Source organism: Somniosus microcephalus, chromosome 1 (assembly GCF_052327205.1).
Source record: "Somniosus microcephalus isolate GS21.2 chromosome 1, FLI_Smic_1.0, whole genome shotgun sequence".
Classification (NCBI taxonomy): domain Eukaryota; kingdom Metazoa; phylum Chordata; class Chondrichthyes; order Squaliformes; family Somniosidae; genus Somniosus; species Somniosus microcephalus.
The window spans coordinates 73,791,397-73,852,344 of NC_140987.1; the positions used below are offsets into that span (position 1 = coordinate 73,791,397).

The window sequence follows — 60,948 nt, forward strand, 5'->3', positions numbered from 1 at the left end:
CCCTCTCTCTCCCAAAAGCTGACTGTTCCCTCTCTCTCCCAGATGCTGACTGTTCCCTCTCTCTCTCAGATGCTGACTGTTCCCTCTCTCTCCCAGATGCTGACTGTTCCCCCTCTCTCCCAGGTGCTGACGGTTCCCCCTCTCTCCCAGACGCTGACTGTTCCCCCTCTCTCCCAGATGCTGACTGTTCCCCCTCTCTCCCAGATGCTGACTGTTCCCCCTCTCTCTCCCCGATGCTGACTGTTCTCTCTCTCTCCCAGATGCTGACAGTTCCCCCTCTCTCCCAGATGCTGACTGTTCCCTCTCTCTCCCAGATGCTGACTGTTCCCCCTCTCTCCCAGATGCTGACTGTTCCCCCTCTCCCAGATGCTGACTGATCCCCCTCTCTCCCAGATGCTGACTGTTCCCTCTCTCTCCCAGATGCTGACTGTTCCCCTCTCTCCCAGATGCTGACTGTTCCCCCTCTCTCCCAGATGCTGACTGTTCCCCCTCTCTCCCAGATGCTGACTGTTCCCCCTCTCTCCCAGATGCTGACTGTTCCCCCTCTCTCCCAGATGCTGAAAGTTCCCTCTCTCTCCCAGATGCTGACTGTTCCCCCTCTCTCCCAGGTGCTGACTGTTCCCCCTCTCTCCCAGATGCTGACTGTTCCCCCTCTCTCCCAGATGCTGACTGTTCCCCCTCTCTCTCCCAGATGCTGACTGTTCCCCCTCTCTCCCAGATGCTGACTGTTCCCCCTCTCTCCCAGATGCTGACTGTTCCCCCTCTCTCCCAGATGCTGACTGTTCCCTCTCTCTCCCACATGCGGACTGTTCCCCCTCTCTCCTAGATGCTGACTGTTCCCTCTCTCTCCCAGATGCTGACTGTTCCCCTCTCTCCCAGATGCTGACTGTTCCCCCTCTCTCCCAGATGCTGACTGTTCCCCCTCTCTCCCAGATGCTGACTGTTCCCCCTCTCTCTCCCCGATGCTGACTGTTCTCTCTCTCTCCCAGATGCTGACTGTTCCCCCTCTCTCCCAGATGCTGACTGTTCCCCCTCTCTCCCAGATGCTGACTGTTCCCTCTCTCGCAGATGCTGACTGTTCCCCCTCTCTCCCAGATGCTGACTGTTCCCTCTCTCCCAGATGCTGACTGTTCCCTCTCTCTCCCAGATGCTGACTGTTCCCCCTCTCTCCCAGATGCTGACTGTTCCCCCTCTCTCCCAGATTCTGACTGTTCCCTCTCTCTCCCAGATGCTGACTGTTCCCCCTCTCTCCCAGATGCTGACTGTTCCTTCTCTCCTAGATGCTGACTGATCCCCCTCTCTCCCAGATGCTGACTGTTCCCTCTCTCTCCCAGATGCTGACTGCTCCCCCTCTCTCCCAGATGCTGACTGTTCCCTCTCTCTCCCAGATGCTGACTGTTCCCTCTCTCTCCCAGATGCTGACTGTTCCCTCTCTCTCCCAGATGCTGACTGTTCCCCCTCTCTCCCAGGTGCTGGCTGTTCCCCCTCTCTCCCAGACGCTGACTGTTCCCCCTCTCTCCCAGATGCTGACTGTTCCCCCTCTCTCCCAGATGCTGACTGTTCCCCCTCTCTCTCCCCGATGCTGACTGTTCCCCCTCTCTCCCAGATGCTGACTGTTCCCTCTCTCTCCAAGATGCTGACTGTTCCCCCTCTCTCCCAGATGCTGCCTGTTCCCCCTCTCCCAGATGCTGACTGTTCCCCCTCTCTCCCAGATGCTGACTGTTCCCTCTCTCTCCCAGATGCTGACTGTTCCCCTCTCTCCCAGATGCTGACTGTTCCCCCTCTCTCCCAGATGCTGACTGTTCCCCCTCTCTCCCAGATGCTGACTGTTCCCCCTCTCTCCCAGGTGCTGACTGTTCCCCCTCTCTCCCAGATGCTGACTGTTCCCCCTCTCTCCCAGATGCTGACTGTTCCCCCTCTCTCCCAGATGCTGACTGTTCCCCCTCTCTCTCCCCGATGCTGACTGTTCTCTCTCTCTACGAGATGCTGACTGTTCCCCCTCTCTCCCAGATGCTGACTGTTCCCCCTCTCTCCCAGATGCTGACTGTTCCCCCTCTCTCCCGGATGCTGACTGTTCCCCCTCTCTCCCAGATGCTGACTGTTCCCCCTCTCTCCCAGATGCTGACTGTTCCCCCTCTCTCCCAGATGCTGACTGTTCCTCCTCTCTCCCAGATGCTGACTGTTCCACCTCTCTCTCCCCGATGCTGACTGTTCTCTCTCTCTCTCGGATGCTGACTGCTCCCCCTCTCTCCCAGATGCTGACTGTTCCCCCTCTCTCCCAGATGCTGACTGTTCCCCCTCTCTCCCAGATGCTGACTGTTCACTCTCTCCCAGATGCTGACTGTTCCCCCTCTCTCCCAGATGCTGACTGTTCCCCCTCTCTCCCAGATGCTGACTGTTCCCCCTCTCTCCCAGATTCTGACTGTTCCCTCTCTCTCCCAGATGCTGACTGTTCCCCCTCTCTCCCAGATGCTGACTGTTCCTTCTCTCCCAGATGCTGACTGATCCCCCTCTCTCCCAGATTGTGACTGTTCCCTCTCTCTCCCAGATGCTGACTGTTCCCTCTCTCCCAGATGCTGACTGTTCCCCCTCTCTCCCAGATGCTGACTGTTCCCTCTCTCTCCCAGATGCTGACTGTTCCCTCTCTCTCCCAGATGCTGACTGTTCCCTCTCTCTCCCAGATGCTGTCTGTTCCCCCTCTCTCCCAGGTGCTGACTGTTCCCCCTCTCTCCCAGATGCTGACTGTTCCCGCTCTCTCCCAGATGCTGACTGTTCCCCCTCTCTCCCAGATGCTGACTGTTCCCCCTCTCTCTTCCCGATGCTGACTGTTCCCCCTCTCTCCCAGATGCTGACTGTTCCCTCTCTCTCCCAGATGCTGACTGTTCCCCCTCTCTCCCAGATGCTGCCTGTTCCCCCTCTCCCAGATGCTGACTGTTCCCCCTCTCTCCCAGATGCTGACTGTTCCCTCTCTCTCCCAGATGCTGACTGTTCCCCTCTCTCCCAGATGCTGACTGTTCCCCCTCTCTCCCAGATGCTGACTGTTCCACCTCTCTCCCAGATGCTGACTGTTCCCCCTCTCTCCCAGATGCTGACTGTTCCCCCTCTCTCTCCCCGATGCTGACTGTTCTCTCTCTCTCCCAGATGCTGACTGTTCCCCCTCTCTCCCAGATGCTGACTGTTCCCCCTCTCTCCCAGATGCTGACTGTTCCCCCTCTCTCCCAGATGCTGACTGTTCCCTCTCTCCCAGATGCTGACTGTTCCCCCTCTCTCCCAGATGCTGACTGTTCCCCCTCTCTCCCAGATGCTGACTGTTCCCCCTCTCTCCCAGATTCTGACTGTTCCCTCTCTCTCCCAGATGCTGACTGTTCCCCCTCTCTCCCAGATGCTGACTGTTCCTTCTCTCCCAGACGCTGACTGATCCCCCTCTCTCCCAGATGCTGACTGTTCCCTCTCTCTCCCAGATGCTGACTGTTCCCTCTCTCCCAGATGCTGACTGTTCCCCCTCTCTCCCAGATGCTGACTGTTCCCTCTCTCTCCCAGATGCTGACTGTTCCCTCTCTCTCCCAGATGCTGACTGTTCCCTCTCTCTCCCAGATGCTGACTGTTCCCCCTCTCTCCCAGGTGCTGACTGATCCCCCTCTCTCCCAGACGCTGACTGTTCCCCCTCTCTCCCAGATGCTGACTGTTCCCCCTCTCTCCCAGAAGCTGACTGTTCCCACTCTCTCTCCCCGATGCTGACTGTTCTCTCTCTCTCCCAGATGCTGACTGTTCCCCCTCTCTCCCAGGTGCTGACTGTTCCCTCTCTCTCCCAGATGCTGACTGTTCCCCCTCTCTCCCAGATGCTGACTGTTCCCCCTCTCCCAGATGCTGACTGTTCCCCCTCTCTCCCAGATGCTGACTGTTCCCTCTCTCTCCCAGATGCTGACTGTTCCCCTCTCTCCCAGATGCTGACTGTTCCCCCTCTCTCCCAGATGCTGACTGTTCCCCCTCTCTCCCAGATGCTGACTGTTCCCCCTCTCTCCCAGATGCTGACTGTTCCCCCTCTCTCCCAGATGCTGACTGTTCCCCCTCTCTCTCCCCGATGCTGACTGTTCCCTCTCTCTCTCCCAGATGCTGACTGTTCCCTCTCTCTCCCAGATGCTGTCTGTTCCCCCTCTCTCCCCGATGCTGACTGTTCTCTCTCTCCCAGATGCTGACTGTTCCCCCTCTCTCCCAGATGCTGACTGTTCCCCCTCTCTACCAGATGCTGACTGTTCCCCCTCTCCCAGATGCTGACTGTTCCCCCTCTCTCCCAGATGCTGACTGTTCCCCCTCTCTCCCAGATGCTGACTGTTCACCCTCTCTCCCAGATGCTGACTGTTCCCCCTCTCTCCCAGATGCTGACTGTTCCCTCTCCCAGATGCTGACTGTTCCCCCTCTCTCCCAGATGCTGACTGTTCCCCCTCTCTCCCAGATGCTGACTGTTCCCCCTCTCTCCCAGATTCTGACTGTTCCCTCTCTCTCCCAGATGCTGACTGTTCCCCCTCTCTCCCAGATGCTGACTGTTCCTTCTCTCCCAGACGCTGACTGATCCCCCTCTCTCCCAGATGCTGACTGTTCCCTCTCTCCCAGATGCTGACTGTTCCCTCTCTCCCAGATGCTGACTGTTCCCCCTCTCTCCCAGATGCTGACTGTTCCCTCTCTCTCCCAGATGCTGACTGTTCCCTCTCTCTCCCAGATGCTGACTGTTCCCTCTCTCTCCCAGATGCTGACTGTTCCCCCTCTCTCCCAGGTGCTGACTGTTCCCCCTCTCTCCCAGACGCTGACTGTTCCCCCTCTCTCCCAGATGCTGACTGTTCCCCCTCTCTCCCAGAGGCTGACTGTTCCCACTCTCTCTCCCCGATGCTGACTGTTCTCTCTCTCTCCCAGATGCTGACTGTTCCCCCTCTCTCCCAGATGCTGACTGTTCCCTCTCTCTCCCAGATGCTGACTGTTCCCCCTCTCTCCCAGATGCTGACTGTTCCCCCTCTCCCAGATGCTGACTGTTCCCCCTCTCTCCCAGATGCTGACTGTTCCCTCTCTCTCCCAGATGCTGACTGTTCCCCTCTCTCCCAGATGCTGACTGTTCCCCCTCTCTCCCAGATGCTGACTGTTCCCCCTCTCTCCCAGATGCTGACTGTTCCCCCTCTCTCCCAGATGCTGGCTGTTCCCCCTCTCTCCCAGATGCTGACTGTTCCCCCTCTCTCCCAGATGCTGACTGTTCCCCCTCTCTCCCAGATGCTGACTGTTCCCCCTCTCTCCCAGATGCTGACTGTTCCCCCTCTCTCCCAGATGCTGACTGTTCCCCCTCTCTCCCGGATGCTGACTGTTCCCCCTCTCTCCCAGATGCTGACTGTTCCCCCTCTCTCCCAGATGCTGACTGTTCCCCCTCTCTCCCAGATGCTGACTGTTCCCCCTCTCTCCCAGATGCTGACTGTTCCACCTCTCTCTCCCCGATGCTGACTGTTCTCTCTCTCTCTCGGATGCTGACTGTTCCCCCTCTCTCCCAGATGCTGACTGTTCCCCCTCTCTCCCAGATGCTGACTGTTCCCCCTCTCTCCCAGATGCTGACTGTTCACTCTCTCCCAGATGCTGACTGTTCCCGCTCTCTCCCAGATGCTGACTGTTCCCCCTCTCTCCCAGATGCTGACTGTTCCCCCTCTCTCCCAGATTCTGACTGTTCCCTCTCTCTCCCAGATGCTGACTGTTCCCCCTCTCTCCCAGATGCTGACTGTTCCTTCTCTCCCAGATGCTGACTGATCCCCCTCTCTCCCAGATTGTGACTGTTCCCTCTCTCTCCCAGATGCTGACTGTTCCCTCTCTCCCAGATGCTGACTGTTCCCCCTCTCTCCCAGATGCTGACTGTTCCCTCTCTCTCCCAGATGCTGACTGTTCCCTCTCTCTCCCAGATGCTGACTGTTCCCTCTCTCTCCCAGATGCTGTCTGTTCCCCCTCTCTCCCAGGTGCTGACTGTTCCCCCTCTCTCCCAGATGCTGACTGTTCCCCCTCTCTCCCAGATGCTGACTGTTCCCCCTCTCTCCCAGATGCTGACTGTTCCCCCTCTCTCTTCCCGATGCTGACTGTTCCCCCTCTCTCCCAGATGCTGACTGTTCCCTCTCTCTCCCAGATGCTGACTGTTCCCCCTCTCTCCCAGATGCTGCCTGTTCCCCCTCTCCCAGATGCTGACTGTTCCCCCTCTCTCCCAGATGCTGACTGTTCCCTCTCTCTCCCAGATGCTGACTGTTCCCCTCTCTCCCAGATGCTGACTGTTCCCCCTCTCTCCCAGATGCTGACTGTTCCACCTCTCTCCCAGATGCTGACTGTTCCCCCTCTCTCCCAGATGCTGACTGTTCCCCCTCTCTCTCCCCGATGCTGACTGTTCTCTCTCTCTCCCAGATGCTGACTGTTCCCCCTCTCTCCCACATGCTGACTGTTCCCCCTCTCTCCCAGATGCTGACTGTTCCCCCTCTCTCCCAGATGCTGACTGTTCCCTCTCTCCCAGATGCTGACTGTTCCCCCTCTCTCCCAGATGCTGACTGTTCCCCCTCTCTCCCAGATGCTGACTGTTCCCCCTCTCTCCCAGATTCTGACTGTTCCCTCTCTCTCCCAGATGCTGACTGTTCCCCCTCTCTCCCAGATGCTGACTGTTCCTTCTCTCCCAGACGCTGACTGATCCCCCTCTCTCCCAGATGCTGACTGTTCCCTCTCTCTCCCAGATGCTGACTGTTCCCTCTCTCCCAGATGCTGACTGTTCCCCCTCTCTCCCAGATGCTGACTGTTCCCTCTCTCTCCCAGATGCTGACTGTTCCCTCTCTCTCCCAGATGCTGACTGTTCCCTCTCTCTCCCAGATGCTGACTGTTCCCCCTCTCTCCCAGGTGCTGACTGTTCCCCCTCTCTCCCAGACGCTGACTGTTCCCCCTCTCTCCCAGATGCTGACTGTTCCCCCTCTCTCCCAGAAGCTGACTGTTCCCACTCTCTCTCCCCGATGCTGACTGTTCTCTCTCTCTCCCAGATGCTGACTGTTCCCCCTCTCTCCCAGGTGCTGACTGTTCCCTCTCTCTCCCAGATGCTGACTGTTCCCCCTCTCTCCCAGCTGCTGACTGTTCCCCCTCTCCCAGATGCTGACTGTTCCCCCTCTCTCCCAGATGCTGACTGTTCCCTCTCTCTCCCAGATGCTGACTGTTCCCCTCTCTCCCAGATGCTGACTGTTCCCCCTCTCTCCCAGATGCTGACTGTTCCCCCTCTCTCCCAGATGCTGACTGTTCCCCCTCTCTCCCAGATGCTGACTGTTCCCCCTCTCTCCCAGATGCTGACTGTTCCCCCTCTCTCTCCCCGATGCTGACTGTTCCCTCTCTCTCTCCCAGATGCTGACTGTTCCCTCTCTCTCCCAGATGCTGACTGTTCCTCCTCTCTCCCCGATGCTGACTGTTCTCTCTCTCCCAGATGCTGACTGTTCCCCCTCTCTCCCAGATGCTGACTGTTCCCCCTCTCTACCAGATGCTGACTGTTCCCCCTCTCCCAGATGCTGACTGTTCCCCCTCTCTCCCAGATGCTGACTGTTCCCCCTCTCTCCCAGATGCTGACTGTTCCCCCTCTCTCCCAGATGCTGACTGTTCCCCCTCTCTCCCAGATGCTGACTGTTCCCTCTCCCAGATGCTGACTGTTCCCCCTCTCTCCCAGATGCTGACTGTTCCCCCTCTCTCCCAGATGCTGACTGTTCCCCCTCTCTCCCAGATTCTGACTGTTCCCTCTCTCTCCCAGATGCTGACTGTTCCCCCTCTCTCCCAGATGCTGACTGTTCCTTCTCTCCCAGACGCTGACTGATCCCCCTCTCTCCCAGATGCTGACTGTTCCCTCTCTCTCCCAGATGCTGACTGTTCCCTCTCTCCCAGATGCTGACTGTTCCCCCTCTCTCCCAGATGCTGACTGTTCCCTCTCTCTCCCAGATGCTGACTGTTCCCTCTCTCTCCCAGATGCTGACTGTTCCCTCTCTCTCCCAGATGCTGACTGTTCCCCCTCTCTCCCAGGTGCTGACTGTTCCCCCTCTCTCCCAGACGCTGACTGTTCCCCCTCTCTCCCAGATGCTGACTGTTCCCCCTCTCTCCCAGAGGCTGACTGTTCCCACTCTCTCTCCCCGATGCTGACTGTTCTCTCTCTCTCCCAGATGCTGACTGTTCCCCCTCTCCCAGATGCTGACTGTTCCCCCTCTCCCAGATGCTGACTGTTCCCCCTCTCTCCCAGATGCTGACTGTTCCCTCTCTCTCCCAGATGCTGACTGTTCCCCTCTCTCCCAGATGCTGACTGTTCCCCCTCTCTCCCAGATGCTGACTGTTCCCCCTCTCTCCCAGATGCTGACTGTTCCCCCTCTCTCCCAGATGCTGACTGTTCCCCCTCTCTCCCAGATGCTGACTGTTCCCCCTCTCTCTCCCCGATGCTGACTGTTCCCTCTCTCTCTCCCAGATGCTGACTGTTCCCTCTCTCTCCCAGCTGCTGACTGTTCCCCCTCTCTCCCCGATGCTGACTGTTCTCTCTCTCCCAGATGCTGACTGTTCCCCCTCTCTCCCAGATGCTGACTGTTCCCCCTCTCTACCAGATGCTGACTGTTCCCCCTCTCCCAGATGCTGACTGTTCCCTCTCTCCCAGATGCTGACTGTTCCCCCTCTCTCCCAGATGCTGACTGTTCCCCCTCTCTCCCAGATGCTGACTGTTCCCCCTCTCTCCCAGATGCTGACTGTTCCCCCTCTCTCCCAGATGCTGACTGTTCCCCCTCTCTCCCAGATGCTGACTGTTCCCCCTCTCTCCCAGATGCTGACTGTTCCCCCTCTCTCCCAGATGCTGAGTGTTCCCTCTCTCTCCCAGATGCTGACAGTTCCCTCTCTCTCCCAGATGCTGACTGTTCCCTCTCTCTCCCAGATGCTTACTGTTCCCCCTCTCTCCCAGATGCTGACTGTTCCCTCTCTCTCCCAGATGCTTACTGTTCCCCCTCTCTCCCAGATGCTGACTGTTCCCTCTCTCTCCCAGATGCTGACTGTTACCCCTCTCTCCCAGATGCTGACTGTTCCCCCTCTCTCTCCCCGATGCTGACTGTTCCCTCTCTCTCTCCCAGATGCTGACTGTTCCCTCTCTCTCCCAGATGCTGACTGTTCCCCCTCTCTCCCCGATGCTGACTGTTCTCTCTCTCCCAGATGCTGACTGTTCCCCCTCTCTCCCAGATGCTGACTGTTCCCCCTCTCTACCAGATGCTGACTGTTCCCCCTCTCCCAGATGCTGACTGTTCCCCCTCTCTCCCAGATGCTGACTGTTCCCCCTCTCTCCCAGATGCTGACTGTTCCCCCTCTCTCCCAGATGCTGACTGTTCCCCCTCTCTCCCAGATGCTGACTGTTCCCCCTCTCTCCCAGATGCTGACTGTTCCCCCTCTCTCCCAGATGCTGACTGTTCCCCCTCTCTCCCAGATGCTGACTGTTCCCCCTCTCTCCCAGATGCTGACTGTTCCCTCTCTCTCCCAGATGCTGACAGTTCCCTCTCTCTCCCAGATGCTGACTGTTCCCTCTCTCTCCCAGATGCTTACTGTTCCCCCTCTCTCCCAGATGCTGAGTGTTCCCCCTCTCTCCCAGATGCTGACTGTTCCCTCTCTCTCCCAGATGCTGACTGTTCCCCCTCTCTCCCCGATGCTGACTGTTCTCTCTCTCTCCCAGATGCTGACTGTTCCCCCTCTCTCCCAGATGCTGACTGTTCCCTCTCTCTCCCACATGCTGACTGTTCCTTCTCTCTCCCAGATGCTGACTGTTCCTTCTCTCCCAGATGCTGACTGTTCCTTCTCTCCCAGATGCTGACTGTTCCCCCTCTCTCCCAGATGCTGACTGTTCCCTCTCTCTCCCAGATGCTGACTGTTCCCTCTCTCCCAGATGCTGACTGTTCCCCCTCTCTCCCAGATGCTGACTGTTCCCTCTCTCTCCCAGATGCTGACTGTTCCCTCTCTCTCCCAGATGCTGACTGTTCCCTCTCTCTCCCAGATGCTGACTGTTCCCTCTCTCTCCCAGATGCTGACTGTTCCCCCTCTCTCCCAGATGCTGACTGTTCCCCCTCTCTCCCAGATGCTGACTGTTCCCTCTCTCTCCCAGATGCTGACTGTTCCCCCTCTCTCCCAGATGCTGACTGTTCCCCCTCTCTCCCAGATGCTGACTGTTCCCCCTCTCTCTCCCCGATGCTGACTGTTCTCTCTCTCTCCCAGATGCTGACTGTTCCCCCTCTCTCCCAGATGCTGACTGTTCCCTCTCTCTCCCAGATGCTGACTGTTCCCTCTCTCTCCCAGATGCTGACTGTTCCCTCTCTCTCCCAGATGCTGACTGTTCCCTCTCTCTCCCAGATGCTGACTGTTCCCTCTCTCTCCCAGATGCTGACTGCCCCCAGTTCTGGATCATTGTGCCCCACACATTTTCCCCAGACTGTTTTGTGCCTCCAGATGCTCAGTTCACCAGTCCTTTGTGACAAAACCAAAATACTGCGGATGCTGGAAATACTCAGCAGGTCAGGCAGCATCTGTGCTGAGAGAAACAGAGTTAACGTTGCAGGGCGATGTGAAATCTGTTTTTTTTAATTCATTTTTATGGGATCAGGGCGTCACTGGCAAGGACAGCATTTATTGCCCATCCCTAGTTGCCCTTGAGAAGGTGGTGGTGAGCCGCCTTCTTGAACCGCTGCTGTCCGTGTGGTGAAGGTACTCCCACAGTGCTGTTAGGTAGCGAGTTCCAGGATTTTGACCCAGCGACGATGAAGGATCAGCGATATACTTCTAAGTCAGGATGGTGTGTGACTTGGAAGGGAACTTGGAGGTGGTGGTGTTCCCATGCGCCTGCTGCCCTCGTCCTTCTAGGTGGAAGAGGTCACAGGTTTGGGAGGTGCTGTCGAAGAAGCCTTGCCGAGTAGCTGCACTGCATCTTGCAGATGGTACACACTGCAGCCACGGTACGCTGGTGGTGGAGGGGGTGAATGTTTAAGGTGGTAGATGGGGTGCCAATCAAGCGGGCTGCTTTGTCCTGGATGGTGTCAAGCTTCTTGAGTGTTGTTGGAGCTGCACTCATCCAGGCAAGTGGAGAGTATTCCATCACACTCCTTACTTGTGCCTTGTAGATGGTGGAAAGGCTTTGGGGAGTCAGGAGGTGAGACACTCACTGCAGAATACCTAGTCTCTGACCTGCTCTTGTTGCCACAGTATTTATGTGGCTGGTCCAGTTAAGTTTCTGCTCAATGGTGACCCCCAGGATGTTGATAGTGGGGGATTCGGCGATGGTAATGTCATTGAATGTCAAGGGGAGGTGGTTAAACTCTCGCTCGTTGGAGATAGTCATTGCCTGGCACTTCTGTGGCAAGAATGTTACCTGCCATTTATCAGCCCAAGCCTGAACGTCGTCCAGGTCTTGTTGCAAGCGGGCATGGACTGCTTCATTATCTGTGGAATTGCGAATGGTGAACATCCCCATTTCTGACCTTATGTTGGAGGGAAGGTCATTAATGAAGCAGTTGAAGATGGTTGGCCCTAGGACACTGCCTTGAGGAACTCCTGCAGCGATGTCCTGGGGCTGTCTTGATTGACCTTCAACAACCACAACCATCTTTCTTTGTGCTAGGTTTGATTCCAGCCAGTGGAGTGTTTGTCCCCTGATTCCCATTGACTTCAGTTTTACTGGGGCTCCTTGATGCCAGACTCAGTCAAATGCTGCCTTGATGTCAAGGGCAGTCACTCTCACCTCACCTCTGGAATTCAGCTCCTTTGTCCATGTTTGGACCAAGGCTGTAATGAGGTCAGGAGCCGAGTGGTCTTGGCGGAACCCAAACTGGGCATCAGTGAGCAGGCTATTGGTAAGTGCTGCTTGATAGCACTGTCGATGACACCTTCCATCACTTTGCTGATGATTGAGAGTAGACTGATGGGGTGGTAATTGGCCGGGTTAGATTTGTCCTGCTTTTTGTGGACAGGACATACCTGGGCAGTTTTCAAGAAGGAGTTGGATATATTTCTTAAGGCTAAAGGGATTAAGGGATATGGGGAGAAGGCAGGGACAGGGTACTGAATTTGGATGGTCAGCCATGATCTCATTGAATGGCGGAGCAGGCTCGAGGGGCCGAATGGCCTACTCCTACTCCTATCTTCTACGTTTCTATGTTTCTATGTTTTCCACATTGACGGATAGATGCCAGTGTTGTAGTTGTACTGGAACAGCTTGGCTAGAGGCGCGGCTAGTTCTGGAGCACAAGTCTTCAGCACGACTGCCGAGATGTTGTCGGGGCCCATAGCCTTTGCTGTATCCAGTGCGCGCAGTCATTTCTTGATATCACGTGGTGAATCGAATTGGCTGAAGAATGGCTTCTGTGATGGTGGGGACCTCAGGAGTAGGCCGATATGGATCATCCACTCGGCACTTCTGGCTGAAGTTGGTTGCAAAGGCTTCAGCCTTGTCTTTTGCACTCACGTGCTGGGCTCCACCTTCACTGAGGATGGGGATATTCTGTAGTCCTGTGTTACCTGCCATCATCTCAGCACAACCCCAGCCCGACATGAGGTTGAAAAGGCCATCCGACAACTGAAGAACAACAAGGCCTCAGGAGCAGATGGAATCCCCGCCGAAGCACTAAAGCCTGGCGGAGAAGCACTACTGGCGCGAATTCATCAGCTCATTTCTCTTATCTGGAAGGAGGAGAGCATGCCAGGGGATCTCAGAGATGCCGTAATTGTGATCATCTTCAAGAAAGGTGACAAGTCCGATTGCAGTTGCAGTAATTATAGAGGAGTTTCCCTGCTGTCTGCCACAGGGAAAGTCATCGCAAGAATCCTCCTCAATCGCCTTCTCCCAGTGGCCAAAGAGCCCCTCCCAGAGTCGCAATGCGGATTCCGCCCATTAAGGGGCACAATGGACATGTTCACCGCACGTCAATTACAAGAGAAATTCAGGGAACAGCACCAATCGCTGTACATGGCCTTCTTTGATCTCACAAAGGCCTTCGACACTGTCAACTGTGAGGGATTATGGAGTGTCCTCCTCAAATTCGGCTGCCCTCAAAATTTGTCACCATCCTCCGCCTGCTTCACGACGACATGGAAGCTGTGATCCTGACCAATGGCTCCACCACAGACCCAATTCACGTACAAACCAAGCAAGGCTGTGTCATCGCACCAACGCTCTTCTCGATCTTCCTTGCTGCAATGCTCCATCTCCCCTTCAGTAAGCTCCCCACTGGAGTGGAGCTAATTTACAGAACAAACGGGAAACTGTTCAACCTCCGTCACCTCCAGTCCAGATCCAAGGTCGTCCCATTCCTCGAATTACAGTATGCAGACGACGCTTGCGTCTGCGCATACTCGGAGGTCGAACTCCAAACCATCATCAACACGTTCACCGAAGCGTACGAGAGCATGGGCCTTACACTAAACATCCGTAAGACAAAGGTCCTCTACCAACCTGCCCCCGCCACACAGTACTGCCCCCCGATTATCAAAATCCACGACAAGGCCTTGGACAACGTGGACCACTTTCCATACCTCGGGAGCCTACTGTCAACAAGGGCAGACGTCGATGACGAAGTCCAACACCGCCTTCAGTGTGCCAGTGCAGCCTTCGGTTGCCTGAGGAAGAGAGTGTTTGAAGACCAGGGCCTCAAACCCGGCACTAAGCTCATGGTCTACAGAGCAGCAGTGATACCCGCCCTGCTGTATGCCTCAGAGACTGGACCATGTACAGCAGGCACCTCAAAGCACTGGAGAGGTGCCACCAACGCTGCCTCCGCAAGATCCTGCAAATCCATTGGCAGGATAGATGCACCAACGTCAGTGTTCTCGCTCAGGCCAACCTCCCCAGCATCGAAGCTTTGACCACACTCGATCAGCTCCGATAGACGGGTCACATTGTCCGCATGCCCGATACGAGACTCCCAAAACAAGTGCCCTACTTGGAGCTCCGGCACGGCAAGAGAGCCCCAGGTGGGCAGAGGAAACACTTCAAGGACACCCTCAAAGCCTCCTTGAAAAATTGTAACATCCCCACCGACACCTGGGAATCCCTGGCCCAAGACCGCACAAAGTGGAGGAGAAGCATCCGAGAAGGCTCCGAACACCTTGGCCTAGAAATTAGGTTTGCCTCCGCCAGGGCTTTTGCGCCCGAAATTTTGCACCCGCGATAATTGCCGCTGCGCCCGCCAAAAATTCAGCTGCCCAGCGCCCAGACGGCTGCGGGCGCTAATGGAGGGTTTCAGCGCCTCGCTATGGGCGTTGAATGCAGGTTTGCAGCGCTAATCCCCCGCTGTGGCACCCGATGCGGTGCGGCAGGCTGGGGTACTGCAGGCCTCCTCCTTCTGTTAAGGAGGAGCTGCCTGCAGCCGACCGCTGACCGGTCGATTCGCCCGACAAATGAGCCCGGCACCTCGGAGAAGTGCCGGGCTCGCGGGCCACACACATCAGTGCCGCGGGGGGGTGGTGGAGGAGTCCGGGGAGGGAGGTGCGGGCAGGCGGCCGCCGGGAAAGCGGCCGGCCGCCGCTCCACCTTAATGCGCCGGCGCTACGTGCTGCAACATCCCGTTGAACAATCGTTGGTTGCGGCTGCCACGGGCGAGGCGGCCGCAACTGAATTTGGGCGTCCGGCCACGTTACCACGGCAACCGGGACGCTGCGCACACCGATGACGTCATCGGTGCCGGCGCAGCGCTACCGGCTAACGCCGATGGTAGGGCCCAATGCAATTTCGATCGCGGCTATAATTCCGGCGCAAGGCCCTCTAACGCCTCTAATTGGGCGCTAACCCCACTGAATTTCTAGGCCCTTGAGTCTCTTCGCCAGGAGCAAGTGGAAGCCAAGCGCAGGCAGTGCAAGGAGTGCACGTCAACCCAAGCACCTAACCCACCCGCCCCTTCAACCACCATCTGTCCCACCTGTGACAGAGACTGTAGGTCCCACATTGGACTCATCAGTCACCTGCAAACTCATTTTTAATGTGGAAGCAAGTCATCCTTGATTCCCAGGGACTGCCCAAGAAGGAGAAGAAGAGTCTTCTGTTGTAGCTTCCCCAGGTTGGCACCTCATTTTTAGGTACCCCTGGTGCTGCTCCTGGCATGCACTTCTACACTCGTTGAACAAGGGATGGTCGCCTGGGTTGGTGGTAATGGTAGAGTGAGGGATATGCCGGGCCATGAGGTTACAGATTGTGGTGGAATACAATTCTGCTGCTGATGGCCCACAATGCCTCATGGATGCCCGGTTTTGAGCTGCTAGATCTGTTCTGAATCTATCCCATTTAGCACGGTGGTACTGCCACACAACACGATGGAGGGTGTTCTCAGTGTGAAAACGGGACTTCGTCTCCACAATGACTGTGCGGTGGTCACTGCTGCCAATGCTGTCATGGACAGATGCATCTGCAACAGGTAGATTGGTGAGGATGAGGTCAAGTAGGTTTTTCCCTCTTGTTGGTTCACTCACCACCTGCCGCAGGCCCAGACCGGCAGTTATGTCCTTCAGGACTCGGCCAGCTCGGTCAGTAGTGGTGCTACCGAGCCACTCTTGGTGATGGACATTGAAGCCCCCCACTGATGCGCTATCAATTACTCATAAAAGACTGTGAGTTAGAAGAGTAACTATAGGCTTTTATTAACAACAGAATGGAGGTCTGCCTCGAGTGGTCGACCGGTCCAGGATACCAAGGGCTGGGGAGCAGTCACCTTTATACTAGGACCTGTGGGAGGAGTCAGCCGAGGCATGTCCAGGCATGTACACAGTGGAATACAAACAGGACAAACAGGAATACAAACAGTGGTTTACCACATTCACCCCTTGTTTAAAATTGAGTCCGGCGGGGTGAAGTGTATTAAAAGTTAGTGTATTGGAGTCTCTCCGGAGGTCTTGTCTGCCGCTGTGATCGGCGTGGCGACGGCAGGGGTAGTGAAGCTTCCGGCGTCGAGTCCAGCGTAGGCTGTGGCACAGGCGTGTCGTCCTCGTAGATGTCGAGCGGGTCGCGGGGCCCAGGCCTGCCGTCTGCTGGGGCTGGATATCGGATCGTGGGGGGGGGTGGTAGTGGGTAGTGGGTTACTGTGGTCCCCGAGGGTGCAAGGTCTCTTATGGAGACTGTGTCCTCCCGCCCATCCGGGTATGCGATGTAAGCATACTGGGGGTTGGCGTGGAGGAGGTCGACCCTCTCGACCAGGGGGTCCGTTTTATGGGTCCTCACGTGTCTTCTCAGTAGGACCAGCCCTGGGGACGTCAGCCATGGCGGTAGCGATGTCCCTGATGTGGACTTCCTTGGGAAGACGAACATTTTCTCATGAGGGGTGGCGTTAGTGGCAGTGCAGAGCAGTGACCGAATAGAGTGGAGCGCATCGGGGAGCACATCCTGCCAGCGGGAGGTTGGAAGGCCCCTAGACTTTAAGGCTAGCAGGACGGCCTTCCAAACTGTCGCATTTTCTCTTTCCACCTGTCCGTTCCCCCGGGGGTTGTAACTGGTGGTCCTGCTTGTGGCAATACCCCTAGTTAGCAGGTACTGACGGAGTTCGTCGCTCATAAACGATGAGCCCCGGTCGCTATGGATATAGCTGGGGAAGCCGAACAGGGTGAAGAGGTTGTTCAGACATTTAATGACCGTGGCACTGGTCATGTCCGGGCAGGGGAAGGCGAACGGGAAACGGGAGTACTCATCAATAATATTGAGGAAGTACACATTGCGGTCGGAGGAGGGGAGAGGCCCTTTAAAATCAACGCTCAGGCGCTCGAAGGGGCGAGTGGCTTTTATCAGGTGGGCCCTGTCTGGTCTATAAAAGTGTGGTTTGCACTCAGCGCAGACTTGGCAGTTCCTGGTCATGGTCCTGACCTCCTCAATAGAGTAAGGCAGGTTGCGGGCCTTGATGAGGTGGAAGAACCTGGTGACCCCCGGGTGGCAGAGGTCATTGTGGAGGACCCGTAGTCTATCGATCTGCGCGCTGGCGCAGGTGCCACGCGATAGCGCATCCGGGGGTTCATTTAGCTTCCCGGGCCGGTACAAGATCTCGTAGTTGTAGGTGGAAAGTTCGATTCTCCACCTCAAGATCTTGTCATTTTTGATTTTGCCCCTCTGCTTGTTGTTAAACATAAAAGCAACTGAACGCTGGTCAGTGAGCAGGGTAAATCGTTTTCCGGCCAGGTAGTGCCTCCAATGACGCACAGCCTCCACAATCGCCTGGGCCTCCTTCTCAACAGCGGAGTGTCTGGTCTCCGGGCCTTGGAGGGTTCATGAAAAGAAGGCCACGGGTCTCCCCGCCTGATTGACGGTAGCGGCCAGGGCAAAGTCGGACGCGTCGCTTTCCACCTGGAAGGGGATGGATTCGTCCACTGCGTGCATGGTGGCTTTGGCAATGTCCTCCTTGATACGGTGGAAGGCTAAGCGGGCCTCTGCCGTCAAGGGAAAAGAGGTGGACTTGATCAGCGGACGGGCCTTGTCCGCATAGTAGGGGACCCACTGGGCGTAATAGGAGAAAAACCCTAGGCACCTCTTCAGGGCCTTGAGGCAGTGGGGCAGTGGAAGTTCCATAAAGGGACGCATCCGGTCGGGGTCGGGGCCGATGACTCCGTGTTCCACAACACAGCCAAGGATGGCGAGGCGGTTTGTGCGGAATATGCACTTCTCCTTGTTATATGTCAGGTTTAGGAGTTGGGCGGTGCGGAGGAATTTTTCGAGGTTTGCGTCATGGTCCTGCAAGTCACGGCCGCAGATGGTCACATTGTCCAGATATGGGAAAGTGGCCTGCAACGCATTTTGATCTACCATCCGGTCCATCTCCCTTTGGAAGATGGAGACCGCGTTGGTGACGCCAAAGGGAACCCTAAGGAAGTGATAGAGGCGGCCGTTTGCCTCAAAGGCAGTGTACTGGCGGTCCTCAGGGCGGATGGGGAGCTGGTGGTACGCTGATTTCAGGTCAATGGTCGAGAAGACGCGGTACTGCGCGATCTGGTTGACCATATCAGCTATACGGGGGAGTGGGTAGGCGTCCAGCAGGGTGTAGCGATTTATTGTCTGGCTGTAGTCGATGACCAGGCGCTGCTTCTCGCTGGTCTTAACGACCACAATCTGGGCTCGCCAGGGGCTGGTGCTGCCCTCAATAATCCCTTCTTTCAGGAGCCGCTCCACTTCGGTTTTAATGAAAACCCTGTCCCCGGCACTGTATCGCCTGCTCTTTGTGGCGATGGGCTTACAGTCGGGGGTGAGGTTAGCAAACAGTGGGGGGGGGGGGGGGGGGGTGACTGAGTGTGGAGAGGTTGCACCTGGTGCGCGGCGGGCAATTTGGAAGCTGCTGGCTGCGGACTGTGAGTGGGGGTAGGGGTCCACCGTACGCCATCGTAACACTTTTAAGGTGGCACTGAAAATCTAACCCCAGCAGGACGGCAGCGCAGAGGTCAGGCAGGACCAGAAGTTTAAAATGATCGTACACGGTCCCGTCTACTACGAGTGTCACCACGCAGTAGCCGCCGATGTCCGCCGACTGGGACTCGGAGGCCATAGAAATCCGCTGTTGCGCAGGCAGGACTGGGAGAGAGCAACGCCGCACCGTGTCGGGGTGGATGAAGCTCTCCGTGCTCCCAGAGTCAAAAAGGCAGATTGTATCGTGACCATTTACCTTAATGTCCATTGTGGAACTGGCCAGTTGGTGCGGTCTCGCTTGGTCCAGTGTAACGGATGCCAGCGTAGGGGTCGGTGTGTCGTTGCGGGTATCAGATGAGGCGGTGTCGGGGGCCTGCTGCGTCCCGGCTGTCGTCCAAGATGGCGGCGTCCATGATCCCCATGTGGCTGGAGGCGTCCAAAATGGCTGCTGTACCGGTGATTCGCACACGGCCGGGGAGGTCCAAAATGGCGGCCCGCATGGCCCACACGCGGCGCTGCTGGGGTTCGGGGTGGCTTTGGCCCTGCAGACGCTAGCGTAGTGTCCCTTCTTCCCGCAGCCCGAGCAGATCGCGTTTTTCGCCGGGCAGCGCGCTCTGGGGTGTTTTGCCTGGCCACAGAAGTAGCATTTCTGGCCTTGGGGCACTGCTGTCTGGCCTTGGGACACTGCTGCGGTAGTTGGGCCATTGTTGGGGTGTGGCTGGGGTGGCACGGCGCTATGAGGCGGTCCTACCGTGTCCCAGGCTGTCATTCCCCGCGGCGTCCACGGTGCAGAGGAGTAGGCATCCATGCCCTGGTAGGCTGCATCCAACGATAGTGCGAGTTCAGAGGCCTTGTTGAGGTCGAGGTTACTCTGCTCCAACAGTCGCTGTCGTGTGTAATTGGATCTGTGGCCCGCTACAAAAGCGTCCCGGATAAGTTCCTCTGTGTACACGGCGGCCTTTACATCCTTACAACCACAGGCCCGGCCAAGCACAGACAGTGCCTGAAGGTATTCCACGGTCGATTCCCCAGGTTGTTGTTTACGACTCCCCAGGAGGTGCCTGGCGTACACTTCGTTCACTGGGCGCGTGTACTGGTCCTTGAGGAGCTTGATAGCATCCGCGTACGAGGTCGCGTCTTGGATGACCGAGTACACTCGGTGGTTCACTTTGGAGGTCAGGACATCCAGTTTGTCCTCGTCCGATTTGATTGCTTCGGAGGCGGTCAGGAATTTTTCGAAACACTTAAGCCAGTGAGTAAACTTGGTGGATGAGTCCACCTCCCGATGATCTAAGTCCAGGCATGCTGGTGTGAGGATCTTCTCCATTATAAAAATGTTGTTAATAAAATTGATGCGCTATCAATTACTCATAAAAGACTGTGAGTTAGAAGAGTAACTAAAGGCTTTTATTAACAACAGAATGGAGGTCTGCCTCGAGTGGTCGACCGGTCCAGGATACCAAGGGCTGGGGAGCAGTCACCTTTATACTAGGACCTGTGGGAGGAGTCAGCCGAGGCATGTCCAGGCATGTACACAGTGGAATACAAACAGGACTAACAGGAATACAAACAGTGGTTTACCACACCCACCCAGAGTACATTCTGTTCCCTTGCTACTCTCAGTGCTTCTTCCAAGTGGTGTTCAACATGGAGGAGTACTGATTCATGAGGGAGGGCGGTAGGTGGTAATCAGCAGGAGGTTTCCTTGCCTATGCTTGACCTGAAGCCATGAGACTTCAAGGGGTCCAGAGTCAATGTTGAGGACACCCAGGGCCATTCCTTCTCGACTGTATACTACTGTGCCACCACCCCTGGTGGGTCTGTCCTGCCGGTGGGACAGGATATACCCAGAGATGGTGATGGTGATGGAGGAGTTTGGGACATTGGCTGAAAGGTATGATTCTGCGAGTATGACTATGTCAGGCTGTTGCTTGACTAGTCTGTGGGACAGCTCTCCCAATTTTGGCACAAGTCCCCAGATGTTGGTACTGGGTTGACTGGGCTGGGTGTGCCGTTGTCGTGTCCGTAGCTGGTGCCGAGGTCGATGCCAGGTGGTCCGTCTGGTTTCATTCTTATTTTGTTTTGTAGCGATTAGTTACAACTGAGTGGCTTGCTCGGCCATTTTTATTTTTATTCGTTTATGGGATCAGGGCGTCGCTGGCAATGCCAGCATTTATTGCCCATCCCTAGTTGCCCTTGAGAAGGTGGTGGTGAGTCGCCTTCGTGAACCGCTGCAGTCCGTGTGGTGATGGTACTTTCAGAGGGCAGTTAAGAGTCAACCACATTGCTGTGGGTCTGGAGTCACATATAGGCCAGACCAGGTAAGGAAGGCAGATGTCCTTCCCTAAAGGTCCACAGACGTTACCTGGCCTGCTGAATATTGCCAGCATTTTCTGTTTTTATTATAGCCCTTTAGAGTGGATTACTTAGAGCTCGGACTTAAAATTAAAGTGGCAAATGTTTGAAGAGTAGGAGTAGAAAGTACAGTGGCTGGTGTACCATTCGACAACACTTTGCCAGACCAGCCAATCGACTACTAGTACGATAGCAAAATACTGCAGATGCTGGAAATCCAAAATAACAACAGAAAATGCTGGAAAAACTCAGCAGGCCAGGCAACATCCGTGGAGAGAAAATAGAGTCAACGTTTCAGGTGAAAATCTTTTGTCAAGACTAAAGAAGTACAAGAAATGAAATAGATTAAGAGGCCAGGCTGGGAGAGAACAAAAGAGAAGAGACATTAAGAGGTATTCAAAACGAGATGAGATGGTGATAGGACTAGTGGAGACGAAAGACGGCTCTAGATTAGGTGTGAAATGCACTGGCAGAATGGGAGACAGCTGCCATGTGGGAGACAGGGAAAAAAAGGCCAAAACAAAGGTGTGGATAAAAAATATAAGTAAAAATGTAATAGGGGCCGAGGTTATGATCTGAAATTGTGGAACTCAATATTGAGTCCGGAAAGTGCCTAATCGGAAGATGAGGTGCTGTTCCTCGAGTTTATGGTGAGCTTCCGTGGAACAATGCAAGAGGCCGAGGACAGTGAGGTCCGAGTGAGAATGGGGCGGTGAATTAAAATGACAGGCGACCGGAAGCTCGGGGTCACCCTTACGGACTGAACGGAGGTCACCCAATCTGCGTTTGGTCTCCCCAATGTAGAGGAGACCACATCGTGAGCAGCGAATACAGTATACTAAATTGCAAGTAGTACGAGTAAATCGCTGTTTCACCTGGAAGGGGTGTTTGGGGCCCTGGACAGTGGGAAGGGGGGAGGTATAAGGGCAGGTGTTACATCTCCTGCGCTTGCACGGGAAGGTGCCAGGCGAAGGGGAAGGGGTGCTGGGGGTGATAGAGGAGTGGACTAGGGTGTCTCGGAGGGAGCGGTCCCTACGGAATGCTGAAAGGGGAGGGGAAGATGCGTTTGGTGGTGGGATCACTTTGGAGATGGCGGAAATGGCGGAGGATGATCCGTTGAATGTGGAGGTTGGTGGGATGAAAGGTGAGGACAAGGGGAACCCTATTGTGGTTCCGGGAGGGAGGGGCAGGGGTGAGGGCAGAAGTGCAGGAGATAGAACGGACATGGTCGAGGGCTGTGTCAACCACAGTAGAGGGGAATCCTCGGTTGAGGAAAAAGGAAGACATGTCGGAAGCACTGGTGTGGAAGGTGGCATCCTCGGAGCAGATGCGGCGGAGACGGAGAAAGGAATAGAGTCCTTACAGGAGGCAGGGTGGGAGGAAGTGTAGTCCAGGTAGCTGTGGGAGTCAGTGGGCTTGTAGTAAATGTTGGTCAATAACCTATACCCAGAGATGGAGACGGAGAGGTCGAGGAAGGGAAGGGAAGAGTCAGAGATGGACCATGAGAAGGTGAGGGAAGGGTGGAAGTTGGAGGCAAAGTGAATGAAATTGTTTAGTTCAGGGCGAGAGCAGGAAACAGCACAGATACAGTCATCAATGTATCGGAAAAAGAGGGGAGGGAGGGGACCCGAGTAGGACTGGAACAAAGAGTGTTCCACATATCCCACGAAAAGGCAGGCATAGCTAGGACCCATGCGGGTACCCATAGCAACACCTTTGATTTGGAGGAAATGAGTGGAGTTAAAGGAGAAGTTGTTCAATGTGAGAACAAGTTCAGCCAGGCGGAGGAGGGTAGTGGTGGATGGGGACTGGTCAGGCCTCTGTTCAAGGAAGAAGCGGAGTGCCCTCAGGCCATCCTGGTGGGGGATGGAGGTGTAGAGGGATTGTGCATCTATGGTGAAAAGGAAGCGGTTGGGGCCAGGAAACTGGAAACTGTTAAAGTGGCGGAGGGCGTCTGAAGAGTCATGGATGTAGGTGGGAAGAGACTGGACAAGGGGAGAAAAGATAGAGTCAAGGTAGGAAGAGATATGTTCCGTGGGGCAAAATCAAAGGTGTTGCTATGGGTACCCGCATGGGTCCTAGCTATGCCTGCCTTTTCGTGAGCTATGTAGAACACTCTTTGTTCCAGTCCTACTTGGGTCCCCTCCCTCACCTCTTTTTCCGATACATTGATGACTGTATCGGTGCCGTTTCCTGCTCTCACCCTGAACTAAACAATTTCATTCACTTTGCCTCCAATTTCCACCCTTCCCTCACCTTCACATAGTCCATCTCTGACTCTTCCCTTCCCTTCCTCGACTTCTCCGTCTCCATCGCTGGGGATAGGTTATTGACCAACATTCACTACAAGCCCACTGACTCCCACAGCTACCTGGACTACACTTCCTCCCACCCTGCCTCCTATAAGGACTCTATTCCATTCTCCCAGTTTCTCCGTCTCCGCCACATCTGCTCCGAGGATGCCACCTTCCACGCCAGTGCTTCCGACATGTCTTCCTTTTTCCTCAACCGAGGATTCCCCTCTACCGTGGTTGGCACGGCCCTCGACCGTGTCCATTCTATCTCCCGCACTTCTGCCCTCACCCCTGCCCCTCCCTCCCAGAACCACAATAGGGTTCCCCTTGTCCTCACCTTTCACCCCACCAGCCTCCACATTCAACAGATCATCCTCCGCCATTTCCACCATCTCCAAAGTGATCCCACCAGCAAACGCATCTTCCCCTCCCCTCTCAGCATTCCGTAGGGACCGCTCCCTCCGAGACACCCTAGTCCACTCCTCTATCACCCCCAGCACCCCTTCCCCTGGCACCTTCCCGTGCAAGCGCAGGAGATGTAACACCTGCCCTAAAACCTCCCCCCTTCCCACTGTCCAGGGTCCCAAACACCCCTTCCAGGTGAAACAGCGATTTACTTGTACTTCTTGCAATCTAGTATACTGTATTCGCTGCTCATGATGTGGTCTCCTCTACATTGGGGAGACCAAACGCAGATTGGATGACCGCTTTGCGGAACACCTCCATTCAGTCTGTAAAGTTGACCCCAAGCTTCTGATCGCCTGTCATTTTAATTCACCGCCCCATTCCCACTCGGACCTCACCGTCCTCGGCCTCTTGCATTGTTCCATGGAAGCTCACCGTAAACTCGAGGAACAGCACCTCATCTTCCGATTAGGCACTTTACAGCCTTCCGGACTCAATATAGAGTTCAACAATTTCAGATCATAACCTCGACCCCTATTACATTTTTACTTATATTTTTTATCCACACCTTTGTTTTGGCCTCCCCCCCCCCCCCGCTTTCCTTTTTTTTTTCTCTCTCCCACATGGCAGCTGTCTCCCATTCTGCCAGCGCATTTCACACCTAATCTAGAGCTGTCTTTTGTCTCCACTAGTCCTATCACCATCTCGTCTCGTTTTGAATACCTCTTAATGTCTCTTCTCTTTTGTTCTCTCCCAGCCCGGCCTCTTAATCTATTTCATTCCCTGTGCCTCTTTAGTCTTGATAAAGGGTTTTCACCCGAAACGTTGACTCTAATTTCTCTCCACGGGATGTTGGCTGGCCTGCTGACTTTTTCCAGCATTTTCTGTTGTTATTTCAGCCAATCGACTGCCTTGGCAAATCTGTCAATAGCGATGGGGGAAGCGCGCATGCGTAGAGGGGCGGTGCCGGGGTGAAGAAGGTCGGCCGCCATGTTGTTGGTCCCCGGGCGGGAAGAAGGTCGGCCGCCATGCTGTTGGTCCCCGGGCGGGGAATGGCGCGAGCCGCTGTCGGTTGCTTTCTGCGGCGCGCTATGCGCGCGGGCGGACTGGCAGCCTCGCGGCGGCGGCCGTGTTCGGGCCTGACGCCTGGGCGGCGAGCGGCCCGGGAATACGCGGCGGTGGAGCCCGAGAGGCCGGAGGAGATGGTGTTTGTGGAATACACAGCCGGACTCGAGGCGGAGGAGGAGGAGGAGCGGGCACTAAGCGGCGAGATGGCACCAACCAGAGAGGAGGCGGTGGTAGCGGGCGAGGCCAAGGCCTCGGCCTGGCACGGGGCTCTGCGCCGCCAGCTGTTGGCCCTGGAAGCGCTCACCCCGGCACCCGGAGCCGAGCCGCTGGTGAGCGACCCGGGCTTCCGGGCGCCCGAGCTCCCGTCCAGGAGGAAGCGGCGGGCCCCGGCTGGCCAGCACCGGGTGTACGGCACCGCCGACCCCCTGCTGCCGGCCAGCAGCTGCCCCTGCTCGGGCTGCGGGGCCCTCCTGCACTGCGCCGAGCCGGCGCTGGCCGGCTACATGCCGAGCGAGAAGTACAAGCAGCTGTTGGAGGCCGGGGCCCTGGGGCGCTCGGTGTGCCAGCGCTGCTTCCTGCTGCTCCACCACCAGAAGGCCCTGGAGGTGCAGGTGCCTCTGGGCGAGTACCAGCGCCTGGTGGGCCGCGTCGCCCGGGAGAAGGCGCTGGTACTCTACATGCTGGACCTGCTGGATCTGAGCGGCGGCCTCATCCCCGGGCTGCGGCGGCTGGTGGGCGAGCGCAACCCCGTCCTGGTGCTGGCCAACAAGGCCGACCTGGTCCCCGCCGACTGCCGCCACTACCTCCAGCGGATCCGACAGCGGGTGCTGGAGCACTGCGGCCGGGCCGGCATCTGCGCCGAGCACCGGGGCCGAGGGGTGGTGCACCTGATCAGCGCCAAGACCGGCTACGGCATCGAGGAGCTGGTCTCCCGGCTCCAGAGCTCCTGGGGCTACAAAGGGAACGTGTACCTGGTCGGCAGCACCAACGTGGGCAAGTCCACCCTTTTCAACACCCTCCTGGAGTCCGATTACTGCAAATCCAAAGCCCCCGATGTCATCCAGAGAGCGACAATTTCCCGGTGGCCAGGTGAGTGCTCTGGATGCTCACTGTTTGGGCCCTGACTTAGAAACGAAAGACTTGCATTTATATAGCGCCTTTCGTCAACACCGGATGTCCCAAAGCACTTTACAGCCAATGAAGTACTTTTTGAAGTGTAGTCACTGTTGTAATGCAGGAAACCCGACAGCTAATTTACACACAGCAAGCTCCCACAAACAGCAATGTGATGATGACCAGATAATCTGTTAGTGATGTTGATTTGAGGGATAAATATTGGCCAGGACACCAGAAATAACTCCCCTGCTCTTCTTCGAAATAGAAACATAGAAGATAGGAGCAGAAGTAGGCCATTCGGCCCTTCGAGCCTGCTCCGCCATTCAATGAGATCATGGCTGATCATCCAAATTCAGTACCCTGTCCCTGCCTTCTCCCCATATCCCTTGATCCCTTTAGCCTCAAGAAATATATCCAACTCTTATATATTTAATGAACTGGCCTCCACCACCCTCTGTGGCAGAGAATCCCACAGGTTCACCACTCTCTGGGTGAAGAAATTCCTCCTCATTTCAGTCCTAAATGGCTTACCCCTTATCCTTAGACTATGACCCCTGGTTCTGGACTCCCCGGCCATCCGAAACATCCTTCCTGCATCTAGTCTGTCCAGACCTGACATTTTTATGTGCCATGGGGCCTTTTACATCCACCTGAGTGCAGACGGGGCCTCAGTTTAAGTCTCATCTGAAAGACAGCTCCTCCGACGGTGCAGTGTTCCCGCAGTACTACACTGGAGTATCAGCATAGATTTTTGTGCTCGAGTCTCTGGTAACACTCCCGCGATAACACTCCAGTCTCTAAGTCAAAAATTTGTGGGTTGATGCCACCACTGAGATTTGAGCACATAATCCAGCCTGGTAAGTGCCAGATGAGAGGTTAAACTGGGACCGCCTGCCCTCTGAGATGGATGTAAAAGATCCCATGACACCATTTCGAAGGCGTGCAGGGGTGTCCTGGCCAATATTTATCCCTTAACCAACATCTAAAACTGATGATCTCATTGCTGTTTGTGGGACCTTGCTGTATGCAAATTGGCAGCTGCGCTTCCTACGTTACAACTATGACTACACTTCAAAGGTACTTTGGCTTTGTGATGCCCTGAGGACTAGTATCACTGAAACATTAACTGGTCATTAAACTCCATCTCCCACAAGTTTCACATTTGTAATGAATTTGACTAATGTCTCAGCATTCAGATCGAATAGAGTTATCACCTCCACAATCTGCACATGTTGACATTTCAATTTAGCTGTTTCATTCACGAAACAATTTTTTTTAACATGATTTTGAACAGAGGCATTTCTGAACAATACAAATCCCTGCACGACAGACATTTCCCATTGAATGCACTGATCAGTCCAGCCAGTTACATGTATTGGCCATCACCGTCACATAAACAATGGGATTCCTTGAACTGGCTGACACCGTTTTTACATAAAGTGCTGAAATCTGCCTATTTTGACACTCGAACCTCAATTGTAAATAGTGATTAGATGATGTCACCTTTAGGTTTTGAGAACCTGAAGAGTAGTAGCAAAGAAAGGACAGTTTTGAGGTCCTGGGAAAAAATAAGTTGACCGTGATTGCGTCTTGAGGAAGAACAAGTAGGATGATGCATTTGGAGCTCGGGAGTAACGAGGATAGTTCAGAAGAGTGCTGATCATAGTCATTAATAAAATAAAGGCAAGATTATAATGGCGAGATCAAGATGAAAGGAGAGAGCAGTGGACAAGCTTTTTTTTGTATCCTATCCAGGAGTGTGAATAAATCAGAAAAGCTACCCTGCTAGTCTACATTGGATTTGGGTTTTAAGGGTTGTTGAGGGCAGAGGAAACAAAGCTACTTGGATGGCATCTTTAACAATTGAGGAGATATAGGCGTTCCTTGGAACATCAGTAGATGGAGAAGGACTAAGGGCAGGTGCTAGGTGGCTACATGTTGCCTGGACTGCATAACGAAACAGTCTTTGAAGAATTGAAATGAGATTTTAATTTCTCCATATTAAGACATTGAGATCAAGATGTCGGGAATGAACCATTGCACTGAGGATTAGAAGTTGAAAGAATTGAATTGATTCAGTGTTCTGTGATAAATCCACAAGTTGTAAAATTGCTTCCTGAATCAAGATCTACGGTTGAACACTTATTTTTAGTTACTCCAGTTTGAAGACCATCCTTCTATTTGGAAAATAACTGGCTTTTGAAGACAATAACCATAGGCTAATTGAACTGTACCCCATAACCAAAGTATTCCTACAGACATCGCTGCATTGTCCTTATGTGCAGGAAGCTCTTTTTTTTTTATCCGGGACCGGCGCGGTGCCGGTTGATCAAAAAGTCCGAATTACGGAGAGGTATACTTAGCAAGGTACGAGAGCCCCGGTTACACAACACTTGTGCAGGAGTCCTGGTTACACGGCCACAGATCCAGGAGTCCCTGTTGCACGGCCACAGGTGCAGGAACCCCGGTTACACAACACTTGTGCAGGAACTCCGGTTACACGGCCACAGATCCAGGAGTCCCTGTTGCACGGCCACAGGTGCAGGAACCCCGGTTACACGGCCACAGGTGCAGGAACCCCGGTTACACGGCCACAGGTGCAGGAACCCCGGTTACACGGCCACAGGTGCAGGAACCCCGGTTACACGGCCACAGATCCAGGAGTCCCTGTTGCACGGCCACAGGTGCAGGAGCCCCGGTTACACAATACTTGTGCAGGAGTCCCGGTTACATGGCCACAGATCCAGGAGTCCCTGTTGCACGGCCACAGGTGCAGGCACCCCGGTTACATGGCCACAGGTGCAGGAACCCAAGTTACACAGCCACAGATCCAGGAACCCCGGTTACACGGCCACAGATCCAGGAACCCCGGTTACACGGCCACAGATCCAGGAACCCCGGTTACACGGCCACAGGTGCAGGCACCCCGGTTACACGGCCACAGGTGCAGGCACCCCGGTTACATGGCCACAGGTGCAGGCACCCCGGTTACACGGCCACGGGTGCAGGCACCCCGGTTACACGGCCACGGGTGCAGGCACCCCGGTTACACGGCCACAGGTGCAGGAACCCCGGTTACACGGCCACTAATATATAATAAAACTTACCTGAACCTACTCCTGAATTTTGCCGGTTAAGAGAGATTTCTGGATATTTAGGTGCCGGTTAAAAGAGAGTTTCCTGTATATAGTGTAATTTCAGTGTAGAAACTTAGCTGAGAAAATTTCAATATGCTACCAGGATACTGGAACATCCTGATCCATCAAAGGATGTGTATCCTCTGGAATGCCCAATAATAGCTAGGGTTAAAATGCCCTATTAATACAGATATGAGCGAATACTTCAAGGTTTAACAAACCTCATAGGTACTAAACGTTTTCTCCAGTTTTATACCACTAGCTGGATATGGGAATGGCCAGTGTTGACCATACACAGATAATTCTAGGGAGTAATTCACACCTAGTTTTTTCTTGTATAACTCATTCCCTTTTGGAAGGAGGTGAGATTAGTGAATAATTTTCAAGCTGATGGCGCAGCATTGTTTGGGAATTTACATTATGTTGGGAAATTGGTGCACAACACATCGAGCTGCAATGACCTGTCTCTCGCGGCACTTGTTTATCATCCTGCGACCAATTCGAGTTCACATTAGGTTAGGTGCTGACTCGTTATTTTGAAGGCTTATGTCTTAGGAACAGGAGTAGGCCATTTAGCCTCTCGAGCTTGTTCTGTCATTAAATAAGATCATGGCTGACCTGTGACCTTACTCCATTTACCCACTATTGCCCCATATCCCTTAATACCTTTGGTTAATAAAAATCTATCAATCTCCCATTTAAAATTAACAACTGACCCAGCATCAACTGCCGTTTGCGGAAGAGAGTTCCAAACTTCTACCACCCTTTTGCGTGTAGAAGTGTTTCCTAACTTCACTCCTGAAAGGTCTTAATCTAAATTCCAGGGAATATAACCCTATTTTGTGTAATATCTCTGCAGTTTAACCTTTGGAGTCCAGGTATTATTCCATTAGCCTTTTTGGTTATTTTCTGTATCTGTTTATGATATTTTAACGATCTATGTGCATAGACCCCTGTCTCTTTAGAACGCCACTGTTTCGAGCTTTTCACCATTTAAGAAAATACTCTGATCTATCCTTTATTGATCCAAAGTGGATGACTCACATTTGCCCTCATTGAAGTCCATTTGCCACAGTATTGCCCATTCACTTAATCTATTAATATCTTTGTGATTTTATGCTTCCATCTACGCTGCTTACAATCCCGCCTATCTTTGTCATCGGCAAACTTGAATATGTGGCTCTCTATCCCATCATCTAAGTCATTAATAAGTATAGTGAATAGTTGAGGCCCCAACACAGATTCCCCATGGGACACCACTAGTCACATCCTGCCAATTTGAGCACTGCCCATTATCACTACTCTCTGTCTCCTGCCGCTCAACCAATTTCCTAACCAGGTCAATAATTTGCTCTCAATTGCATGAACTTCAACTTTAGCTAACAGTCTCTTATGAGGGACTTTATCAAATGCCTTCTGAAAGTCCATATAAATAACATCCATAGATGTTCCCCTGTCCATTACTTTAGTCACCTCTTCAAAAAATTCGATCCGGTTCATTAGGCTTGACCTACCCTTTACAAGTCCATGATCAGCTGAAAATGTTCACGGTGTTCAGTCTATCCTTATTTATAGACTCTAGTAAATGGCTAGGTCACTGATTTAAAGGTTTTCATTAAAAAACAGTTCTAGGCTGAGAAGCTGACAAAAAGTCTTTTGTTATGTTGCTTGATGCATTTTGCATCTGGAGGAAAGGAAAATCCAACTGATTCAAGGCAGTGTCTTGGATTTGGATTACGCCCTGGTGAATTAACTTCCTGGGCAGGTTTGCACAAACATGACATGCTTCCACAGAGCTTTGTGATCCTATTGACTGTTCAGAGATTTGAGTCGGCATTCTCCAGTGTAGACTTGATTCTTCCCCAAGAAGATGCGAGCTGATGGAATCTTCAAGGTGGAAGATTCAGCCTAATTTGAAACTGGATGTTTTCTTTCTTTCTCTCCCACTCCTGCCCCTTGGAGGAGACCTATTTCTGTCTAGCATGAGAAGTAGGAATCCTCCAGCTCCCACTGTATCTTACATGCCATATAGTTTCTTCTACCCCCTCCTTTAATCACCTTCCCACCTCCAATCTCTGCGGATTACAAGTCATCCAGAACTGCATGACCCACATTCTCGCCTGCATCATGTCCCTCACTCCTGTCCTTGCCAAGCTCCACTGGCTCCTTTTGCCTGATGAAAAGCTACACATTTCACCCCACCTTAACTTCAGTTAGCTCCTCCAGCTGTATGTCCCTGTACACACCACCTGCTCCTCTGACATAGCTCTACCATCCTGACTACACCCTGCCAGCTGCAAGTTGTTCCCTAAATTTGTCTGCTTTGCTAATTCCCTTCCTGCTTTGAAAAGCCTTCTAAAAACCTTTCTCTTGTAATGTGTCTTCAACTCCCCACACCCCACCAATTTTACTGCTTTCCCATCTGTTTTATTCCTTAGTCCTGTAAAGTGCCCAAGATGCCTTTCTATACGTGAGCAATGGTATATGTAAGTTAGATTTTGTGCACAGAATGGCTGGTGCATTCGCCTAGGTATGAGTGACTGGATTTTGTAGTAGTTTGTGAAGTGCTCTGCCATGTTTCAGAGAGATGCATTGTTGTATAAATGCAAATACTTTTGTTCGGTGGGGTACATTTTTGGATTGTATATAATTTTGTTTTTGTTTGATAGGAACTACGTTAAACCTCCTCAAGTTTCCAGTTATAAATCCCACACCGAACAGAATGTTTCGGAGGTTAGAGAGACTGAAAGCTGATAAGTCACAGACGGAAACTGACCTTAGCGAAGAAGAGTTGACGCATCTTCATCGACTGAAGAAACAAGGCTACTTGATTGGTAAGGATTTTATTGCTGACAGATTGATCAAATGTATCAAAAAGGCAAACTGGTTGTTTCATCAGGAGTGTTGTGGTTATAAACAAATATTTCCCAGTAAATGGTTGTGCTAACCCTCACCAGCCATCGATTGAGAAAGACATGGATTTGGATCCTTAAATTGAAACACTCCTGATCAAGTGTGCTGAATCTTTTCATTGTAGTGCCATATGCAAATGAAATCTCTAATGGTAGTTTGAGTGAGGAATAGAGGAAGAAGCAAAAGGTAGTAGATAGGGGGGCACGGTGGCATAGTGGTTAGCACTGTTGCCTCACAGCACCAGGGACCCGGGTTCAAATCTGGCCTCGGGCAACTGTCTGTGTGGAGTTTGCACATCCTCCCTGTGTCTGCGTGGGTTTCCTCCGGGTGCTCCGGTTTCCTCCCACAGTCCAAAGATGTGCAGGTTAGGTTGATTTGGCTATGATAAATTGACCCTTAGTGTTAGGGGATTAAATACGTGGGGTTACGGGGATAGGGTGGGATATGTGTCGGTGCAGGCTCGATGGGCCGAAATGGCCTCTATCTGCACTGTAGATTCTGTGATTCTGTCTGTGAACTGGTAGCATCTGTCACTTTGCTTGATTTGCACCACTTGCTAGCTGATTAGAATTGGATATTTGAGCAAATCAGCATGCTTAACTGAGATTAAACCAGTCAGAAGGACCCTACACACACACATAGTGTGATGTCCCAACAGAAATATAGAACTTTTAATTGTACAGTTAGAAATCATTGCATCATTTTCAAAGAAGAATTCAACCATAATCCAAACTAGATGAGTTCTACTGGACTTTGTTGTTGCATTTGCCCATGTAATAACAGAGACTACAATTTAAAAGTAATTAATCAACTGTGAAGCTATTTGGGATGTTCCCGAGGATGTGAAAGGTGGTTTATAAATGCTAGTACTTTTCTTTCTTTAAATTGGGCCAGAATAATCTGCTACACCTTCGTTCTTCCTCTGCTGTTTAAGGCCCACCCAGCACTGTACTTACCATGTTCCCACGTGCTCCTTGGTCTAGCCATTTCTGGATCCGGATTCATGTCAGCTTCGGTCTTGAAGCTTGCTCCACTGTGTGACTTGGAGGTGGTGGTGTTCCCATGCACCTGCTGCCCTTGTCCTTCTAGGTGAAAGAAGTTGCAGGTTTGGGAGGTGCTGCCGAAGAAGCCTTGGTGAGTTGCTGCAGTGCATCTTGTAGATGGTACACACTGCAGCCATGGTACGCTGGTGGTGGAGGGAGTGAATGTTTAAGGTGGTGGATGAGGTGCCAATCAAACGAGCTGCTTTGTCCTGGATGGTGTTGAGCTTCTTGAGTGTTGTTGGAGCTGCACTCATCCAGGCAAGTGGAGAGTATTTCATCACACTCCTTACTTGTGCCTTGTAGATGGTGGAAAGGCTTTGGGGAGTCAGGAGGTGAGACACTCGCCACAGAATACCTAGCCTCTGACCTGCTCTTGTTGCCACAGTATTTATGCGGCTGGTCCAGTTAAGTTTCTGGTCAATGGTAACCCCCAGGATGTTGATGGTGGGGGATTCGGCGATGGTAATGCCGTTGAATGTCAAGGGGAGGTGGTTAGACTCTCGCTTGTTGGAGATAGTCATTGCCTGGCACTTCTGTGGCGCAAATGTTACTTGCACTTATCTGCCCAAGCCTGAACGTCGTCCAGGTCTTGTTGCATGCGGGCATGGACTGCTTCATTATCTGAGGAGTTGTGAATGGCGCTGAACACTGTACAGTCATCAGCGAACATCCCCATTTCTGACCTTATGTTGCAGGGAAGGTCATTGATGAAGCAGCTGAAGATGGTTGGGCCTAGGACACTGCACTGAGGAACTCCTGCAGCGATGTCCTGGGGCTGCGATGATTGACCTTCAACCACCACAACCATCTTCCTTTGTGCTAGGTATGACTCCAGCCAGTGGAGTGTTTTCCCCCTGATTCCCATTGACTTCAGATTTACTTGGGCTCCTTGATGCCACATTTGGTCAAATGCTGCCTTGATGTCAAGGGCAGTCACTCTCACCTCACCTTTTGGAATTCAGCTCCTTTGTCCATGTTTGTACCAAGGCTGTAATGAGGTCGGGAGCTGAGTGGTCTTGGCGGAACTAAACTGGGCATCAGAGAGCATGTTATTGGTGAGTAAGTGCCGCTTGATAGCACTGTCGATGACACCTTCTATCACTTTGCTGATGATCGAGAGTAGAAAGTTTTCCACATTATCGGATAGATGCTAGTGTTGTAGCTGTACTGGAACAGCTTGGCTAGTTCTGGAGCACAAGTCTTCAGCACGATCGCCAGGATGTTGTGGGGGCCCATAGCCTTTGCTGTATCCAGTGCGCTCAGCCGTTCCTTGAAACCACGTGGAGTGAATTGAATTGGCTGAAGACGGGCTTCTGTGATGGTGGGGACCTCGGGAGTAGGCCGATATGGATCATCCACTCGGCACTTCTGGCTGAAAATGGTTGCAAACACTTCAGCCTTGTCTTTTGTAGTCACGCGCTGAGCTCCACCATCATTGAGGATGGGGACATTCATGGAGCCTCCTCCTCCCATTAGTTGTTTAATGGTCCACCACCATTCACGACTGGATGTGGCAGGACTGCAGTGCTTTGATCTGATCTGTTGATTGTGGGATAGCTTCCCCAGGTTGGCACTTCATTTTTAGGTATGCCTGGTGCTGCTCCTGGCATGCTCTTCTGCACTCCTTATTGAACCAGGGTTGGTCCCCTGGCTTGGTGGTAATGACAGAGTGAGGGATATGCCGGGCCATGAGGTTACAGATTGTGGTGGAATACAATTCTGCTGCTGCTGATGGTCCACAGCGCCTCATGGATGCCCAGTTTTGAGCTGTTAGATCTGTTCTGAATCTATCCCATTTAGCATGGTGGTAGTGCCACACAACACGATGGAGGGTGTTCTCAGTGTGAAGACGGGAGTTCGTCTCCACAATGACTGTGCAGTGATCACTGCTGCCAATGCTGTCATGGACAGATGCATCTGCAACAGGTAGATTGGTGAGGACGAGGTCAAGTAGGTTTTTCCCTCGTGATGGTTCTCTCACCACCTGTCACAGGCCCAGACCGGCAGTTATGTCCTTCAGGACTTGGCCAGCTCGGTCAGTAGTGGTGCTACCGAGCCACTCTTGGTGATGGACATTGAGGTTCCCCACCCAGAGTACATTCTGTTCCCTTGCTACTCTCAGTGCTTCTTCCAGGTGGTGTTCAACATGGAGGAGTACTGATTCATCAGCTGAGGGAGGGCGGTAGGTGGTAATCAGCAGGAGGTTTCCTTGCCCATGCTTGACCTAAAGCCATGAGACTTCATGGGGTCCGGAGTCAATGTTGAGGCCTCCTAGGGCCACTCCTTCCTGACTGTATACCACTGTGCTGCCACCCCTGGTGGGTCTGTCCTGTCAGTGGGACAGGACATACCCAGGGATGGTGATGGAGGAGTTTAGGACATTATCTGAAAGGTATGATTCCGTGAGTATGACTATGTCAGGCTGTTGTTTGACTAGTCTGTGGGACAGCTCTCTCAATTTTGGCACAAGTCCCCAGATGTTGGCGAGGAGGACTTTGCCGGGTTGACTGGGCTGGGTGTGCCGTTGCCGTGTCCATAGCCGGTTCCGAGGTCAATGCCGGGTGATCCATCCGGTTTCATTCTTTATATTTCATAGCGGTTAATTACAACTGAGAGACTTGTTAGGCCATTTCAGAGGGCAGTTAAGAGTCGACCTGCATTTTAAAAATAATAATTAGAAAGCAAGACTCTCCTAATACAGTTTTAAATCTTGTTAGAAGGAATAATTCAAAGCTGACAGGTTACATTTTCAACAGTTTGCAAGCACAAAGGTGCCATTGATCTTTCCTTCAGAATTAGGTGCTAACTAGAATAAGCCTCCAACTTCAAAAACCTGCAATGATATAACTTGTTGAAGTATATATGGTGTCTCTAAATGTTCTGAATCTTAATGTTAACAAAGCAATAGAAATATTTCTTAAGTAATTTTGTTCAGTATTAATAGTCCTGGTTTGGCAGCCTTGTAGTGAGGTGTTTATGATCATGCTATGGGGGTTTCTTTACAATGCTCGCTCTCTAATTTAATCTTGGCTTTAGACTATAATAGTTTTAATCATTTTGGTTTTGATCTTATTTGTCAGCCATGTTATTTTGTAATTATTGGAGAATTGAATTTGCTAAAGCAGAATTTTACTCGCTTTGCTTTATCGTGGAATCATTGAAAAGCATTGTGGCACAGGTGAGACCATTCAGCCCATCACGACTGTGCCAGTGCTTGTTCTTCAGCTGGTATTATCTACTCTAATTTCATTGCCCTCTTCTTTTCCTGTGTCCTTTTTTATATTTTTTTTATTCCGGAGAGGAATTGACACTTGGGTGGAGTTTCTTCTCAGATTTGAGCTACAGGCTTTCATAGTCTGCCATCTTCTCGTGTCTTCCTTGGGATGCCTCTCATTGCTTTCCTTAGCTACTCGCAGATTCTTTGATTCTTCGATGTCTTTAATTTCTTTAATGCTTCTATCCATTTGTTAGTAACTGAGATCTTTACATCAATCTGCTGCTTTCCTTTCAAGCAGGTCACTGGTCATTCCACCCATCCTTCCTCTATGGAGTCTTCCCACTTGTTCTAATTCTATTAAAATGTTTGTTCATATTTCACTTTTTTTTAGTGCTGATGTATGCCTGAAAGATCATTGATCTCCTCTCCACAAGTGCTGACTGACTTGCTGTGTTTTCAGCATTTACTGTGTTTGTTTCAGTTTGCCAGCATTTGTAGTTGTTTGCTTTTTATCCTTGGTTATCAAATTGTTTCCCTGGTGTTTAGGTAGAGTTGGCAGAACATTTCGTAATTCTCAAGTGAGTGGACAGCGAAACAAAGGGATAATTAAATGGGATCCAGATGAACTCGCCCTGAGTGCAGAACTTGAAGATGGTAATCAAGAAAATGTCTCAAACTCCAACGAGGTGGTGGAATTCACGTATAATGAACTGAAAGATGCTCACTGGTTTTACGACACACCCGGCATCTTAAAGCAGGACTGTGTAAGTGAAGTAGAACTATGGTCATGGCTCAGTGTGGGTTATGAATTGAGGATTGACTTGCTGTTATGCTACCATTTTGTATTTGTGCTCCAACTATTAATTACCAGTTGTCATGCAAAAGTGCTAAACCTTCTATTTGTTTTAAACTCTGCATAAAACACTTAAACAAGAAAAGATGAGTAATGTCTGGCAGCCCCATCTTTTAATACTGATATAGTAGATAATTAGTTCTCGGGACCTATTTAATTTAATTTAATTTGGATAACTTCAACTCTGCTTTCTCTGGAGATAGTCAGGCTGCAGGGGAAAGGGAAAAGGAGAGGGCACATCTCCTGTATGTTAACAGCTGTTCTTGGTAGAAGTTTGCAAATAAGTTACCTAACCAACCTTTTGACTGGGGAATCATTTGTGGTGTAAAAGAGGCAGAAAAAAGTTCGTGATATTTATAGCTAGATGCAAGTGCAAACTTATTCATCACCTTTACCCAAAAGACTGCACTGTAAACTAGATATCTATGCTTCATAGGAAGAAGCAATAGAAAGGATATCGGTACCATTTGCCTTCAGTAGCTGGGGATACACTAATGGCCCACGTATAACCTTCAGTTCTGGTGCCAGAATCCAGGACGGCCTTGCTTCCACCAGTGGTAGATTTCTTTAATTCAGACCAGTTATCATTCTGGGTAGATGCCACAGGCAATGCTTTATTAATATATAAATACAGCATAAGACCTCAATAGACTTGCTGCAGAAAATGAACATCGGCTCCTCACCTGGACTCTGTACTTTTAGTTGTGGTACTGATAGCGATAGCCTAGTTGTGGTGCACAAAAGGGGCTTGAATAGCACTGCTTTATTTCATTAAACCCTGATTTCTGCTAGTGTGAGAACATAGCTGCTTTACTCAAGCACATCAAGGAAACAGCAGCAGAAATTAGGAAGCAAGTGAAGGGGAACTAAAAGTTACGCTGTTGTACAAGGGTTTCAGGTGCCCAGAACATGTAAACTTCAGTTATATTTGGCCTACTAAACAACAAGGGAAAGTGTCTAGCTCTATTTAGCCTACACTTTCCCCTTGCCTTCCTCGAGATGTTGTATCAGATGTCCGTCCCACTGCAGAGAGATACTGAGCATAGTGTCCTCTATAGCCAGGCGAAAGATGGTCACCCGAGACTGCATACACCTAGCAACTGACATATGGAAGCCTGGGAGCAGGTTAAGAGATTGTGGTTAATGATCATCGAGCGTGGGTGGTGTGAGGCACTTGGGGAGATGAAGGGAAATGAATCGGGAAAGAGAAGAAATGCCCATAAAGGAGAAAGCTTGTCAATGGAGGAGAAATTGTTCGTGTACATTTACAGATGTTCTTCGTGCTCGACTAAATGCAGTGTCTTTTTCTTTGTTTAATCACTAAGAATGGTGAGGTTATGAAAGAAAATAACTTGCATTTATATAGCTCTGTTCATGTCCTCGGGACTCCCCAAAGTGATTCACAGCCAATGAATTACTTCTGAAATGTCACTAAATGTGGCAGTGGTTTTGCACATAGCAAGATCCCACTAACAACAGATGATTTAAATGGCCATAGTCTGATTTGGTGGTGTTGGTTGAGAGATTAATATTGGCCAGGCCACGGAGAACTCCCGGCTCTTCAAATAGTGTCCTAGGATCTTTTGCTTCCAACGGAACAGGCAGACAGGGTTTTGTTTTAACATCTCACCCGAAAGGCAAAACCTTTGCCAATGCAGCACTCCCTTAGTACAACACTGAACTATCAGCCTAGATCATGTGCTCATTTTGGAGAAATTAAATCCAAAATTCAATTGAAGATTTTATTCGCTGTTAGTTGCAAAAGTTTTACTTATGTGAACAAAAATATTTTGTCCTGCCATCTAAAACTTGTTGTAAAAGCAATGGTTTGAGTCAATGGCTGTGCTAAGCAGTTGTTCTTTCAGGTTCCATTTCAAGCATTTACTAGTTTCCGAGGTTAGGGAGGGAGGGCAGCTTGTGGGCTTAGGGCCTTGAACCCTGGCTATACAGTCCTCAGTGCCCAGATAACTCTGTCCTATTTGCTGGTTTGTCCTGTTTGAATTTTGTGGGCCTGGGAGTTTAGAAAAGGCTGTTATTACCACTGCATCCTCATTGATGGATAAATCCTAAATTTGAACACCAAGATCTGTTGGTAGCAGCAACTTCAGATGCATGTACATTAGTAAGATTGTTGACTTAAACTTTATAAGAATTAGGAGCAGGAGTAGGCCTTACGGCCCCTCGAGCCTGCTCTGCCATTCAATAAGGTCCCTTGCAGTCAGAATTGGGGGAATTTATAATGGGGAACAAAGAAATGGCAGACCAACTAAATACATATTTTGGTTCTGTCTTCACAAAGGAGGACACAAATAACCTCCCAGAGATGCCGGGGAACATAGGGTCTGATGAAAGGGTGGAACTGAAAGAAATCAGTATTTGTAGGGAAATGGTGTTAGGAAAATTGATGGGACTGAAGGCCGATAAATCCCCAGGGCCTGATAATCTACATCCCAGGGTACTTAAGGAAGTGGCCCTAGAAATAGTAGATGCATTGCTGGTCATCTTCCAGAACTCAACAGACTCTGGAACGGTACCCATGGATTGGCGGGTAGCTAATGTTACCCCACTATTCAAAAAAGGTGGTAGAGAAAAGGCGGGGAATTATAGACCGGTAAGCTTGACATCAGTAGTGGGGAAAATGCTAGAGTCCATTATAAAAGATGTAATAGCAGAGCACTTGGAAAGCAGTGACTGGATCGGACAAAGTCAACATGGATTTACAAAAGGTAAATCACAGATACCCCACAGTGCAGATAGAGGCCATTTCGGCCCATCGAGCCTGCACCGACACACATCCCACCCGATCCCCGTAAACCCCTACACCAACACATATCCCACCCTATCCCCGCGTATTTAATCCCCCTAACACTAAGGGTCAATTTTATCATAGCCAATCAACCTAACCCGCACATCTTTGGACTGTGGGAGGAAACCGGAGCACCCGGAGGAAACCCACGCAAACATGGGGAGAATGTGCAAACTCCACGCAGACAGTCACCCGAGGCCGGATTCGAACCCGGGTCCCTGGCGCTGAGGCAACAGTGCTAACCACTATGCCACCGTGCTTGACTAATCTACTGGAATTTTTTGAGGATGTAACTGGTAAAATAGATAAGGGAGAACCAGTGGATGTGGTGTATTTGGACTTTGAGAAGGCTTTCGATAAGGTCCCGCATAAGAGATTAGCGTGCAAAATTAAGGCACATGGGATTGGGGGCAAGGTATTGACTTGGATAGAGAACTGGTTGGCGGACAGAAAGCAAAGAGTTGGAATAAACGGGTCGTTTTCCGAGTGGCAGGCAGTGACTAGTGGGGTACCGCAAGGATCGGTCCTAGGACCCCAGCTGTTCACAATATATATTAATGATCTGGACGAGGGAATTGGATGTAATATCTCCAAATTTGCAGACGACACAAAGCTGGGTGGGAGGGTATGCTGTGAGGAGGATGTCGTGAAACTCCAGTACGATTTGGACAGGTTGGGTGATTGGGCAGAAACATGGCAAATGCACTATAATGTGGATAAATGTGAGGTTATCCACTTTGGTGGCAAAAACAGGAAGGCAGATTATTATTTGAATGGCAATAGATTGGGAGAAGGGGAAGTGCAAAGAGACCTGGGTGTTCTTGTGCACCAGTCGCTGAAGGTAAGCATGCAGGTGCAGCAGGCGGTTAAGAAGGCAAATGGTATGTTGGCCTTCGTAGCAAGAGGGTTCAAGTACAAGAACAAGGATGTCTTGCTGCAGTTGTACAGGGCCTTGGTGAGACCACACCTTGAGTATTGTGTGCAGTTTTGGTCACCTTACCTGAGAAAGGACGTTCTTGCCATGGAGTGCAGCGAAGATTCACCAGGCTGATACCTGGGATGGCAGGAATGACGTATGAGGAGAGATTGTGTCGATTGGGCTTATACTCACTGGAGTTTAGAAGATTGAGAGGGGATCTCATTGAAACCTATAAAATTCTGTCAGGCCTGGACAGACTAGATGCAGGAAGGATGTTTCTGATGGCCGGGGAGTCCAGAACCAGGGGTCATAGTCTAAGGATAAGGGGTAGGACATTTAGGACTGAAATGAGGAGGAATTTCTTCACCCAGAGAGTGGTGAACCTGTGGAATTCTCTGCCACAGAGGGCGGTGGAGGCCAATTCATTAAATATATTCAAGAAAGAGTTGGATATATTTCTTAAGGCTAAAGGGATCAAGGGATATGGGGAGAAGGCAGGGACAGGGTACTGAATTTGGATAATCAGTCATGATCTCATTGAATGGCGGAGCAGGCTCGAAGGGCCGAATGGCCTACTCCTGCTCCTATCTTCTATGTTTCTATGGCTGATCTTCGACCTCAACTCCACTTTCCTGCCCGATCTCCATATCCCTTGTTTCCCCATGAGTCCAAAAATCTATCTATCTCAGCCTTGAATATACTCAATGACTCAGCATCCACAGCTCTTTGGGGCAGAGAATTCCAAAGATTCACAACCCTCTGAGTGAAGAAATTCCTCTTCATCTCAGTGTTAAATAGCCGACCCCTTATCCTGAGACTGTGCCTCCTAGTCCCAGACTCTCCAACCAGGGGAAGCAACTCCTCAGTATTTACCCTGTCAATCCCCCTAATCTTGTATGTTGCAATGAGATCACCTCTCATTCTTCTAAACTCCAGAGAATATAGACTCAATCTCTCCTCATAGGACAACCCTCTCATCCTAGGGATCAATCTAATGAACCTTCGTTGCACCGCCTCTAAGGCAAGTATATCCTTCCTCAGATAAGTATATCCTTCCTTCGGTAAGGAGGCCAAAACTGTGCACAATACTCCAGGTGTGGTCTCACCAAAGCCCTGTACAGTTGTAGTAAGACTTCCTTACTCTTGTACTCCAACACCCTTGCAATAAAGGCCAACATGCCATTTGCCTTCAAAATTGCTTGCTGTACCTGCATGCTAACTCTGTGCTTCTTGCATGAGGACACCTAAATCTTCCTGAACACCAACATGTAATTGTTTTTCACCATTTAAAAAAAGATTCTGTTTTTCTATTCTTCCTACCAAAGTGAATAACCTCACATTTCCCCACATTATACTCCATCTGCTGCCTCATTGCCCACTCACTTAACCTGTCTATATCCCTTTGCAGGCTGTGTGTCCTCCTCACAGCTTACTTTCCCACCTAGCTTTGTATCATCAGCAAACTTGGATACATTGCACTCAGTCCCTTCATCCAAGTCGTTATTATAGGATGTAAATCGCTGAGGCCCAAGCACTGATGCTTGCGGCACCCCACTAGTTACAGCCTGCCAACCTGGGCTCCAAGGCGCTCTGGACCCCACAATTCCTTAGAGACCATGTCATGTCTTCACATTTTATTAAATCAATCTCTGAACTGTTTTTGTTGTGGAGGAACATCGTTCCTCATGCCCTTTTTGAAAAATTCGTAATAGAAATAATTGAAACCAATCACATGTTATTTGTTACCTGTTAGAAGCTATGTTTAATGGCAATTCTTTAATAGGTAAGTTATTTGAAGCTGCAGAAATAAGTAAGCAGATCAACTAGCGAGCTGCTTGATAGTGAGAGCCACAGAATGTTTTAGTCTTGGAAGTGAAAACTCGCTGTAAGTGCTTCATGTAACTCCAATATATTTTGCAGATTTTAAACCTACTTACAGATCAAGAACTGAAGGTTGTGATGCCATCATCGGGTATCATTCCTCGGACGTATGTACTGCAGCCTGGAATGGTGCTATTTCTGGGTGCCCTAGGTCGCATAGACTTTCTGAAGGTAAAAATCTAGAAATCTCTGGAACAACAACAACTTGCATTTATATAGCACCTTTAAAGTAGTAAAATGTCCCAAGGTGCTTCACAGGCGCATTATCAGACAAAATTTGACATAACTATTAAATAGAGACTCTAGGGGCCATATGGCCTACTCCTGCTCCTATTTCTTATACCAAATATGAAAGAAGAATATAATCAGCCCCAGTTTAATAATGTTCATGTTTTAAAGGATTTTTTTTTTAAATAATCATTTATAATTTCAAAGTAAAGTGTATTTTTGGTTAAGATGGTATTCAATTTAGAGGAGCTCAACCAATTTACTGATAAGCTAACTCGTCTATTGATGCGTGTTGCTATGTTATTACACACTATCCTTCACCTATCCACACTCCCACCCTCACATGAAGTTACAGGAAACTCTCGATTTACCAGCACCTAAAATAACCGGAAATCTCTGTTAACCGGCAAAATTCAGGAGTAGGTTCAGGTAAGTTTTACTTCATATTAGTGGCCGTTGCTGGATCTGTGGCTGTGTAACCGGGGTTCCTGCACTTGTTGCTAAGCAACAGGGAAGCCTGGATTTGTTGCTGTGTACGGAGCTCTCGTACCTTTTACTATACCTCTCTGTAATCCGGACTTTTTGATAAATCGGCATCACGCCTGTCCCATCGGTGACGGATAAAAAAGAGTTTCCTGTACTATTAAATTGTGTACTCTATAAAGAGTTTTTTAAAATCTGGATCTTGTGGATTAGCAGTGGGACACTAACATTAGATTAGATATCTGGTAAACTAAACAGCAACAATTTGCATTTATAGAGCCTCCTAATGTAAGAAAAAGTTTTGGGGCACTTCACAGAACAGGAGCCTTTGTGGGAGCTAGGTTTAAGAGAGGGGCTTAAACTAGTCCGAACTCAGTGAGGTTTGTGAGGTATTCACTGATGTGTAGATTTACAGTTATTGTTTTCTTTACCTTTATTTATAATACAGTAAGACCTGTCAACCCTCTGAGTGAAGAAATTCCTCCTCATCTCAGTCTTAAATGGCCGAACCCTTATCCTGAGACTATGGGCGCAATCTTGTCAGCCCTGGGGAGGCGGAACTGCCGGGAAAATGGCAGAATCTGGGGGTGGGTGCCCAACCCGCCTCTGTGCCATCTTTCCAGGAGGCAGGTAGCCATCCCGTGCCGGATCTCGTCTCCTTGGAGGCGAGACGGGATTAAAGCCTATTAACTGCCTGTTAACCGGTAGTCAACAGGCAGAAAATAAGATTATCCCCCTTTTGCCCTCAAGTGTGGGCTTCCAGAAGGCTCCGAAACCCGCCAGGTCAGCGAGGCGAGTAGTGGGTCTGCGGGGGCCAAAAGTGTGCTGTGAAGGTAAGTGATGGGTGCAAGAGTGGAGAGGTGAGTATCTGAGGTAAGTGCAAAGTGTTAGAAAAAGTGTACTTACCTTTGTTTCTTCCTGCAGGCTTCAGTCGGTGGGTATGCAGAGAGTCTCGCACCTCCGCGTTGGAGATGACAGATGGTTGTTGCATTGGAGAATGCAACAACCATCTTATTTCTGCAGAAGAAAGCTGTTCGATGAGGTCTTGAATTCAAAACCTTATCAAAGTACAGAGAATGTTACTGCTTGACAGCTTCACAGAGCTGTCAAACGATGACAATTCATATGTCAAAAATTGACATTCTCTGCAACAGGCTTTCCCTTAATTGGCCTGCTAAGCCCGCTGGGTGGGCTTAACAAGATCAATCAAGGGAAAATAGCGTGGGTTGGCCAGAAGTTGATGGAGGCGGGACTGAAACTCGACAAGTGGGAGTCCCGCCTCCAAAAGCTCCCATTGGCAAAATCACCCCCTATGCCCCCTAGTTGGAGCGCTAGGTATGTTATCTGCTTAAAGAGATTAATCATGGAAAATAAAATAGGGATTAAACAACTGCATTTGCAGGCTTTCTCTATTGAGATTTGTACTAATATTCCCCATGTTCAATATTTTCTCTGTTGGCCGACACAAATTGCACTTAGTTCTGACGATGGGCTGACACCTGAAATTCAACCCATCTGTTCTCTCCACAGTTACTGCCTGACCTGCTGAATGTGTCCAGCATTCTGTTTTTGTTTTAGATTTGAAGCATCTGCAGTTTTTGCTTTTTGTTAGCTTTTTTTTAAACATTGTTTTGAGACATTTTCATTGCATTTTGCAGGGAAAAAAGTCGGCCTGGTTTTCTGTTGTTGCTTCCAACCAGCTTCCAGTCCACATTACGAGCCTTGAAAACGCAGATTCAGTCTACCAGAAGCACGCTGGAAAAGCACTACTTGGGGTAGGCCATCATTCTGTATCAGAGTATAGGAAAAAATTGCAGAGTGTGTACTTTACTATAGACCAATGTCTGCTTTGTACTTGCAGTATATGAATGTGGCCAAAATGTCCTTCTGTAATTTGCCCATTGTTCTGATATGATTTTAGTTGTGTTGAAGACGAATTCAAGTAATAGTGTTGGACTGGACAAATGAAGCCATGAAAATATACACGCAGAAATAAATTTAAACCACTTCTAACTCCTATTTTTCCCCCAAAAGTATTCCATATTATAAATTTTATGAAGCATAAGGAAAGTGACAATTCAGACAAAAGTAATACAGAAACATTTCAACAAAGCACAGAAACATAGAAGATAGGAGCAGGAGTAGGCCATTCGGCCCTTCGAGCCTGCTCCGCCATTCAATGAGATCATGGCTGATCATCCAAATTCAGTACCCTGTCCCTGCCTTCTCCCCGTATCCCTTGATCCCTTTAGCCTCAAGAAATATATCCAACTCTTTCTTGAATATATTTAATGAACTGGCCTCCACCGCCCTCTGTGGCAGAGAATTCCACAGGTTCACCACTCTCTGGGTGAAGAAATTCCTCCTCATTTCAGCCTTTATCCTTAGACTATGACCCCTGGTTCTGGACTCCCCGGCCATCAGAAACATCCTTTCTGCATCTAGTCTGTCCAGACCTGACAGAATTTTATAGGTTTCGATGAGATCCCCTCTCAATCTTCTAAACTCCAGTGAGTATAAGCCCAATCGACACAATCTCTCCTCATACGTCATTCCTGCCATCCCAGGTATCAGCCTGGTGAATCTTCGCTGCACTCCATGGCAAGAATGTCCTTCCTCAGGTAAGGTGACCAAAACTGCACACAATACTCAAGGTGCGGTCTCACCAAGGCCCTGTACAACTGTAGCAAGACATCCTTGTTCCTGTACTCGAACCCTCTTGCTACGAAGGCCAACATACCATTTGCCTTCTTAACCGCCTGCTGCACCTGCATGCTTACCTTCAGCGACTGGTGCACAAGGACACCCAGGTCTCTTTGCACTTCCCCTTCTCCCAATCTATTGCCATTCAAATAATAATCTGCCTTCCTGTTTTTGCCACCAAAGTGGATAACCTCACATTTATCCACATTATAGTGCATTTGCCATGTTTCTGCCCAATCACCCAACCTGTCCAAATCGTACTGGAGTTTCACGACATCCTCCTCACAGCTTACCCTCCCACCCAGCTTTGTGTCGTCTGCAAATTTGGAGATATTACATCCAATTCCCTCGTCCAGATCATTAATATATATTGTGAACAGCTCTTTTTGTAAGGTATGCTTCCGAGTGGGTTTTCAATTGTGATTTTATTACATTTGGATGTCAGGTGAGCCATATTCCTGTTCCTTATCAGTGGTATCTGAAATAATTATAATCAGTGCCTTTTTTTCCTACTTTTCTCTCTCCTGATGGCTTTGACTTAATGCTGGGATACAATTCCACGAGTGCATCCTGCTACCTCACTATTCATGCATGAAACTTGTCCATCCGTGTTGGCAGGCTGTTGTACTGACATGAGAAGGGGGAAGAGGAGACTTCTAGTCGGGCACGCACTTGCATTTACAGCAGAGATCAGTGGATAGTGATCTGGTACAGGAACCCTGGCTGTGTTTCTTCCTCCCCGCCCCTTTCTTGCACTCCCTTCCTGAACCCAGAATTTTGAGGCAATTTGTAGCACCCCTACTACTGCTACGGATGAGCTAAGCTAAATTGGCATAAACTGAGGATCGAGCCAAAGGCCTTCCTGTTTTTTATTACTCATCTGCTTGCTGTTTAAGTGCACTGTGCCATCAGAATAATAGAACCAGTGGTCTTGAGAAACTCACTGCTCTAGATAAAGTGACCAGCATGCGGATAATGTAAGAGTTGTGTCGGAACACTAAGCAGTCTTCATTTCAAATTACATCAGCTCTGTTTCATTAATAAATTGCCTTTGCAGCCTAGGTGTGAAACCCAAGGTAAAGTTTTCTTGGGGGAAATTGAGTGGCAATCAGACAAAGTGCATGAAGGACTCTGATAAATTACGTAGAATTCTCTTAACACATATTCTATAACCAGAATTTGTTTCCAATTCTACCACTGCAGATCATTAGGGTTGCGCTGTTAGAGAAAGAACTTTCATTTATATAGTGTTTTTCATGTCCCCAGGATATCCCAAACTGCTTCACAGCCAATGAAGTACTTTTGAAGTGTAGTCGCTGTTATGTGGTCAAATGCTGCAGCAATCTGCGCAAGGTCTCACAAACAGCAGTGAGAATAAGTGACCGGTTTATCTGTTTTGGCTGTGTTAATTGAGGAATAAGTGCTATCTGGGGCACCAGAAGAACTCTTCTGCTACTCAAATAGTGCATGGGATCTTTTACATCCACCTGAACAGTGTCTGTCAGCCGTGGCTCAGTGGGTAGCACTCTCACCTAGTTGTAGGTTCAAGACCCATTCCAGTGACTTGAGCACAAAAATCTAGGCTGACACTCCAGTGCAGTACTGAGGGAGTGCTGCACTGTCGGAGGTGCCGTCATTCGGATGAAACCGAGGCCCCGTCTACCCTCCCAGGAGGATGTAAAAAATCCTATGACACTATTTTGAAGAAGAGCAGGGGAGTTATCCCCAGTGACCAATGATAAAACAGATTATCCAGTCATTAGCGCAGTGCTGTTTGCGGGAGCTTGCTGTGCGCAAATTGGCTGCCACGTCTCCTACATTACAACAGTGACCACACTTCAGAAAGTACTTCATTGGCTGTAAAGTGCTTTGGGACATCCAGTGGTCGTGAAAGTAGATATATAAATGTTAAGTCTTTCTTTCTTTCTATGAACACACAGAAGGGGCTTTGGTTTAACATCTCATCTGAAAGACAGCGATAAGAGGAAATGGGAAGACTGGTATTGATGTGTCTTGTCATTTGACATTGATGATGCAGTTGTGTGCCTAGTGGGTATGTGATGGTAACTTCTGTGTCATGTGGACATTACAGTAATTCTGGAAGAAAAATCAAAAATGAATGTTCCAAAATTCGATAGACTCTGGAACAGTTCCCATCGATTGGAGGGTAGCTAATGTTACCCCACTATTCAAAAAGGTGGTAGAGAGAAAACGGGGAATTATAGACCGGTAAGCCTGACATCGGAAGTGGGGAAAATGCTAGAATCCATTATAAAAGATGTAATAGCAGAGCACTTGGAAAACACTGACAGGATCAGACAAAGTCAACATGGATTTACAAAAGGTAAATCGTGCTTGACTAATCTAATGGAATTTTTTGAGGATGTAACTGGTAGAATAGATAAGGGAGAACCAGTGGATGTGGTGTATTTGAACTTTCAGAAGGCTTTCGATAAGGTCCCGCATAAGAGATTAGCGTGTAAAGTTAAAGCACATGGGATTGGGGGTAAGGTACTGACTTGGATAGAGAACTGGTTGGCAGACAGGAAGCAAAGAGTTGGAATAAACGGCTCTTTTTCCGAGTGGCAGGCAGTGACTAGTGGGGTACCGCAGGGACCGGTCCTAGGACCCCAGCTATTCACAATATATATAAATGATGTAGACGAGGGAACTGTATGTAATATCTCCAAGTTTGCAGACGACACAAAGCTGGGTGGGCGTGTGTGCTGTGAGGAGGATGCAGGGACCGGGTACTGAATTTGGATGATCAGCCATGATCTCATTGAATGGCGGAGCAGGCTCGAGGGGCCAAATGGCCTACTCCTGCTCCTATCTTCTATGTTTCTATGTAAATAATGTCATTAACTTTCTATATTCAACAATACATCTTGCCTTATGGAATAGATGTGACTTGAGGGAAAGGAGTAGGGCAGACAAGTGGATAATCTGAGAGCGGCCTTGCTGATCTGCATTGAATTTGTCTTTTGGTTTTTCAGTAGCAACCTGTCGAGTTAAGTGGTTAGGTTAGTGAGTACAAGAAGTGATTTCAGGTCTCTGTCAAAGTGCTAAAAACACAGCAGATCAACATTTATGAAGAGAACAGACAAGCTAACATTTTGCATGTAAGCACTTCTTCAAAACTACTTTTATAAGGCGAGTAGACATATTTATACAATCATATATAATTAACCAAGGAAGAGAGAAGCCTGGGGGAATGCTAGTAACATAGAAGATAGGAGCAGGAGTAGGCCATTCGGCCCCTTGAGCCTGCTCCGCCATTTAATGAGATCATGGCTGATATCCAAATTCAGTACCCTGTCCCTGCCTTCTCTCCATATCCCTTGATCCCTTTAGCCTTAAGAAATATATCTAACTCCTTCTTGAATATATTTAATGAATTGGCCTCTACTGCCTTCTGTGGTAGAGAATTCCACAGGTTCACCACTCTCTGGGTGAAAAAAATCCTCCTCATCTCAGTCCTAAAAGGCCTACCCCTTATCCTTAGACTGTGACCCCTGGTTCTGGACTCCCGGACCATCGGGAACATCCTTCCTGCATCTAGTCCTGTTAGAATTTTATAAGCTTCAATGAGATCCCCTCTCATTCTTCTAAACTCCAGCGAGTATAAGACCATTCGACCCAACCTCTCCTCATATGTCATTCCTGCCATCCCAGGTATCAGTCTGGTGAATCTTCGCTGCACTCCCTCCATGGCAAGAACATCCTTCCTTAGATAAGGCGACCAAAACTGCACACAATACTCAAGATGTGGTCTCACCAAGACCCTGTAGAACTGCAGCAAGACATCCTTGTTCCTGTACTCGAACCCTCTCGCTACGAAGGCCAACATACCATTTGCCTTCTTAACCGCCTGCTGCACCTGCATGCTTACCTTCAGCGACTGGTGCACAAGGACACCCAGGTCTAGTTGCACTTCCCCTTCTCCCAATCTATTGCCATTCAGATAATAATCTGCCTTCCTGTTTTTGACACCAAAGTGGATAACCTCGCATTTATCCACATTATATTGCATCTGCCATGCTTCTGCCCAATCACCCAACCTGTCCAAATCATACTGGAGTTTCTCGGCATCCTCCTCGCAGCACACACGCCCACCCAGCTTTGTGTCGTCTGCAAACTTGGAGATATTACATCTAGTTCCCTCGTCTAGATCATTAATATATAATGTGAAAAGCTGGGGTCCTAGGACCGATCCCTGCGGTGCCCCACTGGTCACTGCCTGCCACTCGGAGAAAGACCCGTTTATTCCAACTCTTTGCTTTCTGTCTGCCAACCAGTTCTCTATCCAAGTTAATACCTTGCCCCCAATCCCATGTGCCTTAACTTTACACGCTAACCTCTTATGCGGGACCTTATCGAATGCCTTCTGAAAATCCAAATACACCACATCCACTGGTTCTCCCTTATCTATTTTACCAGTTACATCCTCAAAAAATTCCAGTAGATTGGTCAAGCACAATTTACCTTTTGTAAATCCACATTGACTTTGTCCGATCCTGTCACTGTTTTCCAAGTGCTCTGCTATTACATCCTTTATAATAGACTCTAGCATTTTCCCCACTACCGATGTCAGGCTTACCGGTCTATGATTCCCCGTTTTCTCTCTACCACCTTTTTTGAATAGTGGGGTAACATTAGCTACCCTCCAATCCATGGGTACTGTTCCAGAGTCTATTGAATTCTGGAAGATGACCAGCAATGCATCTACTATTTCTAGGGCCACTTCCTTAAGTACCCTGGGATGTAGATTATCAGGCCCTGGGGATTTATCGGCCTTCAATCCCGTCAATTTCCCTAACACCGTTTCCTTACAAATACTGATTTCTTTCAGTTCCTCCCTCTCATTAGACCCTATGTTCCCTGACATCTCTGGGAGGTTATTTGTGTCCTCCTTTCTGAAAATGAGATAGAAAACCTGGGAGTCAGATAGGAAATTAAAACTGCTTTGAAAATGCGGATATAGCTAAAGTTTGAAGTTACTGAAATCATTGATCAGGCCAGGGGTGGCAGTGTGCCTAGGAGAAAGATAAGGTACTGTTCTTGAAGCTTCATTGGAACAGTGTATGAGGCCATTGGATTAGTGTGGAAATGGGCAGATTAATTGGCAAGCCACTGAGAGCTCATGGTCGCACTTGCAGACAGAACGGCGTTGTCTAGCAAAATGATCACCTAATCATGATCCCACCACCAAACACGTCATCTGCAGCCCTCTTCATTTTCCAGAGCAATCTCCAGCTCCCCTTCCTTGTCACCCTCCCATGTATAGGAGGCTGTACTGTGAGGAGCAAATACAGTGTGCTCGGTAGGAAGAAGTACATGATGCCTCACATGGAAGGAGCATTTGAGATGCTGGACAGTGATGTGGGAAGAGATTAATGGCCAGGCGTTGTATCTCCTGCATTCACATGGGAAGATGACAAGGAAGGGGAGCTGGAGGTTCCTCTGGAAAATGAAGAGGGCCGCAGATGATGTGTTTGGTGATGGGATCATGATTGATGTAGATGAATGTGGAGGCTGAAGGACACGGTCACATTGAGAGAGGACGTGATGGGTCAGGGAAAAAGCACAGGAAATGGGACAGACCAGTCCAGGGTCGTCTGGACCACAGTGGAGGGGAGTAATTAGCTGAAGATAAATTACATTTCAGAAGCTCTGGCATCATAGAATCGTTACAGCACAGAAGGAGGCCATATGGCGCGTCAAGCCCGTGCCGGCTATAAAAACATAAGACGTAGGAGCAGGAGTAGGCCATTTGGCCCCTCGAGCCTGCTCCGCCATTCAGTCAGATCATGGCTGATCTTCTACCTCAACTCCACTTTCCTCCACTATCACCATATCTGTTGATTCCCTTAATATCCAAAAATCTATTGATCTCTGTCTTGAATATACTCAACGACTGAGCCTCCACAGCCCTCTGGGGTAGAGAATTCCAAAGATTCACCACCCTCTGGGTGAAGAAATTTCTCCTCATAACATAAGACGGAGGAGCAGGAGTAGGTCATTTGGTCCCTCGAGCCTGCTCCGCCATTCAATAAGATCGTGGCTGATCTGATCTTGGCCTCAACTCCACTTCCTTGCCCACTCCCCATAACCCTTGACTCCCTTACCTTTCAAAAATCTGTCTATCTCCACCTCAATATAGTCCTAAATGGCCGACCCCTTGTTCTGAGACTGTGACCCCTGGTTCTAGACTCCCCAGCCAGGGGAAACATCCTCCCTGCATCTACCCTGTAAGAATATTGTATGTTACAATGAGATCACACCTCATTCTTCTAAACTCCAGAGAATATAGACCTAGTCTACTCAATCTCTCCTCATAGAACAATTCCCCCCCCCCCCATCCCAGGAATCATTCTGGTGAACCTTCGTTGCACTCCCTCTATGACAAGTATATCCTTCCTTGGGTAAGGAAACTAAAACTGTACACAATACTCCAGGTGTGGTCTCACCAGGGCCCGATATAATTGCAGTAAGACGTCTTTACTCTTCTACTCAAATCCTCTTGTAATAAAGGCCAACTTACCATTTACTTTCCTAATTGCTTGCTGTACCTGCATGTTAACTTTCAGTGATTCGTGTACAAAGACACCCAGGCCTCCCTGAACACCAACATTTCCAAATCTCTCACCATTTAAAAAAATACTCTGCTTTTCTGTTTTTCCTACCAAAATGGATAACTTCACATTTCTCCACATTATATTCCATTTGCCAAGTTCTTGCCCACTCACTTAGCCTGTCTATATCCCCTTGAAGCCTCTTTGCATCCTCCTCACAACTTACATTCCCACTGAGCTTTGTATCATCAGCAAACTTGGATATATTACATTTGGTCCCCTCATCCAAATCATTGATGTAGATTGTGAATAGCTGAGACCGAAGCACTGATCCTTGCAGTACCCCACTAGTTACAGCCTGCCAACCCGAAAATGACCCGTTTATTCTGTCTGTTTTCTGTCCGTTAACCAATCCTCAATCCATGCTAGTATATTACCCCCAATCCCATGAGCCCTAATTTTCTTTAATAGCCTCTTGTGTGGCACCTTATCGAATGCCTTCTTAAAATCCAAATACACCACATCCACTGGTTCCCCCTTATCTGTTCTGCTAGTTACAACCTCAAGAGCACTTCAGCTAGTCCCACTCCCCCGCCCTTTCCCCGTAGCCCTGCAAAAAAATTTCCTTCAGGTACTTATCCAATTCCCTTTTGAAAGCCGTAATTGAATCTGCCTCCACCACCCTCTCAGGCAGTGAATTCCAGATCCTAACCACTCGCTGCATAAAAAAGTTTTTCCTCGTGTCGCCTTTGGTTCTTCTGACAATCACCTTAAATCTGTGTCCTCTGTTTCTCGACCCTTCTACCAATAGCAACAGTTTCTCTCTATCTACTCTGTTTAGATCCCTCATGATTTTGAACACCTCTATCAAATCTCCTCTCAACCTTCTCTGCTATAAGGAGAACAACCCCAGCTTCTCCAGTCTATCCACAAAGCTGAAGTCCCTCATCCCTGGAACCATTCTTGTAAATCTTTTCTGCACCCTCTCCAAGGCCTTCACATCCTTCGTAAAGTGTGGTGCCCAGAATTGGACACAATACTCCAGTTGAGGCCAAACCAATGTTTTATAAAGGTTGTTCATAACTTCCTTGCTTTTGTACTCTATGCCTCTGTTTATGAAGCCCAGGATCCCGTATGCTATTTTAACCACTTCCTCAACCTGCCCTGCCACCTTCAACGATTTGTGCACATATACCCCCAGGTCTCTGTTCATGCACCCCCTTTAGAATTGTACCCTTTAGTTTATGTTGCCTCACCTCATTCTTCCTACCAAAATGTATTACTTCACACTTTACTGCATTAAATTTCTTCTGCCATGTGTCCGCACATTCCACCAGCTTGTCTGTCGTCTTGAAGTCTATCACTATCCTCCTCACTGTTCACTATACTTCCAAGTTTTGTCATCTGCAAATTTTGAAATTGTGCCCTGTACACCCAAGTCTACATCATTAATATATATCAAGAAAAGCAGTGGTCCTAGTACCGACCCCTGGGGAACACCACTGTATACCTTCCTCCAGTCCGAAAAACAACCATTCACCAATACTCTGTTTCCTGTCACTTAGCCAATTTCGTATCCATGCTGCCACTGCCCCTTTTATTCCATGGGCTTCAACTTTGCTGGCAAGCCTATTATGTGGCACTTTATCAAACGCCTTTTGGAAGTCCATGTACACCACGTCAACACTAGCATCTAACCGACAATGTGGAAAACTGCCCAGGTATGTCCTGTCCACAAAAAGCAGGACAAATCCAACCCGGCCAATTACCGCCCCATCAGTCTACTCTCAATCATCAGCAAGCGTCACTTAATCACCAATAACCTGTTCACTGAGGCCCAGTTTGGGTTCTGCCAAGACCACTCGGCTCCCGACCTCATTACAGCCTTGGTCCAAACATGGACAAAGGAGCTGAATTCCAGAGGTGAGGTGAGAGTGACTGTCCTTGACATCAATGCAGCATTTGACCAAGTGTGGCATCAGGGAGCCCTAGTAAAACTGAAGTCAATGGGAATCGGGGGGGGGGGAAAACACTCCACTGGCTGGAGTCATACCTAGCACAAAGGAAGATGGTTGTGGTGGTTGAAGGTCAATCATCACAGCCCCAGGACATTGCTGCAGGAGTTCCTCAGGGCAGTGTCCTAGGCCCAACCATCTTCAGCTGCTTCATCAATGACTTTCCCTCCAACATAAGGTCAGAAATGGGGATGTTCAATGATGACTGCACAGTGTTCAGTGCCATTCACAACTCCTCAGATAATGAAGCAGTCTATGCCCGCATGCAACAAGACCTGGACGACGTTCAGGCCTGGGCTTATAAGTGGCAAGTAACATTCGCGCCACACAAGTGCCAGGCAACAACAAGCGAGAGTCTAACCACCTCCCCTTGACATTCAGTGGTATTACCATCGCCGAATCCCCCATCAACATTCTGGATGTCACCATTGAGCAGAAACTTAACTGGACCAGCCACATAAATACTGTGGCAACGAGAGCAGGTCAGAGGCTAGGTATTCTGCGGCAAGTGTCTCACCTCCTGACTCCCCAAAGCCTTTCCACCATCTACAAGGCACAAGTAAGGAGTGTGATGGAATACTCTCCACTTGCCTGGATGAGTGTAGCTCGACACCATCCAGGACAAAGCAGCCCACTTGATTGGCACCCCATCCACCACCTTAAACATTCACTCCCTCCACCACTGGCGTACCGTGGCTGCAGTGTGTACCATCTACAAGATGTACTGCAGCAACTCGCCAAGGCTTCTTCGGCAGCACCTCCCAAACCCGCAACCTCTTCCACCTAGAAGGACAAGTGCAGCAGGCGCTTGGGAACACCACCACCTCCAAGTCACCATCCTGACTTAGAAGTATATCGCCGTTCCTTCATCGTCGCTGGGTCAAAATTCTTGAACTCCCTACCTAACAGCTCTGTGGGAGTACCTTCACCACACAGAATGCAGCGGTTCAAGGCGGCTCACCACCATCTTCTCGAGGGCAATTAGGGATGGGCAATAAATGCTGGCCTTGCTAGCGACGCCCACATCCCATAAACGAATAAAAAAAAAAAACAACCTCCTCTTTCACTGACTGGCTGCATCATCTTCCTTGGTAAAGACAGATGCAAAGTAATCATTTAGTACCTCAGCCATGCCCTCTGCTTCCATGCGTAGGTCTCCGTTTTGGTCCCTGATCAGTCCCACCCCTCCTCTTCTCTTACTACCCGTTTACTATTTATATGCCTATAGAAGACTTTTGGATTCCCTTTGATGTGAGTGCCAATCTATTTTCATACTCTCTCTTTGCCCTTTTTTCCTTTTTCACTTCCCCTCCGAACTTTCTATATTCAGCCTGGTTCTCGCTTGTATTCTCAACCTGACATCTGTCATACGCCCCCTTTTTCTGCTTCATCTTACTCTCTTATCTCTTTTGTTATCCAGGGAGCTCTGGCTTTGGTTGCCTGACCTTTCCCCCTTGTGGGAATGTACCTCGACTGTACCCGAACCATCTCTTTTTGAAAGGCAGCCCATTGTTCGATTATCGTTTTGCCTCCCAATCTTTGATTCCAGTTTACCTGGGCCAGATCCATTCTCAACCTACTGAAATTGGCTTTCCTCCAATTAAGTATTTTTACTCAAGATTGCTCCCTGTCCTTTTAATAATAATTCAACTTTATTGTCATTGTACAATTACATGGACAACGAAATGTGATCTTGCAAGCTCCCATGAGTCCAGTACAAATAACATTAACATTAAACGTAAATAGCACCGTCCTGGGAGAAGCAAAGCCGCTGCGTCTGTGCGCGCCGCCATTCCATTTCCACCATTCCTCCTGTCCGACAATCTTCAGCCCAACGCCCGGGCCTGCTCACCAGCCGCCCCTCCCGGGGCTCCTTCTGTGACCTTCTTACCAACCGCCCCTCCTCAGGGCTCCTTCCGTGACCTTCTGCACCTGGTCTTCCCTGATGGTCACCCCTCCAGGTACTAACCAGGCCTGGCTCTGCTTAGCTTCCAAGCCTTGCCAGTGACCCTGTCCCTAGTCTAAACCTTATACTGTGATCACTTTCCCTAAATGTTCCCCTACTGCCACTTGCTCTACTTGACCCACCTCATTCCCCAGAACCAGATCCAACAATGCCTCCTTTCTCATTGGGCCAGAAATGTACTGATCAAGAAAGTTCTCCTGAACACACTTCAGAAATTCTTGCCCCCCCTCTGCCCTTTACACTATTACTACCCCAGTCTATATTAGGATAGTTGAAGTCCCCCATTATCACTACTCTATAGTTCTTGCACTTCTCTATAATTTCCCTGCAAATGTGCTCCTCTATATCCTTCCCACTAGTTGGCAGCCTATAGAATACATCTAGTAGTGTAATGGCACCTCTATTGTTTCTCAACTCTAACCAAATAGATTCTGTCCTTGACCCCCTCCAGGCCATCCTCTCTCCAGCACTGTAATATTCTCCTGAATCAGTCTGGTGCAGAAGGTAAATTCATCAGGACTGGTTCAACAAACAGGAACTGGGAGAAAGGGATGGGGTCATTAAGGGACTCATTTGGAAGAAGGGATAGTGTCATTACAGACGCAGCATGAGAAGTTGTCCTTTTGCACCATAGGACTTGTAAAGAGTGGAAAGCACTCCACCGATACCAAACCAGCTTTCCATGTGACTGATTCACAAAACCTGCATGCTATCAAGGATGCTGAAGTGCTTTCAAACTCTTCTGACCTGTCGTGTCCATATTTCTGCTAGGTTCCTATTGGCGGAGAAGAGAGGATGAAAGATTTTCCTCCCCTGGTATCTCAGGACATTGAGTTGGACGGAATTGGTACCCTTGAGGCTGTAGCTGACATCAAGCTCTCCTCAGCAGGTATTATAATTTTTTGATATGTTTAAGACAACACGATCTAGAAATGAATGCATAGCTAGGCTTAGCAAATTAATTCTATTGTAATATGAGAGGCCCATAAATATATTTTCTAACATTTGTATAATAGGGCTTGTATATATAGATCCAAAGCAGAAACAAAAACAAATTAAGTGTTCTACTCCCATCAGCCAAATAAAGATTCCACAGAAAAACTGAAATTTCTTTATTCATGACCCAGCTGAATATGTATCTGTACAGATAATGTAAACTAAACCCATAAAATTTGTTGCATCACTGCAAATAAATATTAACTTGCCTGTAATATCAGCCAGTGTATGTTAGAAATGCCTCGCGGCCCATCACAGGCCCAGCCCCTGCTTCTGGAGCTTGAGTGTTGCAGCATTTCCCATGCCCTGAGTGTCAAATATGTAGCAGACTCCAAGTTCACCCGTGTCACTCTGTGCACGTCACACTAGATGACATCGCTGTCCTGGTGACAGTTTCAAGAATGCAGCTCAATTTAATACACCACTGGACAGAGGGTAGAGCTTACAGATGGCAGCTACTCTGAATAGCTAGTCTAGCTCAGCCATAGATAAACTCTGATGTTTTAAATACACAAATCCGTTTTCTTATATAGCCTGATGGAAATCGGATTCATATTTTCTCAATCTGCTTTTACAGTTCACTGTAAGCCCCTACCTCTTGAGGTCTAGCGGTTTTAATTTTAGCATGTGTTATTTGCTCTCCATCCCTGCTACCATACTTTGCTCACTGTCCCAGAATGGAACCCACGCTAAACATCACAAGAACCCTATGGGGACCAGTGAGCAACAACACTGAGCATATTCAGATCTACAGCAGCAGCGGTACAAGTATTTTAGACGTGTGCTGCATATTCAGTTAACTTCAGGGTATATTTACATGCAAAATATGAATATTGCTCAGAATTTAGCTTGTTTAAAGCCGCAGTGCTTTGAAAGAGTTGTAATGTTTAAAAAATCAATCTCTAGTGTTGTCCAAGGTCAGGTAAAGTGCAGATCTCTGTTGCCAAATGGCATCCTGTTATAAAAACCCACACTGTGGGTGCAGAGTGGCTCTTACTAACATTTACAGTGTCAACATTTGACTTTAGGCATCACTACAGCTATTTATAGCGTGAATCTCTAGATTTATGCCTGGCAGTGTAACTAATAGTGCCGTTTGGTTGGGGGTGGGGGGGGGGGAAGTCCTGATGTTAGCAACATACCCTTACCAGATGAAGAGAAAAAGAGTGGGTTCAGTTATTCTAAGCCTCTGCCACATTTACTATTGACTGATTTCAGAGCTACATTGGCGGAACCCTAGGACTAGGTCATCTGTTCTTTTGATGTGGCATTTAGACGCGGGGGGATTGGGGGCCCTGAGTAAATCTATCTTTGTAATATTCCTTATGGGTCGATTCATGTCCTCAAGTCTGCCCGCTCTGAGCTGAGAGAAACATTGGATTGGAGAACTTGGAACGTTGAGAAATTGAAGACTTCTGTACCTCCTGCCCCACTTTTGAGTTGTGAGTGGGCAGATTGAAACAACTGGTCAGATGTTATGGGGCTATTTCAGCAGTATATATTAGGTTCAAATGCTTTTAAACATGCATGGAAAAATAAGTGTGTTTAAAGCTAATTGTAAATTCTAGTCAGCTATACTGAACAATGAGTTCAGTAACTTTGAACAGTAAGGCACTCTGGTGCTTTGCAGAACTCTTGCAACAAATGTCTAATCTTTTGTGGTTACCTTTTTTCAGGCTGGGTTGCAGTGACCGCTCATTCAGAGGATAAAGTTCAGCTTCGGGCCTATACTCCTGCAGGAATCGGCTTAATGATTGAGAAGCCACCTCTTCTACCATTCATTGTCAGTGTTAAAGGGAAACGAATAAGAAAATCCCCAGCCTATAAACTTAAAAAGCCATTACCCGTTGTGCAAAACCTGCGATCAGTCCCTGCATCCAAAACATAGACAGCTAGAAGAAAGAAATGATGCGAGGTATTTATAAAAGTGACCATCACAGGGTTCGGAATTAAATATACACCCAAAAACTGAGCTGTTCTTTGATAACTCCCGTTGTGTAAGTTACTTTGTTGTGCTGTGATTTTTCAAGAAAGCTGACTGCTTATGAGCTGACTGACAAGTTATTAAGTTAATTTTCCTAATGCAGGATTTACTGATTTCCAGGAGGGATTTTAAGTGGAATCATACCTGAAAGCAGAAGAGTTTTATTTTTCTGAGTTGTACAATCTGGCAGAATTGAGAATAAATGAATGCACAAAATCATGACCTGTTCATCTAAAACTGATGAATGGGGTTAAACAGTGCTCTTCACAAATACTTAAACTTAGTGGCCTAGAAATTCAGTGCCCTTAGCGCCGATTTTGCGGCGCTAGAGGGCCTAGCGCTGCAATTGGCGCCGGCGCCTAAATTGCCTGGGGCCCTTCCGCCGCGGTAGACCGGTAGCGCTGTGCCGGCACCGATGACGTCATCGGTGTGCGCAGCGTCCCGGTTGCCATGCCGACGGGCCCCAGCGCCGAAATTCAGTTGCGGCCGCCTCGCCCGTGGCAGCCGCAACTAAGACTCTGGCAACAGAGTCCAACATGTTTTTGCGCCGGCGCATTAAAGGCCCCGCGGCGGCCGGCCGCTTTCCCGCCGGCCGCCTGGCCGCAGCTCCCTCCCCGGACTTCCCCCCCCCCCCCCCCCCCCCCCGGAACAGAAGCAAGCCCGGCACTTGTCCGAGGTGCCGGGCTCATTTTTAAAAAGATTTTCGCGGGCCGCGGCCGGGTGCAGGCAGCTCCTCCTTAAGGGAAGGAGGAGGCCTGCACTTCCCGAACCTGCCGCACCGCAGCGGGCGCCGCAGCGCCGAAATTCAGCGCGTTGCGCCAGTTTTCAGGCGCAAACAGCTCTCAGCAGCGCCGGCAGCCGTTTGGGCGCAGAACTATTGAATTTTGGGCCCGACCAGCGCGACTTAGCTCCGGCACTAACTTCCGGCGCTAAAGCCCTGGCTGCGCCAGAACTCAATTTCTAGGCCAGTGAGTATTATCCCCACATGCATATGTGTAAAACAAAAAATACTGTTCTCCATTTTGTTTGTTTTTTCCTGTTCACTTAACAGGACAATTAATTCCTTGGCAAATTCATTTGTAATTCTAAGAGCTGAGGTCAAGATAAGTCACGGCAAGAGGACTTTCTTACTTTGATTTTTCTCTCATACCTTAATGGGAAAGTGCAGAAAATTGTTTGTAATATTTATATGGTTAAAACTGTTTAACTAGCAGGCAGCTTTCCAATCGTTTTTGCACTTCATTCATTTCTATTTGTGTGTGTACCCTGTATTGACATGTAGTATTTGTAAAGTGTGTACATAATGATAATTGTACCCTGAGGCTGCAGTGACTTTTACTGCAAGTAAAGCTGATGATTTTCTTGTGTTGCCTGTGTTTCTGTTCAATTACTGGTGTTGACTCAAACAACAGTTGCTTGTCATACCTTATGAACTGTGAACTATTGTCATTGACGTGCTTAACCTTTGCTCACCACTTTCCTTAATGCCACAGCTGAGAGTGGCAACTTTCCATGTGGGGAATGGTGGTCATGTCCCATATCTTCGCATTTTGTGGCATGCATAGAATCATAGAATGATACAGCACAGAAGGAAGCTATT

At 49.6% G+C, this 60,948-nt stretch overlaps 1 protein-coding gene across 1 annotated transcript; it reads left to right on the top strand.

The window, feature by feature from the left end:
- Positions 1-24,415: 24,415 nt before the first annotated feature.
- noa1 (nitric oxide associated 1) lies at positions 24,416-60,715 on the top strand. The gene is made up of 7 exons (XM_085983047.1): positions 24,416-25,602; positions 31,436-31,600; positions 36,486-36,703; positions 42,438-42,569; positions 44,768-44,884; positions 57,140-57,257; positions 59,041-60,715. The coding sequence occupies exons 1-7, from the start codon at positions 24,474-24,476 to the stop codon at positions 59,250-59,252; spliced, it is 2,091 nt and encodes a 696-aa protein (XP_085839173.1). The 5' UTR covers positions 24,416-24,473; the 3' UTR covers positions 59,253-60,715.
- Positions 60,716-60,948: the final 233 nt, after the last annotated feature.

Coding starts and splice junctions, on each gene's coding strand:
- noa1 (XM_085983047.1), top strand. CDS start 24,474: ATGCTGTTGGTCCCCGGGCGGGGAATGGCGCGAGCCGCTGTCGGTTGC. Junction 36,704..42,437: donor GCATCTTAAAGCAGGACTGT/GTAAGTGAAGTA, acceptor TATATTTTGCAG/ATTTTAAACCTACTTACAGA. Junction 57,258..59,040: donor CATCAAGCTCTCCTCAGCAG/GTATTATAATTT, acceptor ACCTTTTTTCAG/GCTGGGTTGCAGTGACCGCT.